This window comes from Cryptomeria japonica, chromosome 1 (genome assembly GCF_030272615.1).
Source record: "Cryptomeria japonica chromosome 1, Sugi_1.0, whole genome shotgun sequence".
NCBI classification, from domain to species: Eukaryota; Viridiplantae; Streptophyta; class Pinopsida; order Cupressales; family Cupressaceae; genus Cryptomeria; species Cryptomeria japonica.
The window spans coordinates 635,758,609-635,830,697 of record NC_081405.1 but is presented as its reverse complement, the minus strand read 5'-3'; the positions used below and the strand labels follow the sequence as shown (position 1 = coordinate 635,830,697).

Below are 72,089 nucleotides of genomic sequence, written 5' to 3'. Positions count from 1 at the left end.
TCAAAGGTGTGGAATGTTTCAAATCACAATTGGAGATAATAAAAAGCATTTATTTATTTAAATGGATTTTTAATCTTTTCATATGCATATTATTCGCCCTAGAGTTAATAAATTGAATAATTTATATTAGGGTAAACCATCTTATCATGTAGTTAATGGTTTGATTGGTTTGTTGCAAGTATGCATCCCATGTGCTAGATTATTTCCAACCAAATTGAGTTTGCCTTCAAGATGAAAATCTATTCTGGAATATTTGCCAAGATAATGTATTTTTATCAAGCGGAGGTAGGTATGTTTTAATCATTTGCTTTTGATTTATTATTTTAAAGGTAAAATTAATTTCAAGAGGTTATTATGGCAAATTCTTTGTTACTTTGGAAATTATTCAAGTGAAAGTAAAAACACTCTCAAATCTTTAATATCCTTATTTGAATGTTTACTCAAGAAGTTTCCATTTACTTTTGGAGTTTTATGTTAATATCATATTTTATTAGAAATATTTTACCCTAATTGTGTGCAAAGATCATATGTCTCTTTAGGGGCAAAATATTTTTATCTGCATGGGGAAAATATTATCAATGATTTTATTAAATATATCCCTATGAAATAGGAACATATGACCTATCAAGCTAGTTGATTTTTTTTATGTTTTGTGCAGGATACTATAGGCAAAAATTATATTTCTTGGGTGCATATTAACAGGAAGTATCCCTTACTCAAGAAATTTAATTTAATGTTTTGATATTATAATTTGATGATTTTCAGGAGCACCTTGGCAAAAGAAATCTTGTTTACAACATTTGATAGGATAATAATAGTTTTCAATATTATCTTTTGAAATTACCTTTTGAGAGGTTATAAAGGGATATATTTCATCACAAAGAAAGTTATTATAAGTTCTTTTACCATGGTTAATTCTTTAATTTGATGACCTAATAAATTTTCGCATTTTGATATTATCATTTGATCATTTATATTTTTCACCCTAAGTGAATAAAATGGAACATGTATATATTAGGGTTGATTTTATGCAAGATCAAAGAATGATTATTATTATTTTGGAGAAAATGTACTTTTACCATAAGTAAAATGATGAAAAGCATTTATTTATTTAAGTGATCCTTCCATATACATATTATTTTCACCCTAGGTAAATAATTTGAACATATTCATTAGGGTGAGTCATTTAATGCTTGATTGGTTTTTGCAAAGGTTACTTTATATGATATAATATTTCCGACCCAGATTAAAGATTACCAAAAGGTGAGAAAGTATTGTAACATTATCGGAAGGGAAGTATTTTCTTTTACTTACTGTACAAAATCTTTTACCTTATGTTATTTAATAAAAACTATTAGTGGAATAAATATTTACAAGTGTTTAATACTTTGATTTAAGTGAATTGTTGTAAATAAGTATTTTACATAGGGTAAAATGATTATTGCCTAATCTAAAGTGGAATATATTTAATCTTTAATTAATAAGGGATTTGATTGGTTTATTTTATGTGTAAGAGATATTGAATATTTATGGGAAGTATTATCAAAGCGGAGGATAACAGATATATTATTGAAGCTTTATTTAGTGTGTATTTTAGGGATTCAAATGTAATTATCTTTGTAAACCAAAGGGTGTGTCCTTTGGAAAAACAATTGTCTGTAACTCCCTCCTATATGCGAAAGGGTGTGTCTTTTCACATATGTCTTTTGGATTAGGTATTTATAGGGAGTCTTTTTCAATTAAGAAAAGGGATCCAGAACAATTCACAATCTGTCAGGCTACCAATAGGGGCTATGGGATGTCTGTATTGGAGAAGTCTATAGGAATGGAAGTATCATTTTGAGCAATCACTATGTAATGGAGTATCTGTAAGTGTAGCTATTGTATGCATTCACTCTCCAAAAATTAATATACAAGATTCGTTGTTTCAATTCCAAAATTCATGTATACTTTTGTGTTGATGAATTTCATTTTGTCCTCTTGATAAATCTGATAAAGGGTTTAATACAGTGTGCCACCACAAGTTGTTATAATTGAATATAAGATTTGCTTCTTCATGTTCTTATAGCACTTAATGGAACCTCTGTATTGATAGTCTTGTGTTACAAGTTGCCTGAAAACTATCTCAAGAGTTTAATTGAATTATTTGTCCACAAAGTATCATGCATATTCCTAGATAGAGGCACTGGTCTGTTATTTATTTCTGAGATTTTGATTTGTATGCATAAGGTCCTTACAGAGAAACATTCTTCCATATCCTATTTGAACTAATCCTTGCAGATTTCATTCAAGTCCTGAAAGCATTTCATTTTCAATATACAATATCTTTAACATACACTTTTATTCATATTCAGTTTTAAGTTTTCAAAGTATTCAGCTAAAGCACATGATATAGCATAGTTGCAGAACACTAATTTGCCAGTTGTGTAAACTTGCTTAGAGGCTTAAATCCACATTTAAATAACTCTTTTGTGCTTGAGAGGGAAGGGTACACCCGCCTAGGTCTTGTGGACCCTGAAGTGCAGAGGGATTTGGTCTTCGACCATCCCTATTTGTTGGCCAAGGCTGATTGGATTTCCTAAGGAGTTGGCAAGTCTTTGGGTTTTCCAATCTGCGGTTTTGGGCACCAACACCACTCTCATTCTTTTTGGGCACCTCCTCCTTGTAATTTAATCTTATTCTCTTTTTGATAGGAATTATTTTGCCATGCAATTCTATGGTTCGGACTTGGCCTTGTCTATGTGTTCTTTCCTTCGTTCATCTTGCCATGGTGTCAGGTTTCTTTTCTTTATGATCTTTGCTAGTAATTTACTTACATGTCCCTTGCCATGCCTCTCTCCATCATTGCTACCTAAATGTCCATATTTGATGTTGTGATCATGGTTGTTATCATCCATGTTGTATGAATCCTGGCTTGTTCCATCTACCTTACTTCCTTTCACATCTCTGCAGATCTTCCATCTCTGGCATACCTTGTTCCATTATTTCAATGTGTGTCAATGTACCTACTTCCTGTTTGGGCTCACTACGTTCCTCTCTCACTCAAGGTGATTGGTAATTTGTTTTTCTTAGTTTCTTTTCTTATTTTATTTTATATTTTGTGTTTCCTACTATCAAATGGTGAGTTTCCCCATGGATGGTTCAACCACTCAGCTGGGGGGAGGGTTTGTCACTATCATCATTTTAATGCATTGTCATTTATAACACCTCATTACTATATTTTCCCGTCATTCTGTTTCAATTACTCATTGTCAAATTTAACTGATTTACCAAAACCGTACTTGTTTGAGTCATTGGAATTAAGCTACAATGAGTTTTTGCGGACATGGCAAAAGGTCACTACCCACACCATGAACCTACCACTTTGCAAGGTTTAAAAGCACATGTTGAAACATATGTATCATTTTAGAAGACCCAATGGGATTTCTATTTCAAACGATTTGAGAGGGTTTGATGAGAAAATTGTGTTATAATTTGCCCACAATTTTCGCAACCCGAAGACTACTATTCAAGGGTTGGATATTATAGTTATCATGGAAATCATTGTTGAAGTTTCTAGGTTGCGACTGACAAGAGAACAATATTTCCCTAATAAATCCAAGAAGTCTACAAAGTTAAACCCAACACGAAAGAAATTCTTGTTTTTTGATCGGTTAAACGAAAGAAATTCTTGCAAAGGAGCGAGTTTGTAGAAATGGTTTTTGGGCAGGACACTAGATTACAATCCTTACCATGACATTGGAAGGACATCACCAAATACATAATTCACTATATCACTTGTGAAGGTAGGTTCCAGTATGTTTTTACCCAACATTTCAAATTAATGTTGCATTTGCAACAAGGTTTGTTGATCAATATTCCATATTTTTTATTTCATGTCTTGCAATGAATGTCTAAAATGATGAGAAGTGGTAAACCCCATTGTCTATCCCACCATGGTTTGATAAAATTTTTGGTAGTCTGAGAATTGAAATTATTGTCTCCTTCTAGTGAATGGGACTCATTTGTCCATTCTCAGAACGATGAGAATACCAGACCCTCTGAGGAAGAGGAATCTTATGTACAAGGTTCCTCCAAAGATAATTCTTTGGATGAAGATGGGACTCATGAGGAGGATTCTGTATCTAAAGAAATTAAACAAGAAGGGTCATCTAAACAAACTAGTAAAAGGAAACACAAAGGAAGCCCTAATAAATCCTTTGTACAAACCCCAAAACCTGGAAGAAGAATGACCCAGAGTACTGCAAGGTGAGTTGCATCAGATTCTAACAAGCCAAAACCTTCACCCCCAAGTAAGCGGGGCACTGAGAAAAATAAATCTTTGGAACCACCACTCACTAATCAATCTGGTAACACGAAGGGAAAACAAAAATCAGATGCTTCAACTAAGTTATATAACTTGGCCCAAGTAGTTGGTAGTGTAATAGGTTATGAGGAAATGGAATTTTTGTCTGAAGTAATTAGAAAATGAGACAATTTCAATAGGGATTTAAGTAGGAAAAATTCCATAAGGTAAAAGAATAGGAATCCAAGCAACAAGCCAATGAGTTTCCAGAAGATTTACCTAGTACTAACCCAGAGAGTGTACCAATAGATAATCAACAACAACAAATAGAGGATACTAGGGTCATGTCACCATTAGAGATGAATCAGGAACAGAAAACAAAAAATATAATATCCTTAAAGATAAATGCATAGGATCCAGAGGGACCAATGGATAATGTTGATAATAATCCTCAAGTACAGATCATAACAAAAGACATTGCCCATGAAACAGAACAAGAAAAGCTAGAGCATGATCAACGAGGCCTTGAAAACAAAGGATATGATGAGTTGTCTACTCCTAATCCACATGAAAATGATAAGTTAGATGAATTGATTGATAATGTGAATGAAATATTGGCAACAACAATGAAGGAAAATTGAGAGTGGGGGAGGGAGGGGGTGAATCGGTTTTCACTGGATTAAACAATTTAAGCACAGTATCAGATCTAATCAACTCTAGTAAGAATGAAGATAAGCACAGTAAAAGAAACACACATAACACTAATATTTTTGACATGGAAAACTCAATTAAAGAAAAAACCATGGTGGGAGCATACCCACAATAAGATGATACTCTGTAGTAGTATGTGTAAATATTATAATGGGGAATGCACATGCATTCAGACACACTACCTAGAGCTCACTGGTCAAAATATAATGACCCAGAAGGATACAACCCTTAAGGAAGGTTAACTACCTTACAATAACATTCAGACTACAATCCATTTAAGATGAACTGAAAGAATAACATCTCCTAATGTTGAATGATGGTTTCAGTCAAGCTCATTTGTCTGTCTTGCAACAATCTCTTCTCAATACACTACATCAAAAGATGAATTCCCTTGTTTGTAGTATACTACTCTCTAATAATGTAGACAATCACGATACATGAATTACATGAATATAACACCTATTTATATAAATCATGAACCTTGACTACAAGGTCAGCTCAACCCTTAACACCTAATTGAAAAATTACATCACATAATACATAAATAAACCATCAAACCAGTACAATTTCATAGACAACATAGCATGGACCCAAATCAAATCCTCGATCTCACAAGGTCACCAAAAGTCTTGCCAAGGTCACCCGTAACACACTACACTATTGAAAATATTGTATAACATGAAGAATATCATCAAACCCAAAATATCTTCAATAACATGCACAACGATCAATGTGGACCACCAAAACAATAGGACATAATTAATAAACACCAACAATCACATTAGAACCATCCATAATAGCTGCACCAACACCACTAATTCAAATCTTCACCGATCAACACGCTAACACTCAAGAACACTCAACAGTAGCGACTTGGACTAGAAAGATAACTTTTGGAGCACCAAATCACAAACCATCTAAAATAAAGATACACATGAACATCCCAAACACTCTCCTAAATTCACAACTCAAAATTAGATCACACTGGAGCATAACAGATCAAATACTAGATTCTGCCAGCCACTGAACAAAAAAACCAAACCTTAATCTAGATCAAAAGATATGATCAAGTAAACTTTTGTATCACTGAAACCAATAAAGAATGAAGTGTCTCTATTTAATTCAGCATCCCAAAGAGATAAACCAATCAGATCAACTCTCTATAATCATCAAAGCACAAGAATATGTTGACATCAATGACAACAACATATCCTAGCAACAGTAATATCCAACATTAAAGCCTGTAGACTGAAAGCCATGAAGCTGAGGAGGAATTTGAAGAGAAAGATCCTCAAAGGGTGACCAAAAAAGTATTTTAGGATCTAAAAGTTGAAATGACTAAAATAAAGACAGAGAATCATGTTTTACATGACTTGTTACAAGAAGCTCAATCCATTATCAATTCAAAAACAAAAGAGATAGATGAACTCAAGGTTGAACTTAACAAAGTAACAGTTTTTGAAATGTCCATTCAGGAGTACAAGCATAAAATTTAGGCAATGCAACAACAATGGGTCAATGAGATCAATGGCACTTTATATAAGCTCATAGCTCTACCTGGTTTGTAGCTTACATTCCTTTGCATGAGGAGACACAAATTGTTGAGCTGGGGGGAAATGATGAGTGTAGAATATTTCATTATTTTTGTCTTACATTTTCCTCTTTACCTTTGTCTCTGTCCATATTCCTATCACCATTTGTTGAAGGAACCTTAATATTTAATAAAATATGGAAAATAAATTAGGATTGACAAATTGCTGAAATTTATGATAATTTTGATTATTTTGTGTCCGAAATGGCAAGAGATGGTTAGGGAGGAAGTTGAAGTTGTTACAAGCATGTGGAACATGGGAGATCACTGGGATGAAATTAGCAAGACTTTGTTAGTGACCGATCATTTTGTTTTAGGATATTTTGTTTTAATATTATAAGTGACATGTAATCCTTTATCATTTTCATAGACTCTTGGTTGTGAGTGACCAATAGGCCAAATGAACAAACATACTTAAAAACTTATTGTTAGTATGTATTACCGATATATATGTATGCCTATTTGAACTTAATCATCCTTAATACATATTTTTAACTCAAATCTTAAATTGTGTGAATGTGTTTCTACTCATCATGAAAAACTGATATGAGTAACAAGTTGCATTCATAATTCATCACTTGGTGACAAAGGAGGCAAGGACCACTCTATGGTTACCTGATGATTTGTGTGTGAGTTATGTTTAATTTTTATGTTCATGTTTGATCAGTGTGTAAGTTGTTCTAGTTTCAATTTTGTGCATTTGATTTGATTTAAGAGAAATCTGTTGAATACAATTACTTTCAGACAATTAATTCTTTATATTCTAATAGATTTCATGATTTTGTTATGGTCATTTCAGATTACATTCAACATTTATTATAGTTGATTTTCTCATGTGGAATTGAGTAGATTTTTTGTAATTAAAACTACAACCTTTACCAGTTTGTGACAGTTTCTGTCATAGTTCTTGGCATATAGTTTGACAAGAAGTAAAATCTTTAATCTAGATATCTAATTTAGAGTGTGTGAAGTGTGAGTTAGTTTAATTTTAATTTTATCTAATTTTTGATGTGTAATTTAGTTTCTTACATCAGATAATTGCATCACATTCTTCCTTAAGTCACTATCTTCATCCCTTTGGCAAACACCCACAATATCTTTCGACATTAGTCTATGGCCTTGGATTGATACATTTAGATACAACCAATGACATCTATACAAGCCTAATTTTATTCAAAATAAGAATTAATCTATTCATTGTTTTAATCAATCGATCTGATTGCAGATAATTGAAGCATAAAGTTGTGCAATTGAGTCCAATATTTTATGCAGTTGAGTCCAATTTGTTGTTCTTTTGAAATAAGGACTACAAACAAAATTATGACAAAGACCCATTTAAAAATGGTTTTATATCATCATAGAACACATAAAAACCAAACAAAGGGTTTAACACATTGATTTTAATCAAGCACAAAGCAAAACAGAACAATTGAAACACTAAATCCCTACACTCGATTTCTGCAAAATGCAATCTTTTCAAAATATAAATTAAATAATTGATTTCAAATAAAAAACCAATCAAATACACATTCCCAAATCCCCCTAATAATCCACTCTAATCAATATTGCAAACTAAATTGAAATTAAAAATGGGAAATAGGAACCTACTTGGACACCTATGAAGAAGACAAAGAAGAGAGAGAATTCGCAGATGAATTCTGAAACACAAACCTTTTCCAATTAGCAACAAAATTCACCAATCACACTCAAGAAATAAAATCCATTCTTCAAAAAAATTCAAAAAGACAATCTTCAATCAACACTAAAAAGTTGCAAACCCTTCTCTAATCCCACAATACAAAGTTCTCATTCAAAAATTCTCCGCAAATTATAGTAATAATTCTTCCCAAAAAATTCATAAAAGGTCCCTTCCCAAAATATACTCTCATAAAGAATAAATAAAAATCAATTATCACCTAAATAAAGCTCACAAAAACATGCTCAAAAACCCCAATTTCAAAACAATGGCTAGGTTTAGATACATTTTGGGCCTTGTACTATCTTCTGTACCACCATTGGGATTTAACGATATGCTTAGACCTATGGGACAAGGTGGAGTTGATGTCTGGTATCTACATCTTGCACAAAATGTGTTACATACATACATACATACATACATACATAATCTCATCTAGTGAAAGGAAATTGTGATGTCATATGGAGCTCGCGAATGAGTAATAAGAAATCATTCCTTTCACCCTAATCCCAAACAAACAATACAGTAAAGATCTATTCTACACATAAAATCATTAAGCATCAATAATCAAATCCAAATAATAACATATAATCATAGATTAATATCTCATAAAGAATCATAATAAATCACCAATATATAATCCAAGTCATAAGTATACCATCACTAACATCTATATTTCAATCTCAAATAATGTATAACAATAATCATGTCTTTAAACATATAAGCATCATAAAGTAGTCCAATGACATGGATCACATGAATGTATCCACACACACCAATGTAATGAACCACACATAAAGAGTCAAAAATAGTCTAACAAGTCAAAGTAATAAGTATTAGAAGCAAAGCATGGGGGGTACTACACCAATATTTCTTTACATAGAACCCCACTACCACAAGAGTTGTGATATGAATTATGAATATCTCATTGGCATGTTAATTGCCTTTGAGCATTTTATACTTGTACTATAACATATGCAAAATGATGGTCTACTCAACCATATAAACCTTATTGTGTCTCAGTGATTATTCAACAGTGAGTATGGCACATCTAAATTGATGTCCAACAATACTAACCTCACTTTGCTCAATGTTATTGGTACTAGAAATTCCAATCAACTTATATAATCACCTTTTACTAGGTGCATGGCACACTACCTTGATTCCCAATAATATTGACCTCGCTTTGCTCAGCTTGTATAATCATGAATATCAAATTGATGGCCAATACACTCTCCTTCCGTTATCAAGAAAAAGGTCAAAATTCATTGCAATAGGAAAAAAATCCAAACAACATAGTCTACTCCTCATCAAAGCTCAAAATATAAACTAAAAAAATAAATAAACATACCAACTACAACAACACATCAAAATTCAACATGCTACAATTTGTTTATTATATGCAACATGCAAATCGCTAAAAGCCTTGCCACTAGTTTTGATATTAGGGCCTATTAGTAGGTAAGTGCGTTTACAATCTTATTTTATCACTTCAATTAAGATATTTTTGTTGGCAATTGATACTCATCTGGGTTCTAGGTGTTGTCATTGATGGCAACACACTTCATGGAAGATCTGGCAATCATGGTAACCGACATTCAGGGGACCAATAGCCATGTATCCGACAAACTTGGAACTGATATTCTAAGGCCCACATAGGAGATTGATTCAGAAAATGTGGAAGCGGCAATAGTCATATATTTTTATGTTTATAATTTGTTTGGGCCGACATGTCTCTTATCTTTTGAAATATGATTATAAGCTGACATAAGGTATTTATGTTTATGCATGTAAATGGGTATAAAGTCAGTTCGGTTAGGTCATTTTGGATATATAGTCTTGATCGACAAAATGTGAATATAAGATCTATAGTCAGTCTTGGTTATTTGTCTAGAGGATTGGAGAGAGATCTAAGTTACCGGTGAGGGAGGTTATAGTATAAACTGGTACAAAGTCTCGATGATGAAGAGAAGAATGCCCTTAAGGAATTATGTCAGAAGATGAGTTGGGAGAATGGTGTCATGAAGAATGAAATGCAAGCCATAACCATGAGGATGTCCAGGGAGATTGAAGACCAGAAGAAGAATGAAGAAAATCTTGATATATCTCTGAAAGACAAATCTCAGGAATGCATTAGGTTGGCACATGAGAATGACGCATTGAGAACTAAATTGGTGCAATCACAGAACAATGAGCAAGATTGGAAAGAATGATAACAATCCTAAGAGGAGATCCGGATGTTGTAAATGAATACAAAGACAAGTTTAAGGCTAGTTCTACAAAGCTTGATGATTTATTGAAGGATCAAAGAGACATTGGAGACACAAGAGGTCTTGGATTTGAGCATGGAGAAAGCTCTGGTACTGTAAATCAAGATGATACATTTGGTCAAAAGGTCAACCAAAATCAGAAATCATCGGTAAGACAACTCAATGCACATAAATTTAATGGTAGATGCTTTGTTTTCGATTGTGAGAATTTGCCAAGATCTAGAGGCAATGGAAAGCACAAATAAGAGAGAGCAATAATGTGACAAGAATAAATTGTATTCCTATCAATGATAAAAAATGTGATCAACTAGATCATCAAGATTGCTGCATATAATGTAGATGAGCCTACTTATAAAGGCAAGGCTAAGAGAAAAGAGAGCACACAATGATGACATGTGGCTCAATGAGATGCAAGGGTAGGTAGGGGTAGGTAGGAGAAATAGTAAAATATTCCATATGAGGTGGATCAACCACCGAAGGTGGAATTATCACTCCACAATAAGTGGATATGAAAGAGTAATAACAAGATCACACCATAAAAGGTGGAAATTCTGCTACATACACACTCCCAATGTCTGCACATCTCCCTAAGTGTCTCATATGCAAACTACAATGTGATGCATGTACCTAAGTAAACTTAAGTAAAGTATAATTATATCTAAGATGAATAAATTATTACACCAACACCCCCCTTAAGTGCAACTTAGGGGAATGCACTTAATTCTACAATGCAACTAAGTAATGCAAGATGGGTCCCGTCTACATGGCCATGTTAGGTACGCATGTACAAATGCAATACAATCTCTCATAAACGGAGAAAGAGAAAAAAATGACATGGGAAAAACTCCCTCCCAAAAGAGAGATGATGAAAGCACACAATTCTCTCAATGATGAATAAGAGAGAAGAAGAGACCATGAAGCCCCCTCTCAATGTAAAATCTCTTGCAAAGATGGTCCAATGATGTTGACCAAAATACCTTCCCATTAGGAAGAAAGAGAGCCAATGTTGCACCAATAATGTCAAATTGTGACAAAACCAAGTACCAAGTTGATAAAGATGAATCACTCGCTACAAAAAAATGAAGATTAGGCATGGAGACAACCTACTTTGAGCATCAACTGGATACTCGTAAATAGAAAAAATACTAGTACAATCAAAGTCTCACGGGAGCCATGCACAAATGTGTACATCTAAGTCTCAATTGGAGCCATGCACCAAGTCTCACAAGAATATTCCTAATCTATGTGTACAAGAGGATTACATCAAATATGTCATCAAAGACAAGATACAAAGAGGTGTGACACTTTATGATAGTGTGAGTACACCATTTCTCATGCAAGAGCATACAACATGATATAGTGAAAATCTGGAAACATGAAGATGATGCCACCAAAGAAGCCCTGTAGAATACTGTAGATAAAGATGCCTCTAATTGGGATGTTGCCAAGAGATATAAAGGAGAAAACTGACCCCCCCCCCCCCCCCCCTTTGACTGTCGGTTGGAAGCACTGCAAGCTAGGTGTGAAGTAGACAAGAAAAATTTGTTCCCAATTTTGCTTATTCCATGATATTTTTGTTTTTAAAAAATTAGATAAAAGTTTAATAAAAATAATTTATTAAAATGCCCCCCAAAAAACTTTATTAAAAAATAATAAAGAAAAAAATACACGTTTTTTTTTAATTTTAAAAACTTTATTAAAAATTTAATAAAGAAAAAAAATATTTTGAAGGATTTTTTGATTTTTTTAAAAACAAAACATATTATAAATTTATTTAAAACTTAATGAAAAAACAATTTGAAAAAACATAATAAATTTTTTTATTAAAAAAAAAAAATTTAAATTAAAAAATTATAACTTGCGGGGCCCATGGAGCCACCTGCACGTACCCTGCAGTACACCACTTGGTGTATCCCTTTTCTCATCCTCTTTTGCACTGGTGGCTTTGCCACTTGGTGCAGTATCTGTCACTGTCGGTGGATTATTATCCACAATATTATCTGTATCATGTACATTATCTATTTTACCTTGCTCAGACTGTACATATGTTGTCTCTATTAGTTTATCCTGTACACTCTCATTAATTTTAGGTTGATCTGCTAGTGGAGTCTGTACACACTTATTTGATTGAAAATCATCTACCGGTTCATTCAAAACTTGATCTAAGTTTCCCAGAATTCCTTTTCCTTTTGATCTATTTGGAATAGTGGGAGCAGTTGCCTTAGCAAATTCTTCTTGGGAAGCAAGGAAATCAAGATTCTTTTGGAAAAATTTAGCCTGTCCTTCTCTGGTCTCATTTATTATTTCATTGACTCTACCCATCATTAAGCTTATTTTCTGGGGTTTTCTGCTAAAGATTGTTCTATTTGCAACTTTTATACATCTTTTCATTTCCTCATTATTTATAGAGCCACAAATGCCTAAAAGTTCAACTTCTTTAATCTCTTTGTCCCTCTTGATTGCATCTAATCTCCTTGCATCCAACTTATTATACAAAGATAAAGTGATTTCCTTCAAAATTTCTACCAAAGCCTTCTTATATATGTCTAAATATAACAAAATTGCTTCTTCCATTTCATTTTGTTCAATGTCATCTAAATGCTCATAAAACTTTGACACATTCTTCAAAATTCCATCTTTAGTTACCTCATCAATTAATTATGCACAAGTCATTGGGGGGATGATGGTAACATTACCAGATTCATCTATCTCACTCTTTTTCTTCTTCTTGTTGGGGGATGCAGGGGTGGATGAAGTTGGCTTCCTCTTCTGGATAGGTTTCCTTGTCGGAGGTGTGGATGTTGTTGTCACCTTTCTTACTAGCTTCCTCCTTGGTTCCATCTTCTTCTCTTCTACCAGAGGCTTGTCAACTTTCTTCCTCTGTACCCTTCTGAACGCAAGAGGTTGATTATCCTCTGTATCAGAGTCAGAAGTGATAGGAGATATGAAGGTTTCTAGCCTCATTACCTCTGGAACACTTTTCACTTCAGTCATTACCGGTTGATCTACCGGTTTAGATCTAGAGCCTAGTTTTGTATCTATCTTGTGAATTACATTCTTAATGAAAGCAGACATTTTGTCTATTTTCTTTTCCCTCCTTTTCTTATTGAAGACAATTTTAACTTCAAGTGCCTTCTCCTTTGCAGTACCAAATTGTTCAGCCTTATCATCCAAAGGAGCATCAAGCAACATTTTTGCATATAGTTCCAGAATGTTGTCATCAACTTCATAGCCTAATTCAGTGACCCATATTGTTCTAGGTTCCACCACTTCCATGAGAGTCTCATCTTTTTTCACCATGAAGCATATTTCAGTGGAGTATTTCTCCACAATGTGTTTGGAGATTCTCTCCCTCAGTCCCATGTTCTTTTGGAAAGATTTAAAGAAACCCTATAACTTCTCATCCCTATTGTTGCCAAGATTGGTGATTGCATCTCTAATCTGTCTACCTACTGGAATGTCATGAGCCCATTGTTTCTTTCCCAATCTTGGTAGCTCATTCATAAAAATAGCATCAAACAGACAATAAGGTTACCATACCGGAATGTCCCTTTCTTAACACTTTTGATTTTTCCAAGATTTATCATCAATTCACTTCTTAACCATTCACACAAATCGTATTTTTCATCATTCTTTATCATTTTATATGCAGCGTGGATACAGGAACTGGCAACAGAGTTTAATCAATTTGATTGTGTTACCTTGTAACCGATGATCATGCTGGCAAATTTTACATCTGAGTCCTTAATGGTGCTAATCCTCATTGACCTTCCATCATGGGTTGTGTCGATGAGATTTTCCACCTCAGTGTTGGAGATCTTCTTATCGGGTTCCTGCCCGACTTTGGGTAATCCAGTGACCGCCTAAATTGCTTCTTTGGTGATCATATGAGGTTGGTCCAGCCAGATGAATTCATTATGGACCCTTCTCAGAACATATCTAACCATTTTGTCCTCAAATTTTGGTATATATAGGATTTTGGTTAACCCTAGGTCTTCAATGATTTGGAATTCAGGCTTGATTTTTTTGGAGCTGCCCAATATCACAGATTGATACATTCCCTTAATTTCCTTAGTGCCTAAATCCTCCAAAGTGCAGTGAATATAAGCCCTGACATCTTCCACATATACTATGTCATCGGGAACCCTCGAAAATGTGCCAGTAGAGTCTTCCTTCATTTATATTTGAGTAACTTCTTTTAAAATAGGTCTAAGCCTATCCTTAACCTCAACTACAGTGGGATTTGCAATGAAAGTAGGAGTAGAGGATGATCCAGATGCCATTTCAAAGAAATACCTGGATAACAATTGTTAGTTGAAAGATCTTGATGACTTCTCAGAAAACTACTGGAAATCTCTTTAGAATTCCTTTTCTCACTTTTGATCGCTTATGATTCCCCTTTGCTTTGATTTGGTTTGCTTGAGTGTTGGGTGAGTGAAAATGAGTCAATTTTCCCTTTTTATCTGCGAGTAAACCCTAATTCTCCATTGTCATAAATGCTTACCGGTATGCCCTATTGGATGCTGGTTTCACAGTTTTATGCTTGATAAATCTCCATCAATGATCAATACAAGTCTCCAGATCTCTTTCTAGATCTCTTCCGAGGAATATGCAAGATTTGCAATGAATTTGCCAACCCTTAAGGCATCTGCCTTAGTTATCGTTTGAATTTCCTATTGGTGCAGGAATGCTCTGTTCTACTGGTGGAGTTACCAGTGTAGTTGCATCTCCACTTGGTTCTTCAGACTTTCTAACCCATCTCTTGGTGTGATCTTGATGTAATTCATCTATATTCTGCTTTCCTTTCTCATTTGCTTTGTCATTGCTGACCGATTTAGTCTTGCTTCTACAGTACTTAGCAATATGACCTATTTTGTTGCATGCATAACATGTAACATTGTTATTTTGAATTGCTTTGCCATATCCGGTGTCATTCCTTGATCTGCATTGGTTAGCCAAATGTCCAAACTTTCCACATGCATGACACTTAACATTCATTCTGCAATCTTCTGACTTATGACCATATTTCTTGCAATTTGTGCATTGACCAGGAACTTAATTGTAGTTTTGATTTGCTCTATTTCTACATTGTTTAGCCATATGCCCAAATTTATTACAAACAAAGCATCTACCATTGAATTTGTAATAATTAGATTGCCTTATTGATTTCCTCTGGTCTGATGAGTTTTGCATATCGGTTGTCTGATCTTTATTTTCAATACTGGAGCTTTCACCTTGTTCAAATCCAAGTCCTCTAGAATATTCATTGTGCCTTTGTCTTTTCAATAGATCATCCAGCTGTGCAACACTAATCCTGAATTTTTCTTTATACTCACTTGTAGTAGTCAAATCATTTCTTAGTCATTATTTGTCTTTCAAACTCTTGTTCATTATTCTGGGATTGTACCAAATCAGTTCTCAACATATCATTCTCATGAGCCAATCTGTCACATTCTTCAAATTTGTTCTTCAAAGATACAACAATATTTTCTTCCTTCTTCTTTTTGTCCTCAATTTCTTTTGACATCCTCATAGTCAGGTCTTGCATTTCATACTTCATAAGCATGTTTTATTGACTCAACTTCTGACATTATTCCTCAAGTGCATTTTTCTCTTCATCATCCTGGTTTTGAAAAAGTTCCTTCCTCCTAGCTTGAGAAAATGATAACCTTTCTTATAGAACAAGAATGAATTTGTTAGCAGAATTCAATTCATCTTGCAGCTTTAAGTTCTTCAACCTTTTAGCATCATAATCCTCAAGTGCCATCTCAGGTTGCTTCTCCATAGCCATATTCAATGATTCCGATTTTAGGATCTTCCTCAAGCTGTTAAACTTCCTCTGAGGCACCAGACTTTGATACCGATTGTTGGAATGGAAGGAATCCAAGAACACTTAGAGGTGGGGGGGGTGAATCAGTGTTCTGCCAGTGTTATAAGATTTTACCTTATTATAACATATACATATAAACCTATAAATGAAGAAACATATGACCTGAAGTAAATAAACCAACCACATGAATGAACACCATAACACACAAAATTTTATACTTGGAAAACCTCAAAGAGGAAAAACCACGGTGGGATTTGTGACCCATAATATCAATTCACTGGCCATATGAAAGATATTACATAGCATGGGGGCATGCACATGTAGGAAGGCACACTGCTCAACACAAAAGAGTCTCACTGACTACAGGCTTCTGCTGAGATAAAACAATAATGGTGAACTCACAAAATATATCTACAATGCTAAAAAGAGTTTTGATTATAGCTTCGTTCTGTACTGGTTCATAAACCCTAAACCCTTTTACCAGTATCTCCTTTTCTCTAAGAATGCTTTACAAACCATCTACTAACCATTGCATGATATTACTTTTGCATACAAAATGATCTACATACATATCCTTCACATTATTTTTCTTCTCCACATTGCTATATATCAAACTAACCTGGTAAAATGACTTATATACCCTTTACAAACAATATGCCTTATGTCAGCTTACAACACATTACAAAAGATATTCAATGTCAGCTCTATACAATAATTAGAAAATTATTTTACAAATAAAACCTTTTTTGGATCCCAGACTGATGTCGACTTCACTGAAGTGTAGGATGTCGGTGTTGGTGTCAGTGTCAGTGTCGGTGTCAGTGTCGGTGTCAGTGTCCGTGTCCGTGTTGATGTCGATGTCTGCCTTCTTCAGAATCTTGTTGCCATCAATGACAACATATGAATCCAATGAGGGTAAATTGCCAACAAGGTCTTCATCAAGTGGGAGATTGTTGAAATTAAGGTGCCTCAACCTTAGGAGTCCCAAGGAAATTGTTTAATTATTTCTAATGGTCCTATGTGCTGATTTTATTTATTTAATGGATTAGGCTAAGTTTCCAAAGTGCAAAGCTTAATTGCGGGGCCTAATGACAAGTTGGGTGCAACAAGGTTTGAGGTGAAAGGAAATTGTGACACTTGGCACAAGGAGGTAACTTTGGAGAAGTACAATTCTCAGAAGCTTCTCAAACCCCCTTCCAAGTGACATGTGGCAATTGCATTCTTTAACACATTTTTGGAAAGATTTTCAGCGGGACCAAATCTTCTACTTGGATAGGCTTGGAGTAAAATAGAAAGTTCCAAATTAGAAAAAAATGTGTTTGTCTCATCTTAGATGATTTATGTTTATGGAATAAATAATATTTGTATTAAATATTATTTATGCAAGAGTTAGGAAAAAGGAAGTTTCTAATTACATTCGTAGATACATTGAATGTGGACACTTGTGGGAAGCTATTGTTGTTTGCATTGTAAACTCTATAAATGTAAGAATTCATAGAGGAGTTGAGAAGAGAGAGGAGTTCATTTTACAGGGGTTATGTTGTTAGATTTTCTCCAGGATAGAACAAGATGTAAATCTCCATGTAGAGGCCTAAAGCCTGAAAAATTGTATTGTAACTATATATTTGTTGTTGAATAATACAATGGCTCTTTGATTTTGGAGTGTGGGGGTTTTTACCTAAAACGGTTTTCCCCACGATAAATCTGTGTTCTATTAGATTCTATCTTTTTCTTTTGTTTTATGATTTTGTGTTGTTGAATCTAAATGTATGCATGTTGCTGAAACTACTCTTCGATCTTGCAAGATCTAAAATTGCAATCGCTTTCCTCTAAGGGTTAATGTGGGAAATAAACTGTGCCTGATTCCACTTTATAGCATAGTAGTGTGAGTTGTATTTGATGATGGATGTGCATACTGATCTTAGATGGCTATTCTGGGATGCCCAATTTCCCTTCAATAAATTCAATTTACTTTAAACTCAAAAAAATCATAGCCCAACATTTTAGTCACTACAAAGGAGAATAACCTTTGAATAAATATATGTCATAATTAATGCCAAATTTAATAAATTACAATATCTTCAATAGATTGAAAATAGATTTCAACATTCAAAAAATAAATAACAACAATATTTCATACCATTTCTCTAAGCTAAGTGAAAAAATGCTACACTTCTCTTCTTTTAAAGTGCTACTAAATCTCCACATTACTTGCATCCAATATATTTCCCACCATGGACTCTAATACCAACACTAGTAAGATGAAAAGTATAGAAACCCACATTACAAAATACTATCAATAAACACTCAAAATTATATTATGTGGAATATTGTGTAGACATTACATTAAATTACTTATTCTTAACTACCTGAATTAATTTTTTTGATATATTAACAAAATGTTAACATTGGCCCAACAACTAAATTGATAAATACTCACAACAATCTTACTAGAGGTGTTGTTATTGTATTTTTTAATAGTCTCTCATTAAACAAAAATAGTTAGCTGTGTGTCCTTCTCTTACAACATGACTATATCCTAATTCTTTATTTATTTATTGAAAAAATAAAAAATTACATGTTAAAAACTTGCAAGAAAAATAATTAAATAAAATCTAGCAAATATTATAATATGACAAGCTAAAAACTTAATAAAACATTTAACAATGAAACAATTGAACCTAAACAACATTATACAAAACAACAAATAGAATTCATGACAAGGACCATGCAATTAGGCGTTGAAGCACAAGCATTATTATATATTTTATTTCCAACATTCATTTTGCAATATTTAAGAATGGACATCTATTTTTTATTTGAATATTAGGTTGTAGTTGCAATTTTTTTTTTTAAAATAACAAAAATACTTGAAAATCATCAAGTCACTAAACATTAGCAAAGTTGTCTACTTTTTTATTGCCTAGAGTTACCAATGCAAGAAAATAGCTAAAATGAGGAACTAACAAATAAGATTTTATTGAGAATTTATTAATGGGGCACTTCCATACTGAACATGAAGGATGCAAATTGTTTGTTGAAAAGTAAAAGGATCGGTTGCACAATTCCATCAAACTGACTCGTAAATTTCTACTCATGTGCTTCCATATAGAATTGATTTTAAGAGCATAAATAAAAACAATCAGTATTTTAATGGCCAACAGAAATAGAAAAGGTAATAAATTTTACATCAGCAGCAAATAAATTTCATGCTAGCTATCTAAATTTTAGAGTACAAAATTTGAAGGTAACTCCATTTCAATTTGTTTAAATGGATGACAGAAGAAAAAAAGAAGGTATTTTTTAAATGTAAATCTTTGAAATGATGGTCGACCGAATGTCATATCTAACTTCTCATATTGGTACTTGTGACTACAAAATGAGCATCAAATTTATCATATAGTTCTAATATGTAATAACCCACTTACTTAATCCAAAAACTCAACTGATTTTTTTTTTTTTAATATATAAAAAATATTGATTTGTTATTCTTACTTATTCTTATTTACTTATTTTTTATTCAATCACATACTCAAGTACATCTATCCAAACGAGATAGGCATCCATCCAACCAGGATGGGCATCTAACCATACAGGTTAGGCATCTATCCATACAGGACTAGGCATCTAACCATACGGGTTAGGCATCTAACCATACGGGTTAGGCATATGTCCATACAGGATAGGAGGTTTCATCTATCCAATCCGGGATAGGCATCTACCCAAACAAGGTAGGCATCTATTCATAAGAATAGGATATGCTCTGACCAAAGACTTTAGACTGATCAGGACCATCCGAGTCCTGAGCCACTCTCTAAAGACTACACTCCCCTACTAGGAGTGCACTGAGGTTTTCGTCCTTAGGAGTATAAAAATAATTACATTAACAAGCTTGAGTTCCGCCTCAGAATTTGGCCTAAAGCCTCAGGAAGTCAAGTGAATCCATACGGAATTCCTTCTGAGTATGCATTGAATTAATTTTAACATTTCAATTATTATTTGCACCATTTGATTAAAAGATCAAGGAGCTTCAAGAACCAACTACTCACCCATAACCAAATCCTAACCCCCATCCCCGAACACCTGAGTACAAGGGACAACTTCATCCCTAGACTGCCTACATACCCGTTTCAGCACGGGATCAAGGCGTAAAGTATGTAGTTCTAGTTTCTAACTATGGTTTAATGTAAACTGTTTGGTGGGTATGCAACCCTTTCTAGGGTCAATGTCCCAGATAGTTTCTCTGTGGCTGCTACCCACGATGGTAACTTTATAAAAAAAAAAGGCTCAAGATGGCCTTTTTTCTTGTGGCCTAAACAACTAGGTCCTATTTCCTATTAAATACGTCACCCTTAATCCATTATCATCCACTGAAATCATCAAGATAAAATAAATTTTCAAGATCTTCACACGCATCCAAACCCTAATGGGGTTATCTAAAGTTCAACTGATTGGATGTAAATTCATTTAAAAATTAATCTTTTTAGATTATCGATCCAAGGGGGATTACCCGCCTCTTGGATTTTAACTTCCAAATGACCCTTATTTCTCCCCAGTGATTTAGAGGGACGATGCCACAAATGTCGTTATTGTAGCTTTATTAGGCGTTAAGTGTAGTAGTTCAACACGAAGACATTACCCGTAAGTGTGACCCAGAGGCACCATAGATACCGAATGCCGCTAATTTTTGGTTTCAACTCCTCTTATTTAGTTATCTAACTAGGAATTTAACTTTGAATTCATGAATCTTAAATGATGCAATATACCAATACAATTATGAAAAAAAAACTATTATATACAAGGAATTATCGCTTGAATTTAAAAACTATAGTATGAATTTTACGTAATTGAAAGGAACATAAACAAATTGACTACTTGGAATAGTATTTTCTCCTAAGGAAAGTTATGATAATTAAAAATTCAAAAACTTGAACTAAATACATGAAATTACTAATTGCTTGGAAACAATGATACTTTCAAAGATAACTTATGAAAATGATTTGAATTACTTGCAAGATATAATTGTTTTGGGACAACCCATTACACAATAAGTATGAATCCTAGTACTGATTTGCTTGAAAGAAAATTAAATGATTGAATAGAAAGAATTTGGAAATGAATTTTAACACCTACTTGTTTGAAGTGAAAAGTACTTAATAATAATCCCAACTAATTCTTCCATATGAAGTAATACAAATTTCATCTACAAATGATAACACTACTTTAAATGTGAATCATAATACTTGAAAGGTACTAAATTGCTTGAAATAGAATTTAAATTATCAAATAATTATACTTTGGAAATGAATTTAATACTCACTTGTTGAAGGGAAAAGAAAACAACTATTCAACAATAAGCTTCAAACTAACCACATTATTCTTAGTTACTAATTGTTTGAAAAAGAGATTAGACAAGAGTGTAAACACTTGCTAGTTAACCAAGTAAATAATACTAAGTCTCCTAATAAAACAATTCTAATCAATAAACTTCTAGTTGCTTTTGAACTAATACCTTTGCAAGATTATAAAGTGATAACTAATTACTCCTTCCACTTGAAGTAATGTTAACTTTATCGTTGTATACATTCTAAAAATAATAACTTTATCAATTTCAAATACTTCAAAGGGAGCTAATGTTTTCTCTTTAAATTACCCTCAATTAGAATTGTTATTAAATTTTTTAAGTGATCACAGAATAGGTTTCTTTAAACTCATTTGCTAAAACAATTTTGGTTTTGAATAAACTCTCTTTGCATCCTAATTAATTCTATTACCATATGAATATTTAACTATGCAATTTACCTCTAATTTTAATGTTAATTAAATTTATCCTTACTAATTACTTGTATTATTAAGTGTAACTTTTCCTTTTTACTAGTCTTATGTTTCTTTTAGCTAAAAGGTAAATGATTTTAACTATTAAAAGAAGTGACTATTCACAATGCCTTATATACTCATATCTTGGAATCTAATAAAGAAACAAATCAAATAATCAACCTTTCAAATTGAGGCAAAACTTTGTCTAACATTAACTCATATTGTTGAAATACCTAAAAGGGTTACTATGAATCTAAACACATCTACTTGTTAGGTAAATTCCTTTAGCATTTGATACTTGTACAAATTGAAATATACAAAAGTTAGTTTTGAAATCCAATAATTAAATAACTTAAATATTTGAAATGTATTGAATGTCTTGAGGGAACCCACTTACTATTAGGATTTATTTATTTGATGAAAAGATCCAAAACTATGGAACAAGTGTATCATTGGCGCAATAACATTTTCCTTTGCTTTATTTTTCCTAAGTCAAACTAATTTGTTTAATAAGGAGATTTAACTATCATATCTACATCCTAAGAAGGATTAATTCAAGATGATAGATCTCTTAATGCTCGATTATCTATTGAAATTCTCAAGTGTTAATTGACCCTTTTGCCTTATGCAATATTTATCTTTTCAAAACCCAAGGGACTCTTTTCCCATCATTGAGGAGATACTAACTCTTTAGAATTTAAAAAGAGTTCAAATATGCAACTTAATTTTCCATAATTAAAACTCCAATAAGGTATCCATTAATATGGGTTAGACCCTTTTCCCTTAAATTTTCCTTTAATATATTAATAATCTAATTCTTAAAACTAGAGATGATATCTTAAACACATTTCCATTAATTTTAATAAGGTTAGATTATAGGTCTCATTAATCCTTTTTAAATAGATATCAATAAATAAAACCATTTTTCATTAAATAGACCTCAATAAATAAATCCATCACTAAATTTGATTAATTTTCAATTATTAAAATTTATAATTATAAACTAATCCTAAATGATTTTTTTAATCACCAAGTGCATAATTAAATTTTAAAGAACTGTAAGCTTATTAATTTTAATCATTCAAAATAACTTTCAATATTCTAAAATATTTTTAATTTTAAATTAAACACATAAAATTTAATTACAAACTCTAAAGTATAATTCAATTTTAATAAAACAATTCCTAACTCAAAATATATATATGTTTTTTTTTTAAATAATTGACTCAAAATCTTTTAATAATATAATAATAAACTTAAATCTACAAACAAATTTAGAACATAAATTTAATATGATTTTAAATAAATTTGATATATATGTTTATATAATATATATTTGAAGTGAAATTTACTAATTTATTAATCAAGGCAAAATTTACTTTTTTCTTTTTAAAAAAAATTTATACATGCACAGGGAATAATATTTTTTTTTTCTAAAAATCCAAAGAGATGAATATGTTTCTAAAAAGTACAGAGATGAACTTTTTTTTTTTTTTTTCTATAATGCACAAAGATGAATGTTTTCCTAAAATGCACACATGAATATATTCCTAAAATCCACAGAGATGGGTATTTATCTAACATACATAGAGATGAATTTTTTATAAAATAAAGAAAGTTGATTGAGGAAAAGATTTCAGATTAAACAATATTCGAATTTGTATATGCATATTTTTAAAGAAATCTATTAACCAATTTATTTTCTACATGCAAAATAAAAAAGAAGATTTCTTTTTTTCTTTTTTTGGATAGAAAAGCAATTTATTACATGTATTTGATTAAATCAATTAACAAAAACTGAAAAAGATTTCCTTGCAAAAATCTGAAAAGGATAAAAGAGATTTCTTTCAAAAAAATAAAATTAAAATATAAACTTTCTTATGTGCAAAATTTTGAAAGAGACGAGAACAAGATTTTCTTTGAAAAGAAAAAGCAAGCAATGAATGTGCAAGAGGGGAACCTAGATTTGAATGAAGAACCTTGCTGACCTCCTTCAATTCCTCCTTGAAGCTTGGTAATTATCTTCTCCAAAATCCTGCAACATATCTACAAAATTTCTCCTACAACTAACATGGTATTGAAAATAAATTCATAAGAATTTCAAGGCTATTTTATCATCCAAAAAATAATGAACTCCCCTTTTTCAAAAATTTAGACCTCAATATATATAGAAAAGAGAGACATTTTCCCACTACAAAAGAAATTAATTGATTTCCATATTCTTTTCCCAAAATAATTTCATGCAAAATGATTAATTGTCATAGTGGGGGTTACATGCAAAAAAATTGAATTTGAAATTCTCTTCTAGAACCTTCTCATTTCCTCCTACAACATGTGCTAAATAGCATATTGAGAAAATAAACAATTTCTAAATTAATTTCATGCAAAAATGATTGTTGTAATAGTGGGGGTTACATTTGACCATGCATTCAAAATTCAAATTTGAATTCTCCTCCAAAAATGCATTTTGTAACTGCTTTGTCATAAAAATGCCATTAATAGAATTATTCTTGTCATAGAATAATTTTGTAACTCCCGTATCATATATTTGCTAAATATAATATTTATTCTTTAATATTTTAAATTTTAAATTTCTTTTCTAGAATCTTCTTATTTCTCCTACACCATGTGCTCAATTAGGATATTGAGAAAATAAGCAATTTTCAAATAAATTATGACCTCATGTGTGTGTCACCACTTAAATTATTTTTCTATTTAAAAACTTCAACCTCATTTCAATTTATATTTTCTTTCTGTAGTGCCCCGTTAGAAACCCTAAAGGAAAACATCACAAACTAGGCAACTAAAGGGTGAAATAAATTTTTTTTAAAAGAACAAGTGCATTAATTATATCACTTGCATGTTTAATAACATAGTGGAAGCCTAACACCTAACTCCCTAAGGGTTACCAACGAAGTTTACTTCGTAGATTATAATAACACCACAGAAAATCCTATTGTTCAACTAATTAGGAAAATTAAATGTTTAAGACAAAATCTACCCATACATCTAAATTCCATAATGAAAGAATCAAAGTACTTCAATGCATTCATTTCTTATAGTTCATATATACAAAAGAGTAAAGTAACTGAATTAACAAACATTTCAATGATTCCCTTTTACAATATCCATAAATACATGGTTACCACAAATACCACATATTACAAAGTTACATTATCAAGGTTACACAAAATTTTGATACAATGACCACAAGGTCTCAACTGAACAATGATCACGAACATGAGCTGGTACATGAACCACGAACCAAGAAACACCAACGAAGCCCTTCCTCGCCTGAAGATACCTTCTAGAACATCTAATGGAAATGGCACTACCACCCGACCATGTGATCCTGAAATGGAACCACCCCACCGTGCTAGGAGATAGTAGAAAACCCTCAAGAAAGCAAAGTAAAACAAGTATGAAAGACTAGAAGTCTCCGCAAAAATCCATGTGACTCAACTCACAAACACTAGTGACTCTAAGAAGAGAGTGTCATCACACAGCATAAGATGGATACCATGGTACAGCCTCCATAGATCACGGCCCCCATCCTGGGTTATCCTGGTAACCTTTCCCGAACCTCTAGTTCCAACTAAGTCTCATGTGGACCCTACCAATCCTTTCATGAAGACAAGGTGGTAAGTTTTCCATTCTAGGCCTTCTCGTAACATTATGAGCCCTGTACTAGCACTCACCTATGCACGAGGTATATTATCTTAATTAATAATTATCCCACCCATATAAATTATTAGGTTATCACTTTTTAACTGACTTTCAATGGGTTATCCTATCATCCACTTCGGGCATGGCCCCCACTCGAAAGCCACTCTCTCTCATAGGACACTACAGGAAAGGTCTCCCTACGAGAACTCTATGGTGACATAGATAGCCATACCTAATCCTGGCATACCACAGGTGAAGGATACACAATCACTAACCCAAGATTGACCATTTGGACAAAACACACAATGGCTCACATCAATAAGGTTTGACCAAGGAGATATAATAACATAGGACACAATGAAAACTCAACCAGAATTACAATGGAATTTAAACTTGACTGCAAACACCATTTACACAAGATCCTAATACAAGCAATCGTTTCTTAAAATAGCCAAATACATAAATAACTTGCAATTTAAGATTTCCAGAAAATAAGAATTACAACTATATTAATACAAATAAATCAATGTTGTCATTTGTTGAGAAAAGAGGTAAATGAATCAGGACACATGGAAATATAGAGATCTTAGGCGATATAAACTTAGAATTTTAATCCATAAGAAATGTCGATATTTCTTAGCAAAAAAGAAACATATTTGCAATGTTATGTCTTTCGTAACTTCTATCATGCTCCCTATTAACTAACCTTATAATATAATTAAGAGATTAAATATCCCTATTCACTACTATAGCAATTAAATTAGTTAACATGTCTTTCACTATGATTTCCATTCCTCTATTTCAAATGATTAATAATTACATTTTCAATTAACAACAATATAAGCAAAATCATATAAATAATCGTAACCTATATCTAAAACTATAAATTTCACACTTCCTTAAATTATAACCAAAATCAAAAGAAACTCTAACCTCTTTGCAAGCTTGAACTGGTTTGTGTGACTTTTGAAGCTCTTCCGCCAAATAGCACTATGCCTTGCTTGCCAATCTCAAACCAATCTATCCTCTAACTTGCTATCTTCTAACTTGATATCCTCTAACTTTCTATCCTCCAACTTGCTATCCTCCAACTTGCTATCCTCCAACTTGCTACCCTCCTATTTAATTCTCTATTCCTTAGTTGCATCTCCCCTCCCTTCTCTTCCAACTCAATGGTTTATATATAGTGTAGTCGTCTACCCTCTTTCCTACTTTCAAGCTATCTCTACTAGAGGTGGATTGATTCTAAGTGACACCACTCATGATCTAGTTGCATCATAACAGTCCTAATTGTATTTGAACACCTATGTGTTCACCATGTAAAGTTATTCATTATCCATTTCATGACACCACACCACTAAAGTTGTTAAATTCATAATTATTGATGATACATGTAGCTTTTGACTCCAATACTAAGTCGACTTAACTAAAAATGATTTCCTTAAAACATGCAAAGTTAACTAAAACAAATTTCTTCTACACTTGTCGATCACGGTGTAAACATTGGTGGGTTTACGTGGGTTGGTGAACCACGTTCTATTAATTCATGCCACATTAAATAGTAGTACCAATGTGTGAGAAGGTGAGTTTTGGGTGGATAATAGGAAGTGACATAGACTCCATCCCTTCCATACGTGGAATAGTCAACATTGACTTACATTCCTTAATAATAGCAGCTACGTGGGTTTATGTTATAATAGTTGGGTCGGTGTTTATCTCCATGCGGTGTAACTTTTATTTAAATGGGAGGAGGGGTGGTCGGTGGTAATACCGACCCCTCCCTTTAATTAAGGGGGGGGGTCGATATTACTATCGACCACCCTCTTTATTGTTTAATTCTCTTAAAAACCCGCCACCTTTTACTATACGGTGCATAAAACATGTAAATAAAAATAATGTTATATTTAATAATATATATATATTACATACATACATGCATAAATATATATATATATATATATATACATATATATATACATATATATACATATATATATACATATATATATACACGATCAAATTCAAAGTCATCTAACTAATATTTATATAAAATTTGTATCATTGTAAACAAAATGATCATTAATAAAGATGCATTTCTTTTTGTACAAAAGACGATAATCATTCGATACATGGTACATTAGGTCGTAAAATCCAATTTATTCGACTTCCAAATAATCATATTAAAATAATCAATGTAATTAATCATGAACCATATTTACCTATATATATATATATATATATATATATATATATATACGATCTAGTCCTAATATACATTTAAAATACGTACAACTATAGTATAATTCCGAAAACCATACATACCAATAATGAGATAACTTCATAAATTTAATTAATTAATTAAAACCACTAAAGACACAAACTGAGCAAACCTCAAACAAATACTCCTAAAAGATCAAACAAAAAAATACAAAGGCCGAACAAACTGACCGGACGACCAACTGACGACACTCACATGAGTGTAACTGAATAAAATAGGGTCAACTACTATCTCCTCCACTTCCATTGGAAAATATAAGGCACGCTCAGACCTGTAAAGCCAGGTGGAGACGATACCTCGTACTTGCAATATCCTGCATCACCGAACCACACATGCATATATACAATATAGAAAACATGGCATACACACCGATGAAGGATAATCACGACGTTCCCTATCTCACCGAAATGAGTGAAGGAAAATCGCCCCCTTACATCCAATACACTCGTAGACACACAACATATAATTCCACATTGCATAGATAAGTAAAGTGTCAGTACAAAGCAATAATCCATAAAATGTCATAAATCACAAGTACTGAAATACTACAAATTAATTATGCATCTCATATCCAGATAAAGCATGAAATAATGACATATAAGTCTGAATAACAAAACATGGTAATGTATCCACTGAAAAACAACAAGAATAAAATATGAGTCCAAACGAGTAGGGATACTACATTCTCCCCCCCAAAACTAGGCTTACTCCTAGAAGCCTAAAACAAATAAGAATATAGCTCTCTCATCTTCGCTGCATCCTCCCAAGTTGTCGAGGTCTCATCATTTGGGTCCAATAGGACCCTTACCTGGTTGATGGTGCGACCCCTGAGGATCAAATCCTGACACTGAAGAATGCGCACGGGCTCCATGGAAAGTTACCCGTCCTCGACCTATAAGGAGTTCCAATCAAGAACATGTGTCACATTAGGATGATAAGGTTGAAGAACTGAAACATTAAAGACATCGTGGATGTGGGATAGACTCGATGGCAAGGCAAGATGGTAGGAAATAGGACCTATCCTCTCAAGGATCTCAAAAGGGCCAACAAACCGAGGTGCCAACTTACAACCTTTTCCATAATGGATCAGACTCTTCTGTGGATGCACTCTCAAAAACACATAGTCACCAACAGTAAACTCTCGGAAGCCTGAAAGGGGGACATACCTATGGAGCTATGATATCCATTGTTATAAGCAAACTCCACTAGATAGATATAATCCTCCCAATGCGAATGTTGGTCCATAACATACATGTGAAGCATGTCCTCCAAAACCTGATTCACTCTCTCTGTCTGACCATCTGTCTCTGGGTGATAAGCTGAACTAAAGTTCAACTGAGTCCCCAAAGCATGTTGAAGTGAGGTCCACAATGCTGAGGTAAAGATAGGATCTCTATCAGAGATGATTTGCCTCTGAATCCCATGCAATCTCACTACATCTTCTAAGAAGACTCGTGCCACCACTACTGCTGTATAGGAAGCTCGAATAGGAACAAAATGGGCAACCTTAGTCAATCTGTCAATGATGACCATGATGGCATCATGATGACGCAAAGAGACAGGCAAACCAACAATGAAATCCATGCAAATGATATCCCATTTCCAATCCAGTATCAAATTAGGCTGTAAAAGCCTTGCCGGGTGCTGAAGCTCTGCCTTCACTCGCTGGCACTCTAAACACTTCGACACAAAATCAGCAATGTCATGTTTCATGCCAGCCCAATGATAAATCTGTCTAAGATCTGCGTGCATCTTCTTGACACCTGGATGTGCCAAATAAGATGCACGATGGACCTCAGTCATGATCAAGATGTGAAGACCCTCCAAAGAAGGTACATAGATCTGTCCATGGTGACGAAGAAGTCCATCTGCCTCAAGATTATATCCAAAAAATCTACCCTCTAAAGGCCTTTCGGACTCTATCATGACTCTAACCTCCTGATACCAAGTATCCTGAGAAAGAACTCCGAGAATCCTTTCTCTCAAGTCTACTCCAAGGGACAATGCCGAAACTTCATGCCGCCTACGACTCAAAGCATCTGCCACTACGTTCTCTTTCCCCTAAATATAACGAACCTCAAAATCATACTCGCAAAGGAATTCCATCCATCTCTGTTGTCAAGCATTCAAGTTTGGCTGCATGAAAATATACTGCAGATTGTGGTGATCACTATGCAGTTCAAACCAATGCCCTAACAAAAAATGTCGCCATCTAACCAAAGCATGAACTATAGCTGCCAACTCTAAATCATGAACTAGATAGTTCAACTCATGGTTCTTGAGTTTGTGAGACTCATAAGCAATGACACGCCCATCTTGCATAAGCATTGCACCTATACCTTCCAAAGAGGCACCTGTGCATACCATAAAATCTCTTGATGGACTAGGAATTGCCAAAATCATAGCACTAACAATGAGTTCCTTCAAGGTATGAAAAGCTGACTCACATTGTTCTGACCAAACAAACTTCTTCCCTTTCCTCTGAAGAGAAGTGATCAGGTGTCCTATCCGAGAAAATCCCTAAACAAAGCGACGGTAATATCCGACCAAACCCATAAAACTCCGAACTTCTGAAATGTTGGTCAGTGCTGGCCAATCAACAATGGCTTAGATCTTTGAAGGATCCACAGATACACCTTCTCCCAAAACTATATGACCAAAATAGTTCACCTTAGACTGGAAAAAGTCACATTTTGCCAAATTAGCATAAAGTTGATTCTCCCTCAAACACTGCAATACCTGACGTAAGTGACCTTCATGTTCTTCCATAGTTCTAGAATAAATCAATATGTCATCCAAGAACACAAGGACAAAATGATCAAGGTAGGTGCGAAAACCCCCATTCATGAGGCTCATGAAAACTGAAGGCGCGTTCGTCAACCCAAATGGCACCACTGTGAACTCATAGTGACCATAACGAGTACGAAATGATGTCTTATGAATATCTGCATCCTGAATGCGCAACTAATGATATCCAGATTTTGGGTCAATCTTAGAGAATACCTTGGCTCCCTTTACCTGATCGAAAAGATCATCTATACGAGACAATGGATATCGATTCTAAATAGTTACCTTATTTAGTTCCGCACCAGGAACTAAATCGATGTGAAAGCCTATGTCTCACTTCGGAAGCATACCAGGAATATCCAACGGAAACACATCAGTAACTCTCGAAGAATAGGGTGACTATCAAGAGTGATTTATTGACTTTCTAACTCATCTACATCCTCAAGAGTAACTGCAAAAAGTTGGCACCCTCTACGCATGCAATGCTTAAGTTGCATAGCAGAGATCATACGTAAGGATATTGGTCTCTAAACTCCAACAACCTCCACATCCTTACCAAGGTCACCTAAACACTCCACTGTCTTCTTGCGACAGTCTACTCGAGCATTGTGAGAAGATAGCCAATCCATCCCCAACACAACTCCATAAGAACCCAAAGGAATGACTCGAAGGTCAACTGAAGTAACTATGGTTCCTAGATTCAACTCACAACTGGGAACAAAGGCATCTACAGAAACACGGACACCTGTAGCCAACTCTACTTGCCACCTATCTGCCTGCTTAGTGAACGCGAGTCCGCACTGCTCCACAATAGACGAAGAAATGAAAGAATCTGAAGCACCAAAATCAAAAAGTACAGAGATAGGGATTCCACGCAACATACCTACTACCTCCATAACTGTACCTTGATGATTAGCTTGGCAGTTATCCACTGCTACAAACACTCTATGGGATCTCCCTACATCTCCCACTGTAGGCTCTGATGTTGCTAGCCTCTGACTACCTATGTTGTAGAAATGTTGAGGGCACTGCGCAACTCTGTGACCAAACTATCCACAAGAGAAGCAAGCTCCTCTATTACCTGTTGGTCCACTAGACTGCTGAAAACTTCCCTGGCTAGGGGCGTGAGACGCACTCTGCGAGGACTACCTTATATGGCCCTATCTGCCCCTCTACCAGTTCCTGTTATTCTTATACTGAGCATTGCCACCCTTTTGGCCCTGGAACTATTTTGGTTTTGATGGTTGTTGCTGTTGTTGTCCACCCTTAGCGGGTGCTTGAGGAGTCCTAAATGGTGCAGCTGACTGGGATTGATTCCCACAAGCTCTATTCCCAATGGAAGGTGCACTCCCTATCTACACACCTGTCCGACCACCAAGTGCATGGCTAAGGTTTAGCTCTACCAATCTGGCCTTTGCCATGGCTATCTCCACTGAAGTTGGCTTAAACACCCTAACACCTCCACTAATGTGGTCATTCAAACCCCTTAGGAAGTGTTGTACAAGCATAGCCTCATCATTACCAATCCGAGCATAGTCTTTGAGCTCATAGAACATGTGCTCATACTGGTCTACTATCATACCATACTGATGCAGAGCATGAAACTCCTCTGCTCGAGTCTGCCTCCACTAGGGTGAGAGAAACCGTGCCCTGAATCTCTCCAGAAATAGCTTCCATGTCACGGTGTTAATGCACACACTGATCTTCTCCTCCTCTAGTCTCCACCAGATTGAAGCAAAATTATTGAGATGCATAATAGTGCATCTCGCCTTGGTGTTGCTACTGTATGGAAATATAGCGAAACACCGGTCCAAACCAATGAGCCAGGTCTCTGCCTTGAGACCGGTACACATACCATCAAAGTAAGGAGGGTTGGACCTCATCAAGTCCTTTATGTGACCCAAGGAAGTTGGATCTCCGTTAACTTCAATCTCCCTCCTCATGGGTGATCTCTCTCTCTCTCTCTCTCTCTCTCTCTCTCTCTCTCTCTCTCTCTCTCTCTCTCTCTCTCTCTCTTCTGGAACTGGCTGATCAACCTCAAGCCTGGGGCCTAACCTAGCAAGAACCTCTTGAAACATCTATCTTAGCTCTTCCCTTTCGGGAACCTGTTCTTCTGCATGCTGTGAATCCTGATGAACAGACTGTTCTGGTTCATCATTCACATGAGTAGGTGGTGGTGAAGGACTGTGATGATCAGAACCACGGCCCCGTCCTCCACCTCTTCCTCCACCTCTGCCTCTATTGCGATAACCCATACGGCCACCACCCCTAGCTCTCCTAGCCATGACCTATCACTACAAAATAGAAAATGGTTCAGATCTATGGCAAGGATAAATAAGGGAAACACAAACATTAAGACCTAAGAAAAAAGGTCAAGTTGAATAGGCACACTACAAACCTAGAGTACCCAGTGTTGAAACTTATGCTCTGATACCAAATGTAGTGCCCCGTCAGAAACCCTAAAGGAAAACATCACAATCTAGGCAACTAAAGGGTGAAATAATTTTTTTTTAAAAGAACAAGTACATTAATTATAACACTTGCACATTTAATAACACAGCGGAAGTCTAACACCTGATTCCCTAAGGGTTACCAATGAAGATTACTTCGTAGATTATAATAACACCACAGAAAATCCTATTGTTTAGCTAATTAGGAAAATTAAATGTTTAAGACAAAATCTACCCATACATCTAAATTCCATAATGAAAGAATCAAAGTACTTCAATGCATTCATTTCTCATAGTTCATATATACAAAAGAGTAAAGTAACTGAATTAACAAACATTCCAATGATTCCCTTTTACAATATCCATAAATACATGGTTACCACAAATACCATAGATTACAAAGTTACAATATCAAGGTTACACAAAAGTTTGATACAATGACCACAAGGTCTCAACTGAACAATGATCACAAACACGAGCTAGTACATGAACCACAAACCAAGAAACACCAGTGAAGCCCTTCCTCACCTAAAGATACCTTCTAGAACATCCGATGGAAATGGCAATACCACCCGACCATGTGATCCCAAAATGGAACCACCCCACCATGCTAGGAGATAGTAGAAAACCCTCAAGCAAGCAAAGTAAAACAAGTACGAAAGACTACAAGACTCCGCAAAAATCCATGTGACTCAACTCACAAACACTAGTGACTCTAAGAAGAGAGTGTCATCACATAGCTTAAGATGGATACCATTGTACAACCTCCATAGGTCCCGGCCCCCATCCTGGGTTATCCTGGTAACCTCTCTCGAACCTCTGGTTCCAACTAAGTCTCATGAGGACCCTACCAATCCTTTCATGAAGTCAAGGTGGTAAGTTTGCCATTCCAGGCCTTCTCATAACATTATGAGCCCTATACTATCACTCACCTATGCACGAGGCACATTATCTTAATTAATATTTATCCCACCCATATCAATTATTAGGTTATCACGACACAACCCCCGCTTGAAAGCCACTCTCTCTCATAGGACACTACAGGAAAGGTCTCTCTACGAGAATTCTATGGTGACATAGACAACCATACCTAATCTTGACATACCACAGGTGAAGGATACACAATCACTAACCCAAGATTGACCATTTGGACAAAACACACAATGGCTCACATCAATAAGGTTTGACCAAGGAGATATAATAACATAGGACACAATGAAAACTCAACCAGAATTACAATGGAATTTAAACTTGACTGCAAACACCATTTACACAAGATCCTAATATAGGCAATCTTTTCTTTAAATAGCCAAATGCATAAATAGCTTGCAATTTAAGATTTCCAGAAAATAAGAATTACAAATATATTAATACAAATAAATCAATGTTGTCATTTGTTGAGAAAATAGGTAAATGAATCAGGACACATGGAAATATAGAGAGCTTAGGCGATATAAACTTAGAATTTTAATCCATAAGAAATGTCGATATTTCTTAGCGAAAAAGAAACATATTTGCAATGTTATGACTTTCATAACTTCTATCATGCTCCCTATCAACTAACCTTATAATATAACTAAGAGATTAAATAACCCTATTCACTACTATAGCAATTAAATTAGTTAACATCTCTTTCACTATGATTTCCATTCCTCTATTTCAAACGATTAATAATTACATTTTTAATTAACAACGATATAAGCAAAATCATATAAATAATCGTAACCTATATCTAAAACTACAAATTTCACACTTCCTTAAATTATAACCAAAATCAAAAGAAACTCTGACCTCTTTCCAAGCTTGAACTGGTTTGTGTGACTTTTGACGCTCTTCCGCCAAATAGCACTATGCCTTGCTTGCCAATCTCAAACCAATCTATCCTCTAACTTGCTATCTTCTAACTTGATATCCTCCAACTTGCTATTCTCCAACTTGCTATCCTCCTATTTAATTCTCTATTCCTTAGTTGCATCTCCCCTCCCTTCTCTTCCAACTCAATGGTTTATATATAGTGTAGTCGTCTACCCTCTTTCCTACTTTCAAGCTATCTCTACTAGAGGTGGATTGATTCTAAGTGACACCACTCATGATCTAATTGCATCATAACAGTCCTAATCGTATTTGAATACCTATGTGTTCACCATGTAAAGTTATTCATTATCCATTTCATGACACCACACCACTAAAGTTGTTAAATTCATAATTATTGATGATACATGTGGCTTTTGACTCCAATCCTAAGTCGACTTAACTAAAAATGATTTCCTTAAAACATGCAAAGTTAACTAAAACAAATTTCTTCTAGAATTGTCGCTCACGGTGTAAACATTGGTGGGTTTACGTGGGCTGGTGAACCATGTTCTATTAATTCATGCCACATTAAATAGTAGTACCAACGTGTGAGAAGGTGAGTTTTGGGTGGATAATAGGAAGTGACACGAAATCCATCCCTTCCATACGTGGAATAGTCAACATTGACTTACATTCCTTAATAATAGCAGCTACATGGGTTTATGTTATAATAGTTGGGTCGGTGTTTATCTCCATGAGGTGTAACTTTTATTTAAATGGGAGGAGGGGTGATCAGTGGTAATACTGACCCCTCCCTTTAATTAAGGGGGGTGGTCGATATTACTATCGACCACCCTCTTTATTGTTTAATTCTCTTAAAAATCTGCCACCTTTTACTATACGTTGCATAAAACATGTAAATAAAAACAATGTTCTATTTAATAATATATATTACATACATACATACATACATACATACATATATATATATACATACATACATACATATATATATATATATATATACATACATACATACATACATACATATATATATATGTATGTATGTATTATATATATATACACGATCGAATTCAAAGTCATCTAACTAATATTTATATAAAATTTGTATCATTGTAAACAAAACGATCATTAATAAAGATGCATTTCTTTTTGTACAAAAGATGATAATCATTCGATACATGGTACGTTAGGTCGTAAAATCCAATTTATTCGACTTCCAAATAATCATATTAAAATAATCAATGTAATTAATCATGAACCATATTTACCTATATATATATATATATACGATCGAGTCCTAATATACATTTAAAATACGTACAACTATAGTATAATTCCGAAAACCATACATACCAATAATGAGATAACTTCATAAATTTAATTAATTAATTAAAACCACTAAACACACAAACTAAGCAAACCTCAAACAAATACTCCTAAAAGATCAAACAACAAAATACGAAGGTCGAACAAACTGACCGGATGACCAACTGACGACACTCACACGAGTGTAACTGAATAAAATAGGGTCAACTACTATCTCCTCCACTTCCATCGAAAAATATAAGGCATGCTCAGACCTGTAAAGCCAGGTGGAGACGATACCTCGTACCTTCTCGATACTTGTACCTGCAATATCCTGCATCACCAAACCACACATGCATAAATACAATATAGAATACACGACATACACACCGATGAAGGAGAATCGCGACGTTCCATGTCTCACCAAAATGAGTGAAGGAAAATTGTCCCCTTACATCCAAAACACTCGTAGACACACAACATATAATTCCACATTGCATAGATAAGTAAAGTGTCAATACATAGCAATAATCCATAAAATGTCATAAATCACAAGTACTGAAACACTGCAAATTAATTATGCATCTCATATCCAGATAAAGCATGAAATAATGTCATATAAGTCTGAATAACAAAACATGGTAATGTATCCACTGAAAACAACAAGAATAAAATATGAGTCCAAACGAGTAGGGGTACTACACTTTCTAACATTACTCATAATATTAATATTATAGTAGTAGTAGTAGTAGTAGTAGTAGTAGTAGTAGTAGTAGTAGTAGTAGTAGTAGTAGTAGTAGTAGTAGTAGTAGTAGTAGTAGTAGTAATAATAATAGCAAGTCATATCAAGGTCCAAAAAGAGGGTTATGACATAATCGATGACAAGTAAACAGACATCAAATTTAGGCTCAATTAATTCTATGCATGATAGATTAATGTTTGTCAAATTTAACCTTCAAATGTGTACACTAACAACCAAACAAACATCAAATTTGACTCTTCGATGCTTGGCTGAGTTTGGGTTGCTGGTTATCAATGTTGAATCCTTTGATAGTTGTCTATTTTGGGTTTTGGATCCATGTAAAATTAGAGGATTTTAGGTTCCTTCAAAACTTGTTGTAAGGGGTTTCGGGTCCCCTCAAAACCTATTTTATCTCTAATAAAAAACAAAAACCAAATTTAACATCTAATACTTGTGTGACTGTCAAAAGAATATCAAATTTATTCAATTGATTTATCCTTGACATGCTAAATGCTAGTCAAATTTAATTCACTAAAGTTAGAAATGGTGTTTGAACACACATCAAATTCAAACTCTCTTTTTGAGATGACAAATAAACAAATGTCAAATTTGACCTCATACTTTATAGATGATAGTCAAATGGGCGTCAAATTTAAATGAATACCTTTGGTGATGACGATCATATAGTGTCCAATTGAAGAATTAAATAATTTAATGACAGTCAAATTGACGTCAATTTTTACTGACACGTGTACTGAGCGATGGCAATTAATAACACCAGAATTTCAATATATGACCAATCTAATTAACATTAAATTCACAGGAACCATTAGAAAAATCCCAATGATACTCTCAAAGCACTCAGACTTGCCAACAAATCATTAAAAATATCAGATTTTTCAGATTTTTTTTATCTATTCTTCTTTCTAGATAAAATTGTCTCACATTCTTCATTGTTTTGAGAGTATTTTAAGACATTCTTCTAAAGCCCCTTCCTACGCAACTTCCTTTTCCTCTATGGCTTTGAATAAAACATACTATTGTGAATGAACTCAACATTTTATTTATTTCAAGTGAAAATATTCACTGGATCGCCTTGAAGGTTTATACATTCAATATTTTGATATTTAACTCAAGATTCGCAAAGGAACAGTGCCAAGTTTTTTTTTTCAATGTTATTGAGATAATATAAGAGAAAACATTGTGGAACATCCCTTTATAGCTTCGTTCATAATATATAGATCTAAAGGCTAAGATGAGTTGACTTATTAGTTGTACAAAAATTATTTGGTTGCATAAGTATCCCTTGCTCAAAATCCTATTTTCATGTTTGATGAAAGGATTTTGACAATACAGACAAAAAAAATATTGTTTGTCATTAAATGCAACCCAATTCATGCACAATCTAATTCACATGTTGAGCTGGTCCTAATTGGCCTCTTCCATTACCATGTTTAGCACATAACTGCTTTCTATTCATAAGTTTGTCTTCCATTACCATGTTTAACCTTTTTTCTTCTACCTTTTCTTTCCACACTTTTTTTGTTTCTATGAAAACTCCTCTATGAGCACTACTCGATAGGACCCTTGTATAGTATGTGAAATGTTTTATTTTGAATGAATAGAAAAAATACATTACTTAGAGACTTCCTTTACGTCATCTTTTAAATGGTTAGTCTAAATGTTGAAGTCTATGATCGATTTAACAATTTTTCATTATTTGACATCTACATTTTAGAATTTCTTAAATAAATATATTATGTATTTCTATGGCATGATTTTTGTTAGTTGATTGATCATGTGGTCTTAATTCATAATCTTTCTCTTATCTGTCTCAATGCCTTCATTTTGCACAAAGTCCAACCGCAATGTGGTATGTCCTAACTTTGTGCTCATCTATATGACTCTTTGGGGGCCTTAGATTGACTCAAATTCAAAGCACATTTCATGCTTTTTATGATCTAATTTATTAGCTCTTTTGAGTGCAATATCCTTGAATAGGTTGGGAGATCCAAGTTCTAATATGGATCTTACAAACTTATCCTCAATGGAGAATTCCTCCTCAAAGTTGAGCTCCAGTTGTCCAACTATAGTAGCATCTACTTCTCGCCCTCAATAATATCTTTCAACACAATCACTCTTTTTATCCAAAAAATCTACAACTACATCTTGTGTAAAAGGTGTTTAACATGTGAGCAAGGTTTTCCACACATGGTGCTCTCCCACCTACACTGTTTTCCACTCTTCTTTCTTTGCGAGTTGTAGCTCAATTAGTTTGCGATTGATTTGAAAGCATTTGACACAAACTATGTAACTGGGTAAAATAAACAACTGACTAAAATTCAAGAAGATCAATGAATAATTAGGAAAGCACGCTCAATATATTATTTTGAAGAAATGAACATCCTATGGGCCACTCCAAATTAGACGACATCCAACCAAATTTTACTACTTGAAACAATTGAGTATAATCATCCTACTTAAAGAGACTCTTTAAGGTATAGTTTATCTATTTTTATAAAAGTTTGTGTATACTTAAGAACCACTTTATTTACATTCTTGTCTTCGGCGATTATTGTATGTATGCTTCATCTCTTCTTCAACCATTACAACCAATTGTGAGTGACTCAATTTTCTAATGATGTGGAATAGTTTTAAATGCATAGCATTCACAATCTAGTTTAACCATAACTTTGAAATAGGTGTGATATAATAGTCAATCCATGAATGGGAGAATGAAAAGTTATCTTTCACCTATCTGTCACTAAATCTCCAAGAAACCTAATGCTTCAATTTCCATTATTCCCTAGCTTTTGTTGCATTCCACTATAACAATAGTAAAAAGTTTGTAGAGTCAAACGTATCTGATGATAAATGACTTGAAATTTTTTATTTATTAGCCAAAGAATATCTCCTTCATAATCTAATATCCAACAAGAAGAATTATCATTTTTGGTAACACTTGACACCTTGTGACATAGTCTACCAGTGTAGTTACATAAGGGTTGTAAGGGTTGTTTCTACTATCGCTTAAGAAAGAGCCTACTTTAGAATGTGTGTCTATATATGAGTCTACTTTACCTAGTTCACCAACACATAAGCCTTTAAGTGTATCCCAACTAGAAAGAGGAATCTCAATTCAACCTATACTAAAACCAATGATACCATCATCTTCATAGTTCATTTTTTTCTGATGACAAGACAAGCACCCCATACTACATGTTGTGATCACTAGTAATGACATAAATATAACAATACATAGCAAATGAAGTCATTATTATACATGTACACAATGATTAACTCACACATGGTGATCAGTTGACAATATGAAGTGGATGCAACCTTATTGTATGCATCATCTCATTACTTGGTTCACTAATACTCACCCTCCAAATACATCCCAACTAGAAATAGGAATGTCAATGCATCCCACGCTACATTGTAGGTTTCATCCTTCTAGATTCATTTTTAGATATGTTGACAAAACAAACATCACATAGTAGTTGTTGTATCCAAGGTGTGCCTTTCAAAATATAACATATAGATATTAATGATATGTCAACAACTTGCTAAATGTTTAATTTAGTGGATCCTAACTTCTACCACCTCCTTACAACTAGCAAAAATCTGTCTAAATTAGAAAAAGGTAGCTCATACACACATCATAGGTACACATAGTGGTTAAGTCATGCATATATCCTATGTTCACATAGTGATATGCCACAAAAGCCATAGGAAAATAATATACTAAGATGTAATAACCAAAAGAAAAATCATGTTTTATATCACTAGTATGTTTTTTTTTAGTGTTTGAGATAAGGTTCTTACACTGCTAATAAGAAAGGAAAGTATTATAAGAGTAATAATGAATAATTAAAATATGAACTATATAAAATATAATTTATTTACACACATCATAAGTACACATAGTGGTTAAGTCATGCATAGATCCCATGTTCACATAGTGATATGCCACAAAAGTCATAGGAAAACAATATGCCAAGATGTCATAACAAAAAGAAATCATGTTTTATATCACTAGTGTGTTCATTTTAGTGTTTGAGATAAGGTTCTTACACTACTAATGATAAATGAAATAATTATAACTAGAACTATAATGAATAATTAAAATGTACTTTTATTTTAATCTTTGAATTCACAATTTCTTAAATTTATTTGACAATTTCAACATGTATATAATATGAATTATATGGAATATTATTTATTCACACATCATAGGCACACATAGTGATATGCCACAAAGGCCTCAGGGAAACAATATGCTAAGATGTTGTAACAAGAAAATCATGTTTTATATATATCATTAATATATTCTTATTAGAGTTTGAGATAAGGCATATAGACTATAATTTCTTTTTTATTTGAGAATTTCAACATGCATATAATATTATTTATTTTTAATGAATATATTTACACAAACTTCTCTTAGCTTCAAGAATATTTTTTCAAACATTTTCTACTAACAAGGCCAACCACGTGAAGGTGGAAGCTTATTTGGCCTCCCCTAATTGACCTAAGACAACCACAAAACAACACAACACACAATACTACATACGACACGACACAACACAATATATTTTGTTTTATTTATAATAAAAAATATTTACATAATGTTAATATATTGTGTCAATGTGTTTTTAAATAATTATGGTGAAATTATTATGCTCTTTAAATGATATTTTATAATGAGTAAATTTTTCTTTGTGCATTATTTTATTAACAATTCTTTTGAAATATTCATAAAATATTTAGGAAGGGATTTTTTTAATTTTTTTATTTTTTATTTTTATTATAATTTAGAGGCATTCCCCACGAAACAACCCAACGCATGTCTGCTTTACCTTAGTCTTACTTACTCCCAAGTTGGGGTCAAGAAGGAGTTGAGGCGAAGGAATAATTATCAATTGTGCATTATTTTAGTAACAATTAATACTTTTTTTTATATATTCATAAAACATTTAGGAAGGGGGGTTATGTTTTGTTTTTTTACCTCTACAGTATCCCCATGACTTAGCCCAAGACCCATCTGCCTTACCTTGGTCTTACTTATTGTCAAATTGAGGTCAAGAAGGAGCTGAGGCGAAAGAAAGGGGGCATATGTTGTGACGCGAAAGAAGGGGGCTAAAATTTATTTTCAGAATTGTGATTTTTAAATTTAATGTTGAGATCAAAATTAATAAATTCTTAAATAAAACATAAACAAACAAAAAAATCAAAGAAAACGAGACACAAACCTTAAAGAAATGGTTTTGGCCTATTAAGAAGGAAACTTTTTTTTAAAAAAAATTATAGACATTCCCCATGACTCAACCCAATGTCTGTCTATCTGTCTATCTTACCTTGGTTTTACTTATTGTCAAATTGGGGTCAGGAAAGAGTTGAGGCGAAACAAGGGGCTTATGTTGGGAGGGTTATTTATAATTATCGATTGTGCGTTATTTTAGTAAACAATTCATACCTTTTTTTTAAATATTTATGAAGGGGGGGGCTTATATTTTTTTTTCACCTCTACAGTATCCACATGACTCAACCCAAGACCTGTCTGCCTTACCTTGGTCTTACTCACTGCCAAGTTGGGGTCAAGAAGAAGCTAAGGTGAAGGAAATGGGCTTATGTTGTGAGGTGAAAGAAGGAGGTTAAAATTTATTTTCAGAATTGTAATTTTTAAATTTACCGTTGAGATCAAAATTAATAAAATCTTAAATAAAACATAAACTAAAAAAATGCAAAAAAAACGAGACATAAATTTTAAAGAATGACATTTGCCTATTAAGAATGGGGCTTATGTATTTTTTTAAATTAGAGGGGCATTCCCCACGACCCCAACTCAACGCCTGTTTGCCTTACCTTGGTCTTACTCACTGCCAAGTTGGGGTCAAAAAGGAGTTGAGGCGAAAGAAGGGGGTTTATGTTGTGAGGGTTATTTATAATTATCGATTGTGCATTATCAGTAACAATTCATACTTCTTTTTAAATATTTATAAACATTTAGGAAATGGGGCTTATGTTTTTTTTTACCTCTAGAGTATCCCTGTAACCCAGCTCAAGGCCCGTCTTACTTACTGCCAAGTTGGGGTCAAGAAGGAGCCGAGGCGAAGAAAGAGGGTAAAATTTATTTTCAAAATTGTGATTTTTAAATTTAGTGTTGAGATTAAAATTAATAAATTCTTAAATAAAATGTAAACTAAAAAAATGCAAAAAAAATGAGACACAAACCTTAAATAATGGTTTTGGCCTATTAAATAGGGGGGATTATGTTTTTTTTTTTAAATTAGAAACATTCTCCACGACCCAACCCAACGCACATCCACCTTACCTTGGTCTTACTTACTGCCAAGTTGGGGTCAGAAAGGAGTTGAGGCGAAGGAGGGGGGCTTATGTTACAAGGGTTATTTATAATTATCGATTGTATATTATTTTAGTAACAATTCAAACATTATTTTTAAATATTCATAAAACATTTAGGAAATAGGCTTTTATTTTTTATTTAAACTTTAGAATATCCCTGTGACTTAACCCAAGGCCCATCTGCCTTACCTTGGTCTTACTTACTGCCAAGTTGGGGTCAAGAAGGAGCTGAGGTGAAGGAGGGGGTAAAATTTATTTTCAGAATTGTGATTTTTAAATTTAATGTTGAGATTAAAATTAATAAATTTTTAAATAAAACCTAAACTAAAAAAAAAATGCAAATAAAACGAGACGAAAAAAATGCAAAGAAAATGAGACACAAATCTTAAAAAATGGTCTTGGCCAATTAAGAATGGGGGATTATGTTTATTTTTTTAAATTAGAAGCATTCCCCACGACCCAATCCAACGCCTGTTTGCCTTACCTTGGTCTTACTTACTGCCAAGTTGGGGTCAAGAAGGAGTTGAAGCGAAAGAAGTGGGCTTATGTTACGAGGGTTATTTATAATTATCGATTATGCATTATTTTAGTAACAATTCAAACTTATTTTTTTAATATTCATAAAACATTTAGCAAGGGGGATTATATTTTATTTTTTTTACCTCTAGAGTATTCCTGTAACCTAGTTCAATGCTCGTCTGCCTTACTTAGGTCTTAGTTACTGCCAAGTTGGGGTCAAGAAGGAGTTGAGGCGAAGGAAGAGAGGTAAAATTTATTTTTAGAATTGTGAATTTTAAATTTATTGTTGAGATCAAAATTAAAAAAATATCTTAAATAAAACGTAAACTAAAAAAAATGCAAAAAAAACAAGACACAAACCTTAAAAAACGGTGGGCGGGATTATGTTTTTTTTTAAATTAAAGACATTCCCCATGACTCAGCCCAACGCCTATCCGCCTTACCTTGGTCTTACTTATTGCCAAGTTGGGGTCAGGAAGGAGTTGAGGCGAAGGAAGGGGGCTTATATTGTGAGGGTTATTTATAATTATCTATTGTGCATTATTTTAATAACAATTCATTTTTTTTTAAAATATTTATAAAACATTTAGGAAATGGGTTTTATGTTTTATTTTTTTTTTACCTCTAGAGTATCCTCGTAACCCAGCTCAAGGCTCGTCTGTCTTACCTTGGATCTTATTTACTGTCAAGTTGGGGTCAAGAAGGAGCTGAGACAAAGGAAGGGGGGTAAAATTTATTTTCAAAAATATGATTTTTAAATTTAGTGTTGAGATCAAAATTAATAAATTCTTAAATAAAACATAAACTTAAAAAAATGCAAAAAAAATGAGACACAAACCTTAAATAATGGTTTTGGCCTATTAAAAAGGGGGCTTATATTTTTTTTCAAAATTAGAAGCATTCCCACGACCTAGCTCAACGTCTGGTTGTCTTACCTTGGTCTTACTTACTACCAAGTTAGGGTCAGAAAGGAGTTGAGGCGAAGGAAGGGGGTTTATTTTGCGAGGGTTATTTATAATTATTGATTGTGCATTATTTTAGTAACAATTCATTTTTTTTTAAATATTCCTAAAACATTAAGAAATGGGGTATATGTTTTTTTTTTTACTTTTAGAGTATCCTCGTGACTCAGCCCAAGGCCCATCCGTCTTACCTTGGTCTTACTTACTGTCAAGTTGGGGTCAAAAAGAAGTTGGGGCGAAAGGAGGGAGCTTATGTTGTAAGGTAAAAGAAGGGGGCTAAAATTTATTTTTTCAGAATTGTGATTTTAAAATTTAGTGTTCAGATCAAAATTAAAAAATTCTTAAATAAAACATAAACTAAAAAAAATGCAATGAAAACGAGACACAAACCTTAAAGAATGGCCTTGGCCTATTGATCATTCTTTAGGCTGTTAAAAAACATGACCTCAAGGAATAACCAACCTTCCTATCAAGGCAATCTATTTTTGGCCCATAACAAATTTTATGCAAAGAATAAGTTATCCTAACCAGTCGCTCCAACCCATGCCCATCAGAATAGTCGAATCATATTGGTGAACCACTAAATCAACGAAACACAAACTATGGATTAAATTTTCTAGAAAGGCTTGTAAACCAAAAATAAATCCCCATGGAATTAGAAAGGAAAGGGCTATTAATGAGTCTTTAATTTTGTAATAGATAAACAAATTTCAAAAAGGTCCTTGACAAAACTCTTAACCTAAAGTAAAATTCATTGGAAGCAGGAGAAGTGTATGTCCTATTAGGGAATCTTTACTTTTGTAACAGAAACAGATTTCAAAATGGGCCTTGACAAAAATCCAACTTAAAGTAAAAGTCATTGGAGGCAGGAGAAGTTTATATCCTATTAGGGAATCTTTAGTTTTGCATTAGACAAACAAATCTCAAACAAGGCCATAAACAAAATTTCCAGTTAAAAGAAAAAATCATTTTAAGTAGGTCAAGTTTTGAACAAATAATCAATAGCAATTTTGCATTGTACTCATATTGAAAAGTAACAAATAATATCTTATTTTTATCATAACAAATGTTCTACTATGGTTGCAATACAATTTTTTTGAATCATAACATCAAAACATTGCATTCTTTGACACTAGAGTTGCATTACTTAAAAGATTGTGGTAATATCCTCTTGCATCAGTCAGAACAGAAACAAAGGTAACATGATTTGGATATGGACCTTTCTCTTTCATTTATTATTAATCAGTCAGACTATACTCTATCATTCACATAAAGGGAAATATGTTCAATTCCTTGAAGGAATGTTAATCATTTATTATGCACCCAAATTGAGCAAATTATTCATCCTAGTCTTTGTTCATGTTTCATACCAAAGTGTTTTCCATATTTTTAGGCATCTATACCGCATTCAACCATATATCTAGTGTTGATTTGATCTCCCAAGAACAACACTATTATAAATGGCTTAGCAACTAGAGATGGACCTTGAAATATTGTAGGGTTCGTTCTCAAGTGTCTGGCATTCAACATTTATATGCACTGATATTAAACAATAAAATATTTTGCAGTTAAAGATGAGCTAGTATTGGACCATTGTGGCATCTGCATTTTTCCTATGTGGAATGAATTTCAATCTACAGTCTATATACTGAATGGAAAGAAGATTTGTAAGATTTAAAAAGGTAAATAATTATTAATGATGTCATGTGTGAGATAGAAACAATCATGAGGGTCATAGCAAAATAGAGAGGTATGGGATGTGAAAAGAAAAGATCAAGAATCCATAGGCAGTGACATTATTGAGGAAAAACAAGTGTGAAGATAGTCCATCCCATTGCTTTGGGAGACAAATCGATGGGAAAATAAAAACCAATTAATTTTAAAGAAGAACAACATGAATGAAAGGGCGTAGGAACCTGAACAAAAGTCTCAAACAATAATAACATTAAAAGTAATTGTTACCTATTTTTTTTCCTCCAAGTCAAAAAATATAGTCAAAATACCTTTAGCCCCTATATATCAAGTCATAAACATTAAATTTCCTCCTCATTTTGATTAAAATATTTGACTCTCCAAATTTATGTATTTTGACGTTGAATAAAGGCAAAAAAGCATCTTTTGAGATTTGGAGGGAAGTTGGAGTTGAAAGCCATTAGTTTTTGTCATGTCCCCTCCTTGATCATTATTATATCCTAAATGAAATAATAATTATTTATTAATATAAAATAATCAACAAATGATTACTTGAAATCATTAAATATTTATTTATTTAATATTAATTAATATTCTTAAAATATTTAAATAAAAATTAATAAATATTATATTTGAAAATATTACATATTAATAAAATAGTGATTAAAATGTTTGATCAATAATAGTGTGTAACTGCAATTGATCAATAATTAATTAATAAGTAAACATTCATTCTCATAACAATGTAATTAGAAACAAATATAATAATAAATAAGTTTAGAAAACAAATATTCAATAAAATATATATATAATAGAATAGCACTCATTTTGATCAATAAATAAAGTTCATTATTATATCAAATACTAAGCAAATTGTTGGTGTCAGAGGTTGTCCCCTCAACAATCGACAGTGATATTCAACAAGAGTGGATTCACAAGGCAGTGTATCATGAAAGGAAGAATACATATGTTTCAGAATGAATGTTATATATTAGCAACCATGAGGTGGTAGAGGACAATAAACAACGTTGGAAGATTGATAGAGGACAATAATCAACTTGGTAAAGTATAGCTTAACATTATAGTTGGCAGCATCAAACCAATTGATATGCCTTATCAAACCCAAAGACCGGTCGTATGATTAATTATGAACATCGGATTATAATTAATAAGTAAATATACTCATCAATAACAAGTGATACATGTAGAAGCATTCCCACATTCATGGCCAAGGAAAGATAATAGATGCTTACATTAATTAACTAATCGTTAGCGTCAGTTATCTTTTCATATGGGATGTGATCTCATGTCGGGAGGGCAACTGTTCACATTCACATCTTTTCGCTTCTTACTTAAGAGACATCGATATCATTCTAATGGGGGAAGATAGAAGAATTTATATATTTATTTTATTCAAATCTGAATGCACCAGTATGACGACAGAAATACCAAATACAGATGCATGAGGAGATGACATTACCAATCAAGGAAGACTTTGTCGCAGAAGTTCATATCACTGATAAGAAGGGCCCAATACTATATTGATGCTCAACATTGAAGGGTGAAACAAGTTGTGCAATGAGAGATTTCTGAGCATATAGAAATCAATATATAATATAGGAGTAAATAGTGAGGAATTTTATGAAAGAATTATGAGGAGACTGTAAGAGTTCTAGAGCATTTTGTAAGAAGATCATAATCAATTTATGGGGAAGGTTTATGGTCAGCATAATCAGGGAAAGTTATCAAGATAAGTTTCATCTTCTAAAATTATTCTTAGCATTATGATAGTTAAAATGTCTTTAGAATCCATTAAATTATATTTATGAATGTATTACTAATCTCATTTAAGTTAGAATTGTTGATTCAAGACTAAATTAAGATAAATTCCAAAAGGGTACATTATAGTTTTGCATGCATTTGGGGCTTCATTTTATGTCTATTCTGAGTTCTTTCATGAGAATGAAGTCTTGTTGTGAGTAGGTTCCCATGCAAAGTTTCACATGTCTACTACAACATCAAAGATAAATATCTCAAGATTCACAAAAGGGCAGTCATCTGATCTTTGTAATGGGTCATGCGTGAAGGAGAGAAGTCATAAAATGAAGGATCAGTCAAAGGGTTACTTCAAAGAGTTTGAACGTGAAGTTAGCCTCTTCAATGAAGGAGTTTGCATGAAAAGGTTAAGAGAAGCCAGGTGCCAACTACAAAGGACCATATCATGCAAAGGCTCAGCAAGCTCCAGGCAGGTTCTTCTTTGACATTCACACCCTCTTTGTGTTTCATGATAAAGATTAATTTTTGCATGTATATAGAGGATTTTACCTCTTTGTTTCTGTGTTTTTAAAGCAAATTAGTCCAAAATCTATGATAAATAATGAATGAAATTTCTTGAAGAGAGAATGATTGAAATTTCTTGAAGAGTAGTTCACATGTTTCAAAACATGGACTCACACCTTTGATAGTCTAAACCCTTGAAGGAAAGAATGCTTGATAACTTGTATTAGACTATCATAGGAGTAGGGAAAGTTTGCTGATAATTTTTTTAAGTCATGAGCAAATAACAGTCCATCTTTTTATTTCCAAGCCTCCACATACAAGCACATCAAGATCAAGGTGAAGATAGTCATATGAATCTTCTACAAGATAAATACAGTCCAATCAAAGATATACATAGATAAATGACAGTCAAAGGCAACCATTAAAGATGTAAGGACAACCCATGTCAAGTAATGAGTCAACCTATTCAAGGACAACAATAGCACAACCCATTCTAGTCCACAAAGCACATATATCACTATCAAAAAAGCATCATTTGAGCACACAATGACAGAACCCTACCCAAACACGGAGAGAACAACACCTAGATCAAAAGAATGAAGAGTTGAACAATGTTCATTGTTGTTGCATTTTTAAACAGAACATTAATGAGTAGTCAATATTGTGACAAAAGGAGATTTGATCAAGGATGGATCATCTTCACAGTGAAATGATAAGGATACAAAGCAAGCTTTTGTCCCAAATATAATGGAGAATAATCATAGCAGTAATGTGATTTGTTATATACTTGAAAGCTACATGTATTATGGAAAATTGTAGTTGTTGAAGCAGAGTTGTTGCAACAATCTCTTCATGATTTCACAAAGCAGTAGTAGCACAAAGAACATAACATCCAAAAGAATCAAGCCAACAAATAAAGAGATAGTTGCAACTCTCAAAGTCTGAAAAATCTCAAGCAAAGGATAAAAGGATCAACTTCAAGCAATATATGGCTATCAAGTCAGTCCAAGGATATTAAATGAGCATGAATACTCATTCACAACGATTATATGATATAGAGAATTTGTTGTAGACCTCGCACAATCACTATTAAAGAGAAAATACAGTGATGGAGTCATAAAGATAGTATGATAAGGTTAAAAGTGAATGACAAGGGTTGTGTGAGTAGCCTACATAGAGTGCCTATGATACAACCCAATAAAGAAGTTTATCACAGTGGTGTACAATGAGAAGCTCTAGATCATAATGAAAGATGAAGAGCAAAATTGATTTATTTTGTTTGAGCATATTGGAGATTAAAATACCAAAGGTGACAATGAATAAAAGTTGCAACAACATCAAGAATTATAAGGCCAATGCTAACCTTAATCAACATACACAGAGAAGACATGATTTGCAAAATAGAGATGGGTGTTAAATGACATGCATGCATTTATTTTTTACAAGAAAAGACAATAAAACTATCAAGCTGCAATCCTTTTCAGTCTCTTTGAAATAAATAATAGATTCAAGAGAAAAATAAAGGTCTTAACAGTAAATAGAGCATTATATAAAAGTTATGACAATGAATTTCTTCATGATTAAAGAGCGGACCTGAAAGTGAATAAGCAATTACAAAATGAATTTGTCTCAGAAATATTAATGCTTAAGAACCCAAGTATCAAGAGTTCATCATCAAAAGAGGTAAAGAGTAGTTCATTCTCAAGGCATAAAGAGGCAGTCTTAGTCATAAAAATCCCTAAAAAGACAATTCTAAGAAGCAGAAGGTATAGTTCATGACAGTCAACATAAAGGATTAAGTATAGGGTAATCATTGTGATATCAAGATTGAAGTCATAGTTTAGTGTATATGGTGTATATTAAAGAGGATGCATTATAAAGATACTATTATAGCATTTGTGGTAGAAAACAGTCAATCCTACTAGATATCATGGAGGCATAGCATAAAATGTTCACCAAGGATCATTACATACACAATCATAAAGATACATCACTGTCAAAGAAACAAAGCATAGTATTAAAGCCTCAAAGTAACACCAAATCATTAAACAAAGGCAACTTTAGGGCCATGAAAGCCTTCTATAAAGGAATTACCAGACTTGTGAAAGTTTTTTAGCATTTCAATGGACAAAGAACACAGATAGATGAGAAAAAGGTTTTATTCACATATCATTGCAATCAATGCCTTGACTAGCCCTTTTAGTAGCAAGCAAGATTACTTTCAGTAATCATAGCAGTCCCTAATGGTAGCCTATCCATAAAAATGGCTCAAGTAAAGAATGTATAAAACACAATACTCCAAAAGCTCAGTCACAAGTTTTAAGGGGGTTATCAATTTTTAGCAAAAACATCTCTATCATAGCACAGTGTTGCTTCTATAAGATAAAAGAGGCAAATTCAAAAATGTGAGCAGACCTAACCTTAGATCTAAAGCATGAGGTAAAGAGGATAGTCATTTCAAAGACAAAGTAGTGAGAGCAGGTCTAAATGATAATAGAGATAGCCATATTCAATCTAAAAGAACAAAGCAAACAATCACTATCCTAGTATCTTTTCCAGAGCTATTGGTCACAGAGCATTCAGAGGCTAGGGATTTTTTCTTTACAAAACTTCAGAGTAGTTCAATATTATGATGCAAATATAGAAGCAAGGACCTCATGACTACGACAACAAGAAAGAGCCAGGAGACAAAGGATAGAAGTTGATTTCATAGGGCAAATGATAAAGACGCCAATGAAGAGTAAATACAATTATTCTTTATAAAATGAGTCATTGTCTCTGAGAAATCATGAAAATAAATGGATAGAAGATGGTGTAGGAATGGAGAAAGATGCAATCCATTCAAGGAATACCTAGCAAGGGGAGTATTGTCAAGGGGAGACAGTGACTTTGATAGAGAGAAAGACAAGCGAGCAAAGTCAAAACTACTAAAAAGATTTAAGGCAAGGTTTCTAGGGTATAGAGTAGCAATATTGTTATAACAAACCCAATAAAAGCCATTTCTTAGAGCAATCTTTTATGGACAGTCATATCATCCTAGTTTATCTTTTTACCAGCAATTAAAAGAAGGTCTAAAAGACAGTCCATAGCCTTATAATGAGTATAAAGACAATGATTTAAGAGTGTTGAGAGAAAAGAAGACTAAAGCAAACTCTTGGTTAAGTCAACAAGCTCCTAGATCATTCATTAAATCAAGGATAATGCAACCACTTGATAGCATCAGACAATCAGTTCATGGTCAGTTTTGGAGGCAAAGGTGGAACTTTCAGTTTGAGGCCTGAAAATTGGGATTTTGGAAGATAATGCAGTAGTTTGTCATCAGTTTAGGAGCCCACATTCCAGATAATGCATGGGGTCAAGGACAGGTTTGGGCCCACAAACTTTCAGTTGGTAGCTAGTATAGGCCTCTCTCTATCTCATTCTTCACCAAATTCAACCCAAGATGAATAAATCATTCAAGATAAAGATAGAAGCAAGAAAAGACAACCAGTTAAAGCTCAGACCCAAGAGGCACAAACAATTCTTCATCAACTTCTCTTCAGTTACTCTCAAGGCTTCTTTTATATTCTTTCCTAGTTCTTTTCTTTCTCTCAATTGGTATTGTAGCTTTTCTAGGCTATTTCACGATGAAGAACGTTGTAACGCAGATTTTAGAAGTATTTTCAGATTTGTATCAACAATTTCTTCCAATTTCAATAAAACAACAGTTTTCCTTCTTAATACTTCATGACATAAAGAGTTTTGTTGTAGACAAATATTAAGGGCTAATTTCAGGGTTTTCTTTGTTGCAATTTCAAATATATTGAAAACTATTTTGAACGAGTGTTTAGAGAGTTTGAATGTAAATGATGCTTGCAACATCGCAAACTGTAAGATAATTTTTGTTTTGCAAAATAAAAATAAACATGTTTGAATTTGTTATTACTTGCTTAGATTGCGGTCAAGGGAGTACTTGTTGCAGATTAGGCTCTCTCTCTCAATTTGATCTATATCATACTCAATGTTTTTAAAAAAGGGTTTTCAATCTATTAGACAAAACAAATGTGTGTTGGACATCTTTTATAGAGATAAGGGAAAGAATATTATAATGTAATAAATTATCACATAAACGATTTAATCTATCAATCTCAATTTTTATTACAGTTCATTTATATTCAAAGCAACAAAATAAAGTAATGAAATGCATACCAATATTAAAGACCCCAAATCTATAAAATTACTCTTAAAAGTTCATCATAGAGGGGTATAAACAAAAAACACACAGAACAAAGCATGGTGGTCACACAAAGTGATCATGAAAACAATCTAACATCAAGCACATGTACATACCAGGTTTCATGTTTAATCATTCACATCAACCTCACCAAACACATCAACTTCAATGATAGCAACTTGCTTGTAATTACTATCATCCATGGAAAATCCTAGTAGTTGATTGTCAATCATAACAATTTGACAAAAAAGTACTTCAAATAAAATAAAATAAATACAAAAATACAGGCAAAAGACAAAATTCCACACCCTAAGTTTTAAATTAAGGAAAAAGAAAAGGGCAAAAGAAAAAACCTAAGTTGATGATGCAACTCAGTAATCCTCTGTTGTCAATGGCCTGTGAGAAGTGCTAGTACCAACATGAGAAATGGGACCAGCCATGAATCCAATGTCAGTGCCATGAATGGCTGAAACAAAAATACGAGTCAATCTATAAGAAATTAAAATAGATTTAAATATTTATTCTCAAGAAAAATAAAACACAGTGTGAAAACTTAAAGAATAAGAGAAAAATATCCTTTTAAGTGGTCAAATCTAAAACTTATTTCTACAAATTTATACTAATTTTATCAAAACATTGAATTACATCTGAGATCTAACATGTGATGCTCACTATTATCATCGTAATGGCATAGAGAGTAAGCCACGTCAAAAGCAACAAAGATAATAATAGTAAGGATGAATAAACTAGGGCTGACAGCTTCAAAGGTAGATGGCTATTTTATATTATTATTATCATAGTATAAGATCAATTGTCTATATATAAACAATCTACGATTCCTATTTGTTCAGATGTTCAAACAGGGAAAACAATCCATTACTTATTTGAGTAAAGATAACCTATAGTAAGATCTGTGATTCCTATTGATTCTAGCAAGGTAAATAGTCCATTAGTTTTTATAGTAAAGATAATCTATAAGAAGATCTTTGATTCCTATTCATTCTGGTCGGACAAACAATCCAATTTATTTTTATATAACAAAATATTTTCTTAGTGTTTCTTATCAAAGTTGCGGGTCCTGTTAGCCACTTTGAACTCCCCAAGGTCTGTCAATTCCTTAATACATATTTTTGGCCCTTAACTTTGATACCTTGTTTAAGTTATGCTTAACAACTCTTCCTCGAATGCCCTTCCTTTGTCAAACTTTCCTCATTCAATAGTTGTTTCTTGGTGTGTTGTCATCTTTAATCCCTATTAATCTAAAGCCTTACATACCTTAAGAGGGAAGAGTTAATCCTCAACCCTGATCCTCAATTCCCTAATTTCAAATATTGACTACATAACAGCTCGTCGTAATGGCCCAGAATGCCACATGCATGCCAAATAAGCTACTGACGCCTAGGAAGGTACGATCAACTATCAAATATCTTTCACTACTTGAGGATTATTAGTTCCTACCATGCATGGAACTATAGCGGAGGGGCAGAGTCCTTAAACAATGATTAAACTGAGCATGAATAGCCAATCAGGATTTAGTATTTCCCAAGGTTTATTTTTTGATGCTAGTTGCCTTAGTAAAGTTGCATATTTGTTAAGGCCAGTATTAGTTTAAATTTTTTTGGCACTCTATTATTGGTCTCTGTTTTGGTTGTAGAATGACAGGAAAGTTTTTTAGACTTTCGATTGGAGAGAACACACATTTCTTTAGGTAGTGCTCTGACCTTTGCAGGATTTTAGAGTTTTTAAGATTAAAGCTATTCGCCAATTTTTCGACTTCTACAGGAATGCAACGGTTTCAAGGCTTCAAAACAAGAGAGGACATAGATGCATAGGTGACAGTTGGTTGGAAAAACAGTAGTGCCTGGTAATTGGCAATTAGCATATTATATGTGTTGCATGCAGGTGAGGATTTTAAAAAATATTAGTTTCATGTGCAGACACATTCCTTTTACAGGAATTTATAACCCAAAGGTTTATCTCTACCTCCGAAACTGGACCTCAAGGATTGGATTTTAAGTTTTTTGTTTGCAATCACCATTCCTTGTGTTGCCTTCATCCTTCCAATCTATCAGATGGAGCAAGGAGAGATCCAATATTCAACATGGTAAGGGGTCATTAGTGGTAAGGCTTGCGCCTCACAATACAAGCAACTAGCCAACTATTGACTCTTCCCGTGGAGACCAATACTCAATGTGTGAGCACCAGGGATACCACGGTATTATAAATCTAGAATAGGTTGTATCAATTTGTGAAGAGGAGGAAATTTTTATATCAAAACAATTAGTTATCCTTGTTGCATGTGTGGTGACAACATCAAGCTAAGTTGACCATAACTCCATAGCTACGCATTGGGCATTCAATTATAGAAGATATTAGGTGATTCAAGGAAATCAGTATGAGTCGCTCATATTTTCCTATTTGTATTTGTAGATTTAATTATGGTTCCTATACCCTTTGGAAGTAATAAGACCCGCTCTGATTATGTATGTGAGGCACATTAATGTTATGAATCAAGTGAGTGGTTATATTATTTTAGTGTCAAGTTCCTGAGTATTTATATAAATTTGAAGATTAATTTGTGTTTAAGAAATATGCTTTCTTACACATGAGAATAGTGTAAAATGTTTATTTCCAAGCTTCTTTATCTAGTATTTTTCATCTTGATGGACAATCAAGCACTAAAATATACCAAATCTCAAGACAAATTATCCCATAACAATGTCAAATAGATCTCCTTTTACAAAGATACATTTGTGGTACAACATGTGAGTGGCAAAACTAACATGGTGGCTTATGTTTCAAGTATGAGTTGTCACCTACTTGTCTCAATAAGCAATTAGATTGTTGGGTCTGAGATGGTTTTGATGTAGACATAGCTTGTTATCCTTGTCCATCAAAGCTACTTATGTATAGGCAGCACTAGAGTGTTCTCTAATCTCTGTTTGTTCTTTTGTAGTACCCAAATCCTACATAGTTAGGCCTTTCCTCAAGAAAAATGGGATTAAGCTTTCCTTTCCCATCCTTGCCAAGATTTTTCCTAATATTTGTAACGATTACCAAAGATCTCACTCAATAAATTCATGGAAGAAATTAGGTGATAAAATGACTAGCTAGCATGTCTCTATCATGATTTGTGAATCCTTGGTAGAAGCTAGTCTCCTTTTCTTGGTAGGCTCTTCATTAGTGTCATTATCGCTTATGCTTTGTTAGTTTCAACCCTTTTTCTAAACCCTAATGATTTGGGCAATTCTTCTTGCCTTTTTCATTTTCCTGGAATTCCAACAAGTAAACTGCACACTCAAGCACAAATTTTCATTTGCTTTGCTTCATACACAATTGTTAGTAGAGCTTTAAAAATCTCTTTGTGCAAACAACTAACATGTCTGTGATTGATGGTTTTTCCTCTCCTAAATGATTTCCATAAGCTATACGACTGTGAAAAGTTATTGACATTCTCCTATTAGACAATATGATGTCGTGAGCAATTAAATAAACTATGAGAATAACATCAACAATGATCACAACCACTAATAGTATATTGAGTAAAGCTACAAATTGAGCTTACACTGGAATTGCCCATGGCTTCAACTCTTTGATCAACTTTTTCTATATTCAAGATGAAGGTTTTTTAATTTTTTAGTGTTTTCTGTTTAATTACAAATTAAATGCTAGTTACTTGTACTTTTCATCAGTTAACAAAGTTTTAAGTCATTGGTTCATAGTTGTACTCTATAAATAATTCTAGATTCAGATGTATGTCCTAGTTCATATTTACAGTTCCAAGCAATTTCAGAAAAACTCAATTCATTTTTTTATTTAAATTTAGGTGATCTAGATATAAAAGCCTTTTTCCAGATCCAAATTTCTTCTTCCCCGACATAGTAGGGTTTACAAACTTCCTTACTCTATTTTGTAGACTCTAACAAAATTATGTTCAATAGTGTATGTAGTGGTGTAAAATGTGATTTGGTTATAATACAAAAAGATCTCACATCATGTGCCTCAAATCTTTAGAAGACATATTTGTCTTTGATTTTGGTTTATGTTTCTCTTCTAGACTAATTTATGTTTCTCTTCTATATTAACTCTGAGTTGCAGATGATATTGAAGCATGACAACCTAAATAAGGTGCTCTAGCTTAAGCTTTTCCTCATGCACTAGTATATTGTAGTTGTTATTTGGGAAAGTTCTCCTTCCTCTATATGTTAAAGAAATGAGACTTCAAATTGATTTTATTACAATTTAATTCATGTTGTCTTAGAGTTCTCTACTAATTTTCCTCAATATTTTCTATTTGAACCTTTTTTTCTCCTGAAGACATATGCACAAGTGATTTGAAATTTGAATATGCTACATTTGATCTATCCTATCTTGCCTATTTCCATCGAATAAGCACCCTGCTATGTAGATAAGCAGATCAAGCACTATGTGAGAAAGAATTAAAATGGATATCACAAACATAAATAGTAAGCTTCAAGCTTAAAACCAACATTGAATATAGGATAGGGATGGATATCTACTTCAAAGTTAACCACCATGACTACTCTTTATTTGGCCTTATAAGTCCACTATTTGTGGGTTTTTATCGGAACCAAAGAACTCCTAAATTTTCAGGCTTGTGGATATTGTAGTTCAATTTAAGACAAATTAACACACACAAAAGCTAATGTTGTACAATCTAAAGGTCTATCAAATACCTATACATCAAGATCAAGTGATTATTGTTAATATCATAATTTTAAAAACTTAATCTGCCCTTGCCCTTTCAAGGACAGGTGCACGCTATTATTATATTACTGTCTGTTATAACCAGAGTAATACCTCTAATTTTCAGACAGACTTATACGAATTCTATTCTACTTGTTTGTATTTTTTTTGGTTTCTATATGTTCATTATGTTTTTTTATGATGAACACTACAAGCAACCCTATTTTAGTTTAGCCTGTTTCATGAACATAATTACTCAGCTCCTCTCATTGCAACTGGTATACAATTTTCTAGCAAATGTCAAATTTTTTTTTATGCTATCTACAAATAGTTTTTTTCTAGAAAATCTTGTGATCACTTTGCCAAATTTGTGAATACTCTGCGAATTTTAGAACTATTATTTGAATGTGTCTTTGCCCGTTAAGATTATCAACAGAGTTCCTGATATCCTATTCTACACAACGGGTTACACAAAAAGTCCCAAGTGCTCTTTGGTTGAGGCTCTTCTACTAAATTAGGTTGTTCTCTTTCTGATGCATGACAAAAGAAACTCTCTCCTGCCTTCAACACTCAAATACAAAACACAAAACAAACTTACAAAATAGAGTCTCTGTTTTTAACTCAACAGAAGCTTGCAACAATGAAATATAGTTTCATTCTTTTAAATCTGCAACACATTAGTTACAAATATGACCTTCAATGGCCTCTCTCACACTCAGCACTACTCAATCGAGGCCCTCTCTGCAACTTACCCTTCGCAACCCCCCACACATGAATTTTTTCCCTTCTCTTATATCGCTCAGCATACAATTCACATTCTGGAAATCCATTCGAATTCTTATTTCTAATTAATAAAACTGTCTTATTTTCATCTCTGCTCACTACCCTTACCTGTCCACACATCTCAGTTTTTCCCTTATTTCTTCCTTTTTTTCTCTTAAATCATGCTGGGAGAATGGTAGAAAGGTAAAGTGGTTGGGCTATGTCCTTCTCATTTGTTTTAGAAGTACTAAGGAATCACCAACGTATGAGCTGTGATCATGACAGCGCATGAAATGACTTGACTATTTGGTTTAAAACTTTGTGACATTTCACCAAACTCATACTCTTGCCATACTAAGTGAGCAGATTGTTCATTGAATTCCATACTAAGCTAGCCAAACAAATAAGTTTTGTATTTTGTGGATTGGAGTTGCTTTCGCTAGATATGCAACTAATTTGGATTTTAAGGCACAATTTCTTAGTTGATAATTCTTTCACTATGTTTTTGTACTGAATATATATTAGAAGAGGGCAGTCAATAGACTGCCAAGGACTGAATATATATTAGAAGAGGGCAGTCAATAGACTGCCAGGCACAGATGGAAAAAAGTAAAAAGAGATTGATGGTCAGATTGAAAAAAATGTATATAAAGTTGGATGTAAAATTTGTTGACACTGGAGTTTCGAAATCAAAACTAGGCATTAGGTTTTAAAAAAATATAGGATATCTCTATCAAGGCAAGCCTGTTGCCAATGAAGGCCTAGTAGCCAAGCATTTAAGAGTTTATTGGCTATTTTATAATACATGACTAAAATTAGTTATAATATTTTTTTTATAGTTTGATTATATATTCATGGTTTCTATAGTTACTTATTGGCCATTTTATAATACATGGTTTCTATAGCTATTTATTGGCAATTTGTGTGTATTCAAAGTTTTTATAATGTGTATGACACCACACCAACTTTTTTGTTCTTACCAGCACACCGCCAGATGGTTGCGGTGTGTTATTTTATAATACATGACTATTTTATAATACATGACTAAAATTAGTTATAATATTTTTTTTATAGTTTGATTATATATGCATGGTTTCTATAGTTACTTATTGGCCATTTTATAATACATGGTTTCTATAGCTATTTATTGGCAATTTGTGTGTATTCAAAGTTTTTATAATGTGTATGACACCACACCAACTTTTTCGTTCTTACCAGCACACCGCCAGATGGTTGCGGACGAAGAGAAATTGCATCATGCAACCTTCTCAATCATATGAGTTTTATCTAAGCAATCAATAGATTTTTAATCTTAAAATGAATCTCTGTTTTTGCTATAAAGTCTTTCATAATTGCAATAAGCAAGAGCAGTTTTATAAAAGCTACATAAGCTTTAATCATATGAGTTTTATCTAAGCAATCAATAGGTTTTTAATCTTAAAATGAATCTCTGTTTTTGCTATAAAGTGAGCAGTTTTATGGAAGCTACAGAAGCTTTTATCATTTTTATCATTGTTCTTTCTCCATTCACAAAAACTACATGGATCTCTACTTTGAAAAAGAAAAATAAGGGTTTTTTTTTCATCTTCCACACTTGCCTTAACCTGTATGAACCATAATGGGCTCGGCCCTTATTTCTCAGTCAACAAATTGTTGTTATGGTTTCAACTAGAGCAATTGGCTTGGTTGTAGTGGAATTGCTACATTATTTGGTAGAAAATTAATTAGAATGGGTTTTGAAATCTCAATATGAATTTAATTGACTTCAAAACTGTTTACACCATTTAATCATTACATGAATCTGTACTTTGTAAAAGGGTATGAACATGTTGTTTTATGTTTTTGCATGGTATGAATTTTTTTACCATGCCATATTATATGGAACTGCAGCCCCTCTTTCTCAGTTAATAAATTGTTGTTATGATGTCGAGTAGAGCAATTGGCTTGGTTGTAGTCAAATTGCTACATTATATTTGGTAGAAAAATAATTAGCATAGTTTTTTAAATCCCAATATGAATTCTATTGAATTCAATTTTGTTTACTCCATTTAACCATTGCATTAATCAGTACTTTGTAAGAGGGCATGAACATCTCCCAAACAATACATATACATCAAACAAATGTAAATGTACTTACATGTTTTAAAAATGGTGTTCTCTGTTTTTGCATGGCATCTCTCTTCATTTTTCGTTACTAAATGTCATGAAATAGTTAAAAAACTAAAGTGTAGGACTACTAGCATATTCTTTAAACTTATTAGATAGTTCACTGCAAAATCCTTTTTGGCTCATCTTGTAATCTAACTTATGTTGTAAACTTTCTTTTGATTAGTCCTTTAAGTTTATAAATTATTGTTTTGTCCTATTCATGTTTATGGTTGATCTCTGGTATTTGTAGTTTGAAATTAAAACAGAAAGAATTTCAATATTGATGATGTTTTCACACTCTGGATACTCTCCCAACAACACCTGCCATTACCATTTGTAACTTCAATTACAACTGGAACGCCAACATTGTTACAAATCTCTCAATTTTTTTTGCAATGGCAGGGACTTCAGCTGCATTGCAGCTCTTGTTTCATAATAGTTTCAGTTTGAACTGGATTGAATTTGTCTGGGTCATGAGACCTTTGTGTGCAATATAGATTAATTTACCTAAATTCATTACTTACTTTGTAAATACAATTTATTTATTGAATAATTTATCTTTTAAGTACACATCGCTAATTTATTAGCTCTATTTCCTATTTTACAGCATAAAACTTGAGACGTCAAAGCCAATTTACAATTGTACATTTCATGCTTAAGAAGAAATAGCTAAACATTTAGACATTTTTCTATCCCAATTCTTTATGCTTTGATCGATTTCAACATCCTCTTCCAAATCTCCCATTTTGCACAGACAGAAAGTGAACTGAAAAAGGTTGTGAAGTCTGCATCTACATCTGCCAATTGCTTTTGCTTAAAAGTTTCTAAACTCTTTTCAGCAAATCTAATGTGTGTCTAACCTGCAATCATTGCATTCCTTCACACAGCACTTGATGATATTATACTCTGTAAACCCTTCTGCAAACATAGCCCTTCCATTCTTTGGCAGGAACTTCTTATACATGGTTTTAATGCAATTTTGAATAGTTTTCAATGGTTATTTTAGCCCTACATCTATCCAAGAATGAGTAGAGGTGCTTTTGTGCCCTAGCCTCATGAATTCAATGAAGCAGAATGCCATGATAGCCAAAATTAATGCAAAGAATTAAATCTTAGAGAGGTCAATTTTTCATGCCATTTTGAGCGATCTATTATTAAATTTCATAAGCACAATTTTAGTGGGCAGGGTAAACAATACATTACTCTGCTACTTCATCTGCTACCACAGATATGTAAAAAAAAAATAAAAAATAAAGAATTACCTGGAAGAGGGAATTTGATCTCATTTGGCTGCTATTTTCTGATCCTCCGTTTTGCCTCTTCATCTTTTACCAGCCAGAATGTGAAAAACTAGAAAACAAATAATAGATCAAAATCATGAACAGATGGACAGGGAGTTTTCAGAGTTAAATATTGTTCATAAACGTGATTAACGCATCTTGGTGGAACAAATCAAAACAATAAATGATCTATGACAGTAAATAAATTATGTATTAGCTTACAAATTTTGAATTCCAGGGTTTGAACCTTAGTCACAGGTTCGAATCTCGATATGGCTGAAGAATTCAGAGAAGAGAAAACCGAGGATTTACTTTCAACGCCTACTACTCCGCTGGATCGGCCTGTGAGAGAAAAGAATCCTGTAAAAACCTTTGATCCTTCCACCAATGAGAATTCATCATTGAACAGGGCAAAGGCACATAGCTTAAGAACATTCCAAATGAGAATCTCCTGCATAACACTCTCTTTTCTCAATCAATTCTTTGGCTACAGAAAGGAACCTCTGGTTATCACACAGATATCAGTTCAGGTAGCAGCTCTTCCAATTGGGCGCTTCATGGCTGCAGTTCTGCCCTCTACAAAATACAAAGTGCCTCTTTTGGGTCACATCTCGTTGAATCCTGGCCGTTTCAATATGAAAGAGCATGTTCTCATTACAATCTGCGTTTGGCAGTGGATCTGCCTACGCTGTGGGGATTGTTAATATCATCAAGGCCTTTTACCATAGAAAGATCTCGGTTATGGCTAGTTGGCTCATCATAGTCACCACACAGGTAATTCTACTCTAAATTTTTGAAAAATTTCATGTTGTTTGCTTTCTGTAATCCTTGGTGTAATCCTCCTCTTCATATTTTCCTTTCTCCTACTTCACATGCTTTTCCCCGCTCCATGCCATTTGAATTTTCATTACCGTTGTAGGTTTCATTTGAATTTTCTTTACCGTTGTAGCCAAGGAAATAAAACATTATCTTATAGTTTGTAGAGCGTTTTATTTAAATAAATTTTTTTGTCATTTTATTAGTTTTTTTCTATTGGCTGAGCACATTTTTCCCAGCTCTTTAATTGTTTTTCTGTTGCAAAATTTAAGAAAAATAAATTTATTTTTTCTGAATTTTTTTGTTTACGTTTTATTTTGTAATATTTTTATATTTATTACGATCAAATAAATTATTTTTTATTTGTTGAGTTTTTTATGATTTTTATTATATCAGAACTTAAATTAATTTTTTAATTTTTTATTTTATGTTTAAAAATTATATTTATATGATTGATATTAAAATTAATTAAATATTTATAAAAATCTTACATAAAATAGGTTAATTATTTTATTATTATTATTTTTTTTATTAATAAAATTTTATAAAAAGTTTAAATAATATCAAATTTAAAAATTAAATCTAAGATTAAGTTTAATATTATATTTACAATAAATTTAATGATAAATTATAATTAATATTATTAAATACAATTAAAATAATATAATCTTAAAATAATTATAATTAATTAGATTTAGGGTAAAGGTTATTATACTTTATTACTAAAACGTTATTTCTATAGATTAAGTTATAGATTAAGTTATAATTGTAATTATAATTTTATTAAATTATATTAGAAATATAGTTCTAATTAATTAGAACATGTTTGGCCTTCTACTTGACCTCATCTAGTACACAAATGTTTCTAACTAATAGACCAAAAAATTTCTTGATTGACAACCACACCTCTTTGTCATACCCATTGCACACCAAGCTATGATTGTTAGTTGTAGATTACAAGAGACAATACCACATCTAGTTACACTTTGACATGCAATTCTATATACAATTTACATGGTTTGTCTATGCCGCCATAGTTTGCATACATGTGTACCAAGGGGCATACGGTAAATGTTCTTAGTCCATCTGGTCTTTTAACAACTAGTGTTTCCAGCCTTGTCGAGCTAGTGTTGTATGGAAGCAAGCAAAGAGAACTCAAATAATTGTAACATGGTTCAACTTTGTCTTGGACTATTGCATTTCTTCAAAGAGTTGAAGGGACATAATAACACACCCACGCATAGTATATCCCATAATTTATTGTCATCTTGTTGGCATTATGTGAACTGGCATGAAGACATAATGACATTGTATGTTGTCATTAATATCAATATGTGTTATGAAGTGAACCGGCATATGTGATATGTGAGAAGAGGGAACTGACATATGTATGAACCGGTTTATATGCCAAAGTGAAGCAGTATATTTGTTCAAGGTGAACCGGCATGTAGTTATGGGAACCGGCACATGGAAGCATTGTATGACTATCGGTTGGTAGGTAGCTTCCACTTCAGGATTTCCAGTTGGAGTACCTCAAGTCCGTGTGACTCAATCGGTGATCTTCGTGTGATAAGTTAGTAGTATAATGGAGGACAGATCGTGTTGCCACGTAAGCTCTATGCGCGTGAAGGATCTTGCATAAAGAAGACTATTCCTATCTACCTCGGGAATGTGTGAAGTCTGTCAAATGGTGATAACGCGTGATGGGTTATCAGTCGCCATGAAATCGGTGGATAATGGACGATGGAGAATTTCTTGAGATCGATTCAAGGCTGTTGCATTTAATGCAGTATGATTCAACGGTCAGGATTGAACCGCTTGAATTGCTTAACCTAACAGGTTTAGGGTTTAGGGTTTTTGCTACCGACCTGTCTGTTTCCTATAAGGTCGATGTTGTGTTTCTTTCTAGGGTTGTTGGCAAAAGTTGTGAATGTGTATCCAAGGGAAGTGATACGTGATTCTTGCCAGACCAAAGGAGAGAAGAGATACCTGCAAAGTGAATGTGCAGAAGGAGAAGAGGAGCCTAAATGGATCTGCATTGGCATTGAGTGTTGTTAACAGATCATTGTAATTCCTGTTGATCTGTAACCACTTCAACAGTTGTAAAATCCCCTAACAGGGTAGCCTTAACTGGCTTGATACAAAATCCCCTAACAGGGTGGTCTTAACAGGCTTGATTCAAATCTCTTAACTGGGTAACTCGAGGTTAATGAGTTATGAGAAGCTATAGAGCTCTGGAGATCCTTTAGCTATTGAGTTCTTGAAATCCTCTAACAAGGTGACCCTACTAGGTTTAACCCTTAACCGGGTGATCCCTAACAGGATCGGTTCCTAGCATAACCTATTATAATGTCTTTAACCGGACAAGGCTCCTAACAAAGCGGACTTCAAAAGAGTTCAAAAGCAACTTGTGGGTATTCATCCCCACCGTGGTTTTTCCCCAGTTGGGTTTCCATGTGAAAAATATGTGTGTCATGTGTGATGCTTTTATCTTGTGATGCTTTGTTATTACCTGTTGAGCATATGATGGTTCTGTGTTTTATGCCTGTCTATAAAGCATATTGAACTAACTATTGTGACGATCAGAGGATAGGTTACCTGTTCATGCATGAGGGTGAAATGGTAGTGTTGTTTTGAGTTAAATGAAAAGCTAAGTGTTCAACCGTTCAATGCTTGCTTTAGACACTCTTGGCTTTACCAGTTGCAGTCTATGTTGAATAGGTATTCATGTTTGCCAGTCGTGTGGAGTATTTGTTGTCAAACCGGTTTTGGACTGTATTTGTGTTTGTATTGATTCAGCCCCCCCCCCCTCTCTCAGTACCGGTTTGGTTCTAGTGGTTCATCATTGAGTTATCACATCTATGAGACAACATCCCATTCAATTATTTTGCCAAAGAATTTGTTTGCTTCCTTTATGTAGTCACATTTGGCATAGATGTCTATAAGTGCACTACTCACAAAGTTGTTTGTCTCGTATCCATCCCTATTATTCCTTCAAGCACCTACTTGTTGTGATCAAAAGCAATCAATTTGCAACATGCAAGAAGAACATTGGACCATATAATTGAGTTTAGCTTCAAACCAGTTACCTACATTTATTCAAAAGGCTTTAGAGACTCTTCAAATTTCCCACTATTCATATCCAGCAATCATTACATTCTACAAACCCTTATTTATCTCTATCATTTTCTAAAGCAACTCCATTGTCTCATCAACATAGCCATTTTGTTCATAGGTGCTCCAAGCAACAATGTATCGTTGAGGCATCTCCACAAAGAGCTTTCTAGCCTCTTCTAAGACTACATTATGTACATATCCTCCCATTTGTTCTCTACTAAAAAATCTAAAGCTATTCTAAGAACAAAGAAAAAATTTAGATCAAATTTGTAATAGTATATGCAGTTTTGTTTAATTATCACCCCAAAACTAATGCATGATGTACTTTGTTTCCCTGAAATAAGTAGTTAGATAAAATGTCTCCTTAAGTATGTTGCTCGCTTTATCATAGTTTTGACTTTAATGGGAATTGCAAAGAAGCCTAGTTGACTCTATTTTTTTCAACTTGTTGAATATAGTTCCTACTTCAATTATCAATTTATTGCATGCTACATCCTTCATCCCTACAAGGAAACAATATATGCATTCAATCTTTGTGGGCCTTGGCCATTTGTTGGACATATAATCTAATCCATTCCATTATGACATTTTCAATTGCATTTCTATTTGTATTTCCTCTAAAATGCAAGGAGATATTAGTAGAAGCATGTCCTTCATTGTATAGTACTATGAAATTAAGTGAGGATTCTAATAATCTTTGAGGTCTTAAGCATGAAACAGTGCCATAGGACCAATCTTAGATAACTATCTAGCTTGACAAGCAATCAAGAAATCATTTGATTGTTTTAAGATTCTTATGCTTTCCTTCAATCCTTTCACATTTTGCAACACTTGATTGATATTGCTAAAGAATTCAATCCTTTATTGAATGCAAGAATCAAGTTCAAGTATTTAAAGGCATACAAGTCAAGCTACTATAGTTCATCCATTAAATTGCAGCCTCGATGCACTTTAGAAGTTAGCACTACATTTTATGTAATTTTTTCCATATTTCCTCATTTTTCCACTTTATTTATTTTGGTTTTCAGAGTTGGAAATATTTCTATCATATTTTTACTTATCTAAGTGATGCTTTGTTCTCCTACTTAATAATTTTGTTAAATACTTAACAGTTCAACTCAAAGGAAATTGCTTGTTTTTAGTTTCTTGTCCTTACTTGGGTTATTGGTGGCATCAAGTGCAATAGCATGCATGATTGTAGATTTATTTCTTTAAATTTTATGCACTTTTACTATAGTAGGGAAGGTCATATAGAATATACAAATATAGATTATTGATATGTAGTATCTTTTCTCATGTATTAACATTGTAGAAAGCTAATAAAGTAGGATGGAGAAGATAAACATGTTTAGTAGTATGCTACTAGCATTGCATGACCAAAAAATATCGCCAACATCAAAGTTGATGGGGAGTATCCAAACATTGAAGAGTGATCTACCACAAAACAACTATTTCCTACATTGTAACAATTATTTCCCTGTATCACTTAAATGTTTTGAACATAGAATAAATCTCAATTTTTTGGCAAAAGGCAGGGACTCTAGTTGTATCACAACTCTTGTTATATTAATATTTTTAGATGTGTAATGAATTTGTTATAATAATTTATTTTTTGTATGTATGTTTGTACAATTCATTAAAAAAAATCACTTGTAAGAGTAGTAGTAGAGAAAACACTAAATCTTAAAAACAACATATAATGGTGGCATGATTCTCTATGATTTGATAGGTAAATATTAGTGATAAAATGTTACAAGTACACAAACTAAAAAAAAAATCATTTAACTTAATCAAAACTTCTAGAAATATTATCAACATTGTTCCAACCAAAAATAAGTAAAAATCATCAATCATTGTTCATTATATAATATAAGTAAACTAAGGCAAATATTCCTAGCAATTCAAATAGAACACAATAAATTTTTAACAATACAAAGTTGTTTTGGATTCAAATGTGTTTATGCTCAGCATTTCTTATCTTACCTAGTAACTTTCAAAAGATTATAAAATCCATGTGCATGCTCTTGCTTAAGTTATAGCTAACAATCTAATTCCTTGCAAGGCACCCACTTCCTTTACCCTCTCCTCATCTCTTCCTTTCATGTTATTTTTTTGTTCATCTTTCTATATACTTGTTATATTTTATTATTTATCACTAGGAATTATCCTAATTTTTAGTATTTCATCTTTAAAAAAGAAAAGTCTCTATTGATACCTTTATTATTATTAAATTAAATAGGCATTTATTTTTCTTTTGTTTTTTTAGAGAGGAGATAAATAAGATTCTTTAAAATTCACTTTCAAGACATTTAGCAATAAATTTATGACCCTCAATCAAATAGGCATGGATCCTTTAGTGAGATATTATACCCTCCACCTAGCCTACTTTTCTCTAGGGGCAAGTCATGAAATGTCACACTTCCCACCATATTCTAGGAGTTTCTAGATTATTGGACGAGCAACTATCATCTCCAAGAGGATGCCCATGTGCATAAAATGTTGTTGTTCTGCAATATTCCTATCTTTTAAAAGGAGTTGAAAACTCAACTAGACAAAGAGGTCCCCATGACTTGGAAGATGTTGCACATAGCATACTTCTACATCGCTAATAGAACAAAGTAATTAAAAAATTACCTCATCTATAAATTTGTAAGATCCCAACTTGGAACAAAGTTGTTAAGCAAGGTGAAGATATGAAGCCTAGGGGAAGACATGAAAAAGTGTATTGTAGAATTTGTGACTTGGCGAAGATGATTGAAGAGGTAGAGGTTAAATTTTTGGGCATGTCGCATTTCTTAAGAGGACCCTTTATTTCATGTATCCTCATCTCTCTCTCACTAGTACATTTGGGGCTCAATTCTGACAATCGCTCGTCGAAATTTTGACTATTTTTTGTCGGATTGCCAACAAATGCAATCGTTGAAAACTTGTAGTCAAACATTCTGATGGTGCTCGCCAACATCAGAATTCTGACGGCACCCGGGACTCTTCCAACGGTGGCCATGACCACTCATCCAGTGAGAGAATGTCGTCAGGCATACAACATCCTCATCGGATGTTTCCTGGGTGGACATCGGAATTTTGACTCTCGTTTGATGAGAGAATGTCGTCAGACATACAACATCCCCATCGGATGTTTCATGACTGATGTTGGAATTCCGATAGCACCCGGGACTCTTCCGATGATGACCATGACTGCTCATCCGATGAGAGAATGTCGTCCAACATACAACATCCTCATCGGATGTTTCTTGGATGGACATCAAAATTCCAACTCCCATCCGATGAGAGAATGTCATGGGACATACAACATCCTCATCAAATGTTTCCTGGGGGGTGTCAGAATTTTGATTGCACTCGAGACTCTTTTGACAACGGCCATGACCGCTCATCCGACGAGAGAATGATGGCGTCCATGACTATGTTTAGTTCCATCGCATTATCATGTTCATAGTGTCTGCATTTAATTTGCTGCTCAATTATTATATGACTCACTATCATCTACAAGAAAGATGTTACTTCCAATTTGTTCCATCGTAACGATATTAAATCACTTACTAGATGGTAAGCATAAGCTAATGATAATGGATGAGAAAACTTAGCGAGTACCATATAACTCTTATGGTATTGGATTATTATCAACCACTTTCAAATTAAATTGACTAAATCTATAGCTGTCATAATTTTATCTACTAATTTCCTTAAATTTGTGCCATCTTTTATGTTATTGACAATTTGACCAATTTATCTACTAATATCCATAAATTTGACCAAAATATCTACTAATGTCCAAAATATCTACTAGATTATTGTGATATGCATGAGGCCCAACATCAATTATAGGATGCACAAAAATTCTCACAAAAAGCAAAAAGTTTAAACCAAATATCTAAATATATATAACATGCTTTTAGCCTTTACTGTCAAGGCACCGTTCAATGAAGCAAGTACACTATATTGCATTAATTTCACCTTTGCAACATAAAAAATATTGTACTCAGCCAGTACAAAATCAAATAAATACACTACATGCCCCCATAAGCTAAGTCCTTCTCAAAAGATACAAGGAACCTATAAGACATGTCAAAAACATTACAATGTATAGGTAATACTCTGTATTACCATACTTAGGCTGGAAAAATATCTAATTTGTATTTAATCATTGTTTTTAATTGGATTATCACTTAATTTGTATTCGATATTAACTTTACTTGAATTGCTTCAGAATGGAAGTCCAAGTACACCTCATCGTCGCAAACTCTCCACAATGTATGTTGCATACAGGTCCCTATAAAATCACAAGTCAAACCTCAAGAACTTAGTCTTATCAAGCTAAAAAGTATCAGTTATATATATACCATATTCATAACCACTAAAATGTAAAGCGTTGAGCTCATTTAAATTGAGTGTCTTATAACTTCAATAGCAGTTGATGCAGGAAGGAATGCATCCACAACAACTTCTTTGTTTTCATTTTTCTTGTCTATACGCTATCAAGAAAAACTCAAGATAGAAGGTGTAGAAAAATAGATAGCTTTGATCAAGGATTATAGCTTACAAAACTTTAACTATTAATGGTATTATATCAGAAATAGAATGCATTCAATATAGTAGTATTCCTGGTAAGCAAAGGATACAATCTTCAAAGAAGGGTCGAATCTCTTGTAAACAATGAGGGGCAATCTCTAAGATGTCCTTGTAATGATGGAACTCAAGATCATCAGCACAAACAACAGTTATATTGCCATCCTTTTCTCCATGTTCATGGTATTCATGTTACAATATATAAAGAATTTTAGTTAGGTCAGCCTGTGAGAAACTTGACGTACTAAAAGTACCCAAGGATTGTTTCCACTACACCAAATTATAGATACACCCCTGATCAATCATAGGCATCAGACCAAGAGCAACTAGAAGAACCTAACTTTTCAACTCACAAAGAAAACAATCTTACCTTAATCAGACCAGTCTTTTTGTCCAGTTCATACTCCACTTTACTTCCCTTACTAATTTCCACAACCTAGAGTATCAAAGAAAACATTTTTGTCTCCTAAATATAAAAGAACATAAAACATTTAGCCAGTGACCAAACATCAACCTTTGAATATCAATATCAATATCAATTTCTTAATGCTAGGCCCCAACCATTTGATTACAAACATGTAATTACAAAAATTTGAATGATATTATAACACAATTTCATATCCTCACTCTAATTGTCTCTCACTTTCTCTATTGCATTCATGTTGTTTCCAAATGATTGTGAAGAGTGTTTATATATCAACCTCAACCCTTGTGAATGATGTCAGCCAACCTCAAGGTGGCACAAAGCCCAATGTCTTGTTGAAACATGTAGCTGGCCAAATTTGTAGGTAGAATCTCCCAGATTGAATGTGTAGATGTTAAATTCCATGTGGTGAATGCTTAAAAAAACACTCTTGGGTCTAATGTATCATGTGATGTGTTCCTTTGTTGTTGCAAAATTTGAAAAGATACTACAACTTATGAACAGTGAAACTGAGTGTTAGTTTGTTAATCCCAACGAGGTTCAAACCAAGTTATGACTTTTTGGTCATTAGAATCTATTGAAAAGTAAAGGAGAATTGCAGAACATATATTTCAAACCATGAGGTGAGATATGCAGCTACAGTTCAATGCAGTAGGATCTATTTGCATTAAACAGTGACTAGAAACCTGCAAACAAACAAGCTAAAAGCATAATATTTTTGGTTGATGCAAGTTCACTCTTACACCCTAGGATGTCCCATCAAACATCGAGGATTTGAAAAGTGAGTCCCTCACTTTCCAATGGCTAGAGAGAACCAAGATGGTCTACCTCAACCTTAGAAATCTAACTTCAATCTTCTTTTGGCCTGTCTTTCAACTTTACAATCTCCTCCTCCTACAACCTTTTTTTGGTACTTCCACCCTACCATCCAAAATCTCGTTTGTCGTTGTACTACCAATCATTATTTTTT

General features: G+C 33.3%; 1 long non-coding RNA gene across 1 annotated transcript; it reads right to left on the bottom strand.

Annotated features, from left to right (window-relative positions):
• Positions 1–36,681: 36,681 nt before the first annotated feature.
• On the bottom strand, positions 36,682–63,009 carry LOC131042514 (uncharacterized). Its single transcript, XR_009358321.1, has 4 exons — positions 62,401–63,009; positions 62,161–62,248; positions 53,635–53,747; positions 36,682–36,838 (listed from the first exon to the last, which is right to left on the bottom strand). It is a non-coding gene; the product is annotated as an uncharacterized LOC131042514 (long non-coding RNA).
• Positions 63,010–72,089: the final 9,080 nt, after the last annotated feature.